Here is a 72,089-nt window from a genome sequence, read left to right on the forward strand (position 1 = left end):
TTGTAGGTGCTACACCAGAGGGATCTGGGGTAAAAGATGAATGGTCTGAGGTACAACAAATGGCCTCAGCAGAATCACCCAAGTTTAGCTGAGGCAAATTGATAGCCTGCTGTGGTGACAAAGGCTGTTTGTTTAACTTTTTCTTTTTGTTGCTGGAAGAAGGACTGAGCATGGGAGTGACAATCTGTTCCATAGTCAAGCTGAAAGCGATGGCTCTACCTGGGGGCAAACATGCAACAATGCCAGTAAAACAACAAGTTCACAAAAGTTACCTTTTATTTGACACAACAAACACGGTAAAAAAGTATTTTAAAACACAATGGCAGCCCTGCAACCTTAAAATAAACACAATTTCTCCACAGAAAACAGTTTATCGATTAGGTAACACTACTTTTAAACCAACAGAAACAATGAGTGCTCTATTTAATAATACATTAGAGTCTCGAGACGATCCTTTAAAATATCACACATTTAAAATAACTTTTTTAAGAGGAAAGTCAGAAAACATTAGAAAATTAGAAAATGGAAGGATTTTTCCCAAAGTGAAATTATCTGCCCAGCTAAGAAAAGGACATGTTGACCGTTGAACCTGAAAAGCCTCAGAGGAGCATAGGTTTTAGCGGCAATAAAGCACTGATGGGCTTTGTTCTCAAACTTGTCTTTTAGTCAGGTCAACTTGAGCTGCATGACAGTTTGGGTGTGTGGAAGGTGCCCTGAAGCTTTTGAAGCTGGCTGGCTGTTACACCCTTGGCAGGATATAACCCAAATAGCCAAGGCTACTGCAGCAGCGATCAAGATGAAGAACATCTACTAATACATCTGCCATTAAAGCACCAATGTAGCTACTATAGTGATATAAGCTAGTTTTGTGTGCAGTATATTCCATCTAGTCTGCTTCTTGTACAGTTTTGTGGTAATAAGGTTGATACTTTGTAACTGGAAAAATAATGATAGCCTCACAAATAAACTGTTCCAATGTACAGTTTGGCCATCATCCCCTGTATTTATGCTGCATTTATCTTCAATGAGTTGATGTATGTCTCATTCTATGCCTCTTAACCAGTAACATAATCTTCTTTTCTCATTGCCCACCCTCACTGCAAAGTATGTAAGTATTTTTTATCTGTTTTCTTTGATGCAAGACCTGTGGTTTTCTAAGCTGGTGTTCTTCATCCAAATGTTATTGTCATAGACTTGGCCTAAAACCCATTCTTCTGTCCTCTTTTCACCAATGTGTTGCATTTCAAGTAATTGCTTAATCTACCATGTGTCTTAAAGTTGAATGTAGTAGTAACTCATGCTAAGGCATTGGTTATAATGGGATTCACTCACCCAAACAAGGCCTGAGTGAATCCCATTGGTTATAATGGGATTCACTCAGGCCTTGTTTGGTTTGGTCATGACAGCTTAACTAGAATGACTAAATCCAAAAGGTAGATGTAAGTAAGTCAAAACACAGTCGACACCCTGATGTAAATTGCCGCTATTATAATATCAGAAAAATATGTTGGGTATGTGTTTTTTAATCTAAAACCATCTTTATATGTACATATTTTTCTGCTCATAAAACTTTGTTTCAGATGATTTACAATTGTTAGCTTTTATAACCATGTACACATGATTAACTACCTCTGTACAACTTAACCTCTGTACAATTTGTTCTCTAATTTAGTATGTAAGTATGTAATTGCTGTTTTACTATATAACATTACTTTTTGCTTATTTTTACTATGTAATATGAAGCTTTTCTCCCCGGGTTTCCACTGAAAATGGGCTCCTTGAGCTCAGGGACCTCCCTGGTCATCAAACTGGAAATAAATAAATAAATAAATAAATAAATAAATAAATAAAGGTTAATTAGTACTTACTATGCATGTAGCCCAGTACACCATTACGGAGACTAACACAAATTCCCAACTGCCACAAAACAGTATCTGGTTAAGTGACTTGCACAAGATCATACAGTAGACAGATGAAGGGGTTGGGACTTAAATCCTGTACTACAGGAACTATCTCATTAACAGCTCATAGCATTAATCCTGTAACTAACTAGTTGTTATCAGTGCTAACTGCCAGCCTTCATTGTTCAACTTATGGTGATAAGCATGAAATAGCTAAGAAGAGATGTGTGTAGTTTGGACTGCTAACTTTATTTAACTTAAATAAAGTATACATGGGTCTTTATTATTACCTCAAAACTTCATTTCTTCGAACACTGAAATGTCAACACTTAAACAGCGAAATCCAAAAAGCACGAATGGCCACTTCTGTGAATTTCTTCACAGGGAAATAATTAACTTGGCCGTTATCAGGAATTTGGCCTTTTCTCCAATGTAGAGCAATCGTGGATTTGGTATATTTAGTTAAGGGGGGTGTGTGTGGGGGGGGCAAAAATCCCCACTTGATTAGGGTTTGAAAGTTTGATTTCCTGTTGGTCAGCCAAGCAATTTCTTTCCCTGTGAAAAAATTTGCAGAAGTGGCCGTTCGTGCTTTTTGGATTTTACTGCTTAAGTGGTGACATTTAGGTGTTCAAAGAAATGGAGCTTTGAGGTAATAATATAGACCCAGTATACATGGCTGATTCCAGACAGATGTGGTGTTTAGTGCCCCACAACCTTTTAATTACTTCACAACTATATTTATTAATATTGAACAACTTGTTTATTTTTTATCTATTTTCCTTTTTATGCACATTCACTATGGATCATTGTTTATGTTTCATTTTCTGATTTCTTAGATGTTAATTACTACTGTCATATGGGAGCTATATGATTGCTAATTTTTGAATGGGCAACTATTTTGTGGGCACATACACATGTGTTTACCCGCAAACAAATGCATTTACATTTATGAGTGTGTTTAAAATTTATTTACCTCTTACACTAATGTGATTGGATTTTTGAACCCTTTCTATTTTCACTCATTCACCTCTTAAATAAGATGTATTGATTTGCATACCTGTCAACTTTTCATGATTTTTACTCAGACTTTTTTGTCCCTTTTAAGACTGATGATTGAAGTCAACAAATAATTACAGCCATTAAAGTTACAGACTTCTTTTACCTATGACAATGTATGTTAATTAAATTCCTATTTTTCTGTTTTCTTCAAAAGATAGTACTATTAATATTTAACTCATTACATTTCAGTGAAACCAGGTACATCTGCAGTTAACTCCTACTGCCGCCTCTAGGCATCAAATATTGCTTGTTCATGTTTGCATCAATAATCAAAAAAACATGCTATGTACAAGGTTTTAAAAGATTTCATCTTAAAGTTTACACAATGGCAATTTCAACTGCATTAATATTTGACCTCTGTCTACTGTAGGTAAAATATATTAACTGTTGTTTTTATGATATTATTTTATATAGATGTAATTTTCACATTTTTCTAAATATATCAACAACCAAGTAATACAGACAGAACAGCACAGCCTCATATGAAAGATTTCAGCTAGATGAATAAAATGCTGTATGTGTAACTTGGGTGGTTGCTCAGATATTGTAAGTTATCTACAAAATATTGCAAACATAATAGTTACTGTGTTTACTGTGACTTATAAAATTCAGTTTAAGACCTAGAACCTAAAGAATACTACCACTATACAAATAGTTTATGTGGAAAGGTTTGCCATTTATACTTCTTTCATAACCCCTAAGGTTCCAGAGATATGAACATCTGTTTGAAATGTGAGGACATAATTTGGTTCGGTCAAAAGTCTTAGGCTCTGCCTATTGAAAGTTACAGTGTAAACTTCCAGAGCTCCATTGGAATGAATGAGTTAAAACATGCCCCTGATTTGAGGCCCTTATCTCAGATTGCCTCTGACTCTGTCCATGATTCAGGTAATAAAAAGTTACTAGGTTCCAACTATTCTACATTTAGTTTTTTTCTGCACTCTTGTGACAAAAGTGTACTGATCTAACCTGCGTTAGTTGGGGATTGCTGATGGAAGATTTATTGTGTGCTTTCCTCATTAGTAGTTACCTTAAAACTTGTTTCTCTTTGCTCATACTTAATCTTTGCATCCACACAGGCTTTGGCATGGATACTCAGAGCTGCTCATTGCTTGGTGACTTTGTACAAAGTGCTGAGAATCTTCTTTCACCTGGAGCAATCCACTACTGAAAAGACAAAAATAAGTGTTTTTTTGTTCTTCTCTTATATACTGTAATTGTACTTTAACAGTTTCTTATTTTTTTTATGTTTTTTCTGCACTTTACATAAAAAACCTGTACTTTGTACTGCGAGTCTATATTAGATCATCGAAATGGCAGAATTTTGAATGATCTAATATCAAACCCAATATTGTGAATGCTGAAAACAACAAAGCTGCACAAAACCGAATTCGGTTAGCCATTGTTGTGGCTTCGCTGTTTTCAGCGATACGGTAGAAAGTTATGGGTTTGGTTAAGGTAAGTGTGTGATTGTACGGACGTTCGGGTTAGGGCTCAGGCTGGGTGAGTTAGGGTTAGGGCGCGGGTCAGGTAAGTGTGTGATTGTGACAGAATTTGGGGTTAGGGGCGGGTTAAGTGAGTTAGGGTTAGGGCGAGGGTGAGGTGAGTGTGCAATAGTGAGAATTTGGGGTTAGGGGTGGGTTAAGTGAGTTAGGGTTAGGGCACAGGTGAGGTGAGTGTGCGATAGTGACGGACCTTAGGGTTAGGGTCTGGGTTAAGGAAAGTGGATAAACAGTAGAGTATGTGCAGTGTAGTGTAGGGTTAGATGTAACTTTTAAATGTATGTGTGTGGATTGCTGCTTTTTAGTGTGCTTGTGGTGTGTGTGTGTTTCTCGAAACAGCAATTTTTTTCCCTGGGAAAATTTAACTGTTTTGAGGTTTCGATATTGTTAGGGTTCGTGTTTTGCAGTCCAGCGTTACGGCATTCGATAATGAGCCATTTTTCTATGATCTGATCTAGACCCGTCTACTGCTGCTTTAAGTAGTTAATTGCAATGTATTACATTGTATCTGATAATTGAAGGGCTGTTGTGTTGTAGATAGTTTGTGTGGTCTGTAACACCTGGGATCCAAACCAGCTATTCTACTTTAAGAAAACTTTTTTCTGCACTCTTGTAGTAGAAGTGTGCTGATCTAACCTGACAGAGTTCAGGATTGCTGGTAGAAGGCTTATTGTGTGCTTTCCTGATTGTTAATGAGCTTAAAACTTATTTCTCTTTGCTCATGTTTAAGCCTCACATTTACAATATTTCACCAATGGTGATATCAAACAGGTCTCAAAGCAAATTTACCCTTTCACTTGAAACTATTGCAACCTTTTGACAAACAAGGTGTGAATTCTTGGAAGTTATTATTAAGCACAACTTTAAATTAACTGAAATTCTAGCAATGCACTTGATAGCTCTATTAAACAGGTATGCAATTTGTGAGATATAAGTTCGAGCATATTAGAATTTATAACAATATTAACATTCATTTACAAAACTGAAGACTGTTGAGATTAAGAAAATTGAAAGGGATAGGGCTGATTATGCTAATGGGTGAGCCTACCCACAACCTCCCCCTTCTCAAACATGGGTCACTTAATATTGCCCACAAGACAATCAATATTATAACACCAGTGCAAATGACATTAATGAAAATGAGAGGAAGATGGGAGGGAATAGTGGTCAAAGAACAAGTGGTGTGAATAATATAAATGGTTCTGCAAATGTTCCACCAATAGACAAGAATGAGGAATATCCACCCCTCGGATGGAGTGAGATGATTAGAGAAAAAACACATTGCCAGAACCAATTGGATTGATTGAATTAAAATCATTCAAACAACCATTTGAAACAGGGGGATTTTTATACATCATCACAGAGGAACCAATGAAAGCAGCCGAATGTAGCCCAACAAAGCTATCAGGTTTGCAAAAATTACAACAGACAGATGAATTAACCAGTGAAATGGATCTAGAAGTGGCACAGGTACATCCTAATTTGATTAATCTGAAGAAATCATTAACAGTTGTGAAGGGGATTTCAACATTTACAACTTTTCTGAAACAGCAATAGATGTCGAAATAGTGGATCTGCTTTCAAAGGAATTAACTTTCATTCCATCTTCTAGGGCAGATTTGGCTACAACTCTTCTCAATTTAAAGCTGTTTTTTAAGAATATTAAATCTTAATATAATAATGGATAATGCCACATGCCCTAACCATGAATTTGGAATGGATATTAGTGAAATGTTGAGTATTGATTCAAATAATACCACCCAACCTAATTTAAAAAAGTCAGAATTTTCTGTTTTAAATTATCATAAACAAGTTAACAACAGAATATTAGAATCATGATAAGGGATGGGTTAGTAATTATGGAACAACATGAGTATAAGGAAAGGATGTATAAAATGTTATAGTCTCAAACTTACAAATGGGTATCTAAAAATCAAATTAATGGTGCTTATAGGTTAATCAATTCCCATATTAAAGACATGTTTATTGATCAGTGAATTGATTTGGATATTGATAATTGTTTGCATATGGAGGCACCAATAGCACCTGTTAGTTTTGGGATTCCCAAAATGCACAAGGACCTAAATAACCCCCTTATGCGTCCTATTGTGGATGGAAGGAATTCCATAATATATTCTTGTGCCAAATATGCAGATAGTAAGCTGAAGAGATTTTTAATGGATGAAAAGCAAATTTGTAAAGACTCTTGGAATGTTTTAGAGACTATTAACAACTTAGGATATAATTCTGATTATGTGCTTTTGACAAGTGATGTTAAAAACGTATACACTACCATACCTCAAGCTGTAGCAATTCCATGGGTAACTGAAATCTTATTGGATTATCACAAGGGGTTAAGGGGTTATCACAAGGTGATATTAACCTCTATGAGGAGTTGCTGGATATCATACTTAGTAATAATTTTGTATATTTTGATGGTAATTATTTCCTACAAAAAAGTGAGGTGGCAATGGGGTCACCTTGTGTAGCCACTTTTTGTGAACACTGTAATGGCACAATGAGAGCATAAGTTTATTTTCAATAATGTGGGTATTAGTAATAAGATTCATACATTTGTATGATATTTAGATGATATTTTCATTATTTGGAAAGACAATGTGGACAATTTTAATTTTTTTTACAGTATAGTAATAATACCACAAATTTTTTTGTCCTTTACACATGATTTTAATAATGAGAAATTCTCCTATTTGGATGCTTTACTGGAGAAGAATAGTGGGAACAACAGGTATATTTCCAAAATTTATAAGAAAAATACTTATTCCAATAAAATTTTACATTTTGCAAGCTCCCATCCCTTTCACCAGAAAAGATCAGTGGTTAAAGAACAATTGGTTCAAGCTACAAGATACCGATTTTTTAGAAGAGTACCACAACCTATTAGGAATGTTCCACAAGAGGGGTTATCCATTACACTTGCTGGAGGAATTAGATGAAGAAGTGTATAATAAAAGGCTATCAAGACATTTTAAACCTATTTTAAATAAAGCAATTGCCAATGAAGACATTTTCATTAATGATCCAATAGAAAACATTGATTCATCTCACAATTTGCCAAAATATAGTTTTTCTGTTAAGTTTAAAACTACTTTTAATAGAGACCAGAGAGCCCTGAGAAGAATTTTAATAAGAGTTGGGTTACTTTGGATGAGGACATGCACATTAGTGAAAAAAATGGAAATAAACCAAAACAAGTATTCCGTAGAGGGGTTAACATTTAATAACATTTAGTCCCCTTTGATGATGAAGTGCTGTTCTTGCCCTAGTTGTAAACATATTTATACAGGTGATACTTTTCTCATTGGTGGATACCAGTATAATATAAAAGGGAGATATAATTGTGATTCTAAAGGAGTGGTATATTTAGTTCTATGCCAACTATGTAATAGTTTCTATATAGGAAAAACAGAATGGAAATTTAAAGAGCACATTTATAAGCATGAGTATTGTATTAAGAAACTGAAACTTAATAATGCTTTAGCTAAACATATAGATATGAACCCAAAGCACCATTTTAAGTATATGGTATTTGATCAAGTTAAGAATGATATAAGAGGTGGTCCACGGACACTTCAGATGGAAAAGGGAACTTATCTGGCAGCTGGAATTGAAAGCATACATCTGGCCAGGTCTTAATGATTTTTGTTCAATTAACTGTTTACTGAAAATTAAAGCCATGGAAAGATATGTTCTGGAGCATTGTACTTTTTATTGTTTGTTTTTTTTATGTTTTTACTGATTTTTTAGCCTTGAAGTGTATACAATCTTGTAATTTTTGGTATATTTTGCACATCATTTTTATTATAATTATTCATGTATTTAATTTATTATATATATATATATATATATATATATATATATATATATATATATATATATATATATATATATATATATATATATATATATATACACACATATACATATATAAATAATTTAATTTAGAGTTTTGTAATGTGAAGTATAAGCTGTCTAGTTAGGTTATATGGTTTTCAGAGTATGAGAAGGGTTGGCTTAGTGACATTAGGATTAAATGGTCTCATGATGTACTAGCGGGTTATGTCAACTTGTCACTTCAGATTCCTTACCACTTCTAGGTACTTAGGGTATTGCTGTTGATATGATAGTGTGAAGTGACATTGTTTTTGCCAAAGGGAATGATGAGGGATTTCTTTGCATTCAGACTGAGACGGCGACTAAGACACCAGTTGTTGATCTGTGTAAGACCCTCCTGAAGTATACTGACATAATTTGGGGATTCAATAATTGTACAAACCAATAAATAGGTGTGCTGGTGCAGAAAACACTAAAACCCAAAGAAAAAAGGACCAAAGGGGCCATGGATACTTTCTTTTAATAAAATGAATAAGTAAAATCATCCAAAATAGTTCACGCTAAGCACTTTCATCAAAGTAACATGACTTCATCAGAACAACTAATCAAAAATATACTCCACATTTAAATACTCTTATCACCAATAGCTGCAAACCAATCAATTAACTAGTCAGCCTTTGAAACATTTAAAGTGCCATGTGCAACAAACATTAATTCTAAACATAATATTAGTGTACATGGTATATATAATTAATAAATAAAATTCTCACATTTTAAAAAACTCATACTTTTTTAAAAATATGCATATGTATATTTATATTAATATAATTCCTAATTAAACCAATCTGATAAAAAAATATATCTGTATAAAATAATACATTATAAAAATGTTAAATTGAAAAACAGTTATAATAAAACAGTGTCAATAAATAAAAACATGCCTGAAAATATACCATAGACACAATTTAATCTGATTGGCCCTTTACTTTAAAACTGGAAATATGGAGATATGATCATTTAAACCAGGATGGAAATTTGCAGCCAACCTGAGATGCCACATTAATTCCCTTTTACATAAATGATTTTTCCAATCCCCCCTCTAACATGGTTTAAGTCTGCTATTGTTGATTCAGTGAGCTTGAATGTGAGAGGGGGAAATTAATAGGCTGAATCTGCCATTGACGAAGGTGAATTTGGTTGGATCCAAGATTTGGTGGTCACCTATGTCTTTATTAATGAGGACCATGATGATACATCCCATGGCCTTACAGATGAGGCTGGTCAGATTTATGGGTCTTTAATTCCCCGGGTCTGTTGCTAAGATACCATTGTGGAGAGGAATAACTGTTGCTGTTCTCCATTCTGCAGGAACAAAACCTGTGGTTAGGCTATGATTGAATAGGGAACTTAATGGTGATGCTAATTCATGTTTTAGCTCACTTATAAGACAACCTGGGATGCTGTCTTGTCCCATAGATGCTGTGTGTTTTGCCTTGGGCAAGGCTTTAATGACCTGTTCTTCAGATATGCGGTGGGGCAGTGGAGTTGGCAGCAAGGTTTGTGATACGTTTGGAGGGGATAAGGGAAATATTCAACCAATCTATCCACCAGCAGGTTTGCTATCTCTATGGGGTCAGTGCGTATGATATTGTTTGTCACAAGTTCAGCAAATACTAGTAGTCCGACCAGTAGTACCAAAGACACACTCCAAGGAAAGTATCAATAAAAAGGTATAATTTCACAAGTCCACCAAGCGGGTAAAAAATCACGTAGTTTATTCAGATCGTAAATTGCAACAACACGAACAAATTGTTAAGCGCTTTCACCCAGGTTCAATCCCAGGCTTCCTCAGAACAAAAATCAGTGAAACCAGTGGTGGGTTTAAATACCCCCAGCTTAAACATGTGACATTTCGTAATTGAAGTTCTGTAACTTCCAATCAAGTAAAATACATTAAAACATAATGAACAGCATAGACATGTTCCCTTATAAAAAACTTTCCATTCAAATGTATAGTCTTACATTCTTAATCGTTAGTTGAATTAAACTATTTTAATTTAATTTTAAACACATTTGAGTACTCTTAAAAAAATGTATGTAATGGTAAAAAAGTTGTGTTGTTGTTGTGTTTACAATATTTATGCACCTTTCTAAATAGTGTGTGCTGTATAAATTATATATGTATACAAACCACTATAAATAAATAAATAATTAGTATTAAGTACAATGTATAAAAAACCTGTATAATTTAATTCCTAACCAGTGTGTATGTATAAAAGAATAATCCATAGAAATTAATTCATAAATAAAAATGTACCAAGCATAATAAGCACAATTATTTGTGCCTATAATCTATTTAAATTTAATTTAAAGTTTTTTGTGTTAGAACAGGTAGAAGTGGACCCTAGAGGGGGAAGCTGGGAGACTAAACTAGAATACCGGGAGTTGTTTTGGCAATTAAAACTGGACGCTGGGAGGACTCCCGGTTTAAATGATCACATTAATATTAGTAGTATTTTGAGAATGAGAGCAGCAAGATTATAGGCACAAATAATTGTGTTGTGTTAATGTATAACTATGATTATGAGAGCTATATGTACAACATTTTGCAAGATACTGAACATTACGAGGTTGTTTTCAAGAATGAAATTAATATAGGATATGCAAAAATTAAATACTACTTACAGGAAAATCTTTTACAGGGTGTATTTAATGAGAAATTGTATAATTTTTTGAATGTTGGACATCCCAGAATACCCACTATATTTGGTATTCCCAAAACTCATAAGGGGATTGAAAACATTAAATTTAGACCAATAGTGGCGGGAGCAGGGGGGATCACCGAACCCTTGGCTGTATTTGTGGATGTTACGGTGAAGTCTTTTTTTGGAATCAGTTCCACACATTTGTAAAGACTCATGGGAATTTTTAAAAAAGATCAATAGAAACATGTTTTGCAGAGAATTATTGATGGTCACTATTGATGTTGTTGAACTTTTTCCCAGTATTCCCCACTTTGTGGGCTTGGACTGGTTTTCTAACATTTTAGTGAACGAGTTTGGGCTTGACCACAAGTCCATTAACATGGTGCTTGAATTTACAGAAACAGTTCTAACAAACAACTATGTGTTTTTTAATGGTGAATACTATCACCAGAAAAAGGGAGTGGCGATGGGAGCATCCTGTGCCCCTTTATATGCAAACTGTGTTTTATATCACTGGGAAAAGCATTTCATTTTTGAAACAGAATGGAACAGGCATATAGCACATTATGTTAGATTTTTAGACAATATTTGTATATTTTGGATGGGAACTAAGGAAGAATTGACCAATTTCTTTGAATATATCAATCAAACAACAACATTTTTAAGGTTTACTATGAATGTGGAGGAGGACAAATTAAACTATTTGGACACCACACTATATAAGGATTTTACGAATAGTTGTTTTCAATCCAGGTTATATCGGAAGAAAACCTTCTCCAATAGTTACTTACACTTTGACAGCGGTCACCCTACATACCAAAAAAGGGGAATAGTTAAGGGCCAATTCATAAGGGCCTCAAGGATAACAAGTAAAAATGAAGATTTTATTAGTGAAACCGCGTACATTAAAAAATTATTTTTAGAAAGGAAGTACCCTGAGAACTTTATCAATCAACAGTTGGATGATGTGTTACATAATAGGGAACTGAAATATTTTCCACTGATTGGGAAAGGTACTGCCACTACTACTGTAACTAGTAAAGGTAATGAATTTGGCCCTGGTACTTTCATCCATACATTTTCAGATACATCTTATCTAACAGAGGAAATTATTAACAAATTCTGGTATGTCTTGAAAATTAATGATGACATATCAGAACATATACCTGCTTTCCCCAAATTTGTTAGAAGGAGGGATTTAAACTTGAAGGAGTATTTGGAAAGGGGGAGCAAGGACAATGTAGAGGCTTCCAAACACAAAAAGAAAGGCACTTTCAAGTGTGGAATGTGCCATCAATGTTCCTACATGGTGGGTACTTCTTCTGTTTTTATTCCCTCCAGAAAGATTCATCTTAAAGCCCAGGGGTATTTTAATTGTAAATCATCAAGGGTTGTGTATTTAGGATGTTGCACGTTATGTTTTAGTTTCTACATTGGGAAGACAGAAAGACAATTGTGTAGAAGAGTTTACGAACATCTATACGATGTGAGAACCAAAAAGGAGTTGAATGCTTTCTTCAAACATTCACTTGGCTGTCCCAACATGAATTTAAAGTTTTTTGTGTTAGAACAGGTAGAAGTGGACCCTAGAGGGGGAAGTTGGGAGACTAAACTAGAATACCGGGAGTTGTTTTGGCAATTAAAACTGGACTCTGGGAGGACTCCCGGCTTAAATGACCACATTAATATTAGTTGTGTTTTGAGAATGAGAGCAGCAAGATTATAGGCACAAATAATTGTGCTTATTATGCTTGGCACATTTTAATTTATGAATTAATTTCTATGGATTATTCTTTTATACATACACACTGGTTAGGAATCAAATTATATAGGTTTTTTTATACATTGTACTTAATACTAATTATTTATTTATTTATAGTGGTTTGTATACATATATAATTTATACAGCACACACTATTTAGAAAGGTACATAAATATTGTAAACACAACAACACACAACTTTTTTACAATTACATACATTTTTTAAGAGTACTCAAATGTGTTTAAAATTCAATTAAAATAGTTTAATTCAACTAATGATTAAGAATGTAAGACTATACATTTGAATGGAAAGTTTTTTATAAGGGAACATGTCTATGCTGTTCATTATGTTTTAATGTATTTTACTTGATTGGAAGTTACAGAACTTCAATTACGAAATGTCACATGTTTAAGCTGGGGGTATTTAAACCCACCACTGGTTTCACTGATTTTTGTTCTGAGGAAGCCTGGGATTGAACCTGGGTGAAATCGCTTAATAATTTGTTCGTGTTGTTGCAATTTACGATCTGAATACACTGCGTGATTTTTTACCCGCTTGGTGGACTTGTGAAATTATACCTTTTTATTAATACTTTCCTTGGAGTGTGTCTTTGGTACTACTGGTCGGACTACTAGTTCTTGCACAAGTTCAGCAAATGCTTGGGTCCTACCTTTTAGGCTACATACATAGCTGTAAAAGTCCTTGTGGTTATCCTTGGCTGTGCTTGCTAAGTTTTTCTTAAAGATGCCCTTAGAGGATTTGACATGTTATCTTATTTACCTGTTGAGGCTGAGGAGGGTGCTTTTCCATTGTTGGGGCCTTGCCTTTGTTTTCTTGGACAGCAACTTTTTGCATTTGTTGTAAAGTTTGTTGATGCTGAATGTCCACCAGGGCAGGTTTTTTTACTTGGAGCTCTAGCTTTGATTCTGTCTGGAACAATCGAGTCTATACACTTATACAAATGGTTGTACTGGGGTTTAGTGTAAGCTTTGGTGTAGTTACCACTTCCAGCTGGGGTGGGGCTTGGGATGCATTTATAACTACCCCCTAAGAGGGTATAGTTTGCCATGGTGAAGGTTTTTAGACTGGCTTAACCCTTGGTGAGTTCTGGTGTTAGGGCCAGCTCACAGGTGACTGATTTGTGGTAATTTTTAAATAATGAGGGTCTGACAGTTGCAACAGTGCATCTGTTTGCTGTGTTAGTGAGGACCACATCAAATATGTTTGTGCCTCTTGTCTGAGTTAACAAAGGCAATGAAGTTTAATACTAGTGAGTTAGGGCTAGAGTAGGTTTCCCAGTTGATGGTAGGATAATTGAAATCTCCCATAACCAGAGTGTTCAATTGGATTGACTCTAGTTTGGTCAAGTAGGCTTTGTATGCATCATGACCCATGGAAGGGAATCTATATCTGGCTATGACTTGAATGGAGGTCTTACCCACAGTAACCTGAACTTGGCGTAGCTCCATGGAGTTGTCCAGTATAACTAGATGGGAGGTGAATTGATCTCTAATATAGATAAGAAACACTGCCTTCCTTGGTTCTCACACATTCGTTTTTCATGGTCTGAAGGTGTGGAAAGAATTGTAGCTTTGCAAGGCTGGGGTACTCTCTGAGGCCTTGAAGGTTTTGGTGACTGCACAGACATTTACATCTTCCAATAACAGAAGTGCTTCTGGGGAGTGCAATTTTTTTGGTTTAAGCTTCTGGCATTGAGCAGCATAACCCTTGTTTTGTAATGACTGGCAAATTTCATGTCACTAAGTTTGTTTTCAAGACCTTGCCTAAAAAAGGCACTGTGGAGGAGGCAAGAGCTAGGTTCAAGCTGTCTCTGGCAAAGCACTGAAGTTTGTCGCCCATAACCTTCCAAGCTGACAGAAACTGGATCCCCTTTGAATGACACCAAACACTAAGCCAATTATTGAAACCAACAATTTTTTGTTTATACTGTAGCATCATTCTAGCTAAGGGTAATATGCTGCTCAAGGCTAGGGGCATACCTGCCTGGGACACATACTCAGAGAACACAATCATGTCTCTCTTCATATAGTTCAGTGAGGTACATCTCAGGTCGTTCACTCCAAGGTGAACTATGACAGAGTCATAATGGTAGTTGTTGCTGAGAGTCCTGCGTGCATGCATGATCTGTAGAATCCTGGCACCAGACAGGCAGCTAACCATGGCTTTCTCCTTGTCCAACCTGGTGAGTGGGACATCCGTGTGTCTCACAATGGAGTCTCCAATGACAAGAACATTTGTTTTTTGAGTGCTATGCCTTACAGGCTTGGTAGGTGAGACATGGGTGTTGCTATGTGTCATGGGTGCTGTAGGAACTTTGTTTGTTGTAGCAGTCTTGTGTTTTGGAGGTCTCTGGTGTTTTGGAAAGTTTTTTGAGAAAACCTCCATGTATATTGATTTATGTGTTTGATGCATACTACTTGTATGAGTAGTGGTACTATGTACATGAGTAGTGGTGGGTCAGCTGACAACCTCTTCAGTGTTACTGTTTCGAGTGTGGGACAGCAAGGATTCAAGATTTTTGGTGTAGCTTCATCTCTCGCACTCTGTACTATAGAGAGTTATTAGTAGAGGTTTGTCAGTGTACAAGAGGCAATTGCTACACTGCCTCAGGAGACCCAAGTTAACAAGGCTGGCAGGAGACACAAGGGTAGTCCAACACTCCATAATGCTAGGTTGAAGAACTGTTATCACAAGGGGGGGGGGGTTCAGGACTGATCAAGGAGGTGGTCTGTATATGGATATTACTGCTGTTTTTTTTTGTTTTTTTGTTTTGTTTTTTTTGCTGGTGGTGTAGTAGGTCACAGTTCACTAGTAGTACTTCTTAGACCAGAAAAGTACTAAGAATTGAGGACTACAATAATGTGCAACAGCTGTATTTAAGGGACAAAATGTCATCATTATCTGTCTGGCTATGGCGTACAGTTGTGCTGCAGTGTGTAGTGCTGCATGTCGTTCAAACAAGCAGAAACCCACTGAAATGCTGGGCTTAAATACCAGAAGCTAAAAACTTAACAAAACTTTTAAAAAGTTCAAAAGAACCAATGAGCGTGCTTACTTTCAAGCCCTAGACCAACCAGCCTTCACCAGATGGGTTCCAATTAGCACACTTCTCTCACTAGAGTGCTGAGGGGCCCCTTCAATCAAAGATGGCCTGGAAAATGTGCTCAGAACAAACAGTCACTATAAACAGATCCAGATGTAGAAAACATGTACCTGGACTATGATACACCTACTAGCTACACTAATTTAGGTGGGAAACACTAAAAGAAATGAATAACACAACAGAAAAATAGCAGTGAGACACTAAAAATGTTTTATACAGTAGAAATAAACAGCACATTTTTTAAACAGCAGACAAATCACTTATTTAAAACACTGCTTGGTGGGAAAACAGAGCAAACAGAGCATATTATTTTGTAAATAGTGAAAGGGTACCTGCAATTACTTACAAAGAGTGTAAATTGCAAAAATGCTTTGCAAACAGTGAAAGCAGCAATAAAACATGATTTAACAGACACAGTAAGAATTGCAGTACTACAGTGTAGTTTAGTACACAGTATTAAAATGCAGTATTAAAGTAGGCAGCAGACAATAACAAGTAAAATAAATAATATAATCAAACAGAAAAACAGGAAAAATAGCAGTGAGACACTAAACAATGTTCTAAACAGTAGAAAAACAGCAAGGAGACTCTAAATAATGTTTTAAATATAAAATTAATTACTTAAAACATTGTTTATTTTTGTTCTTTTAGGAGCCGCTTTAGATACAACAGACTTTCTGTAGCTCTCAGCCAAACCAGGAACACTTCCATGGAACTCTGTTGATTATTACGATGATGATTATAATAATGATTATAATATCCACTCATGATGGCTGAGTTAGATGACTGTGCATTTATCTTTAAACAAAGTCCAACACCTCAGTATACTGCCAGTGTTCTTTTCTAAGGCATGAAGACAGGAAGTGTCAGATGCATTCGAAAAAAAAATACCTTATCTTGATACTACTAAAGTCAACTATAGCTAAAGTCCATACAACTTATATCACATTTGAATGCATTGCCTACATTTTAAACAGATGAGATGCCATCAGCTTAAATCACTGCTATATTCTCTTCAGCAAGTCACTGTGCACCAAATGTTCGACTAGTGAAGGTTATAAACAAGAGTAATTCTGACAGACACAAGTATGCTTAGAGTTTAATTTCAACAACAAAGTATATTAATGTTGAAGGAATGCACTTTATAAACTACAGCAGCAATACAAAGGTATTCTTTTAGATCATCATGCCCTCCGTTCCATGTGATTTGTTCTGTTCCTGTCAGTATGTGCAAACAACAATGAAACAAGAAATGCTGAAGAGAAAATATTTATTTTTTTAAATAATGAAAATGGAATTTTCAGAATAAATAATGTCAGAAGAGAAGACCACTCTTTCCTATGTTTACTAACCCCATACTCAAACAATAGTGAGGGAAGGGGTAAACACCACACTCTGCCATGCAATGGCTACAGACTATTAGTGACAGCACCCTAAGCCATGTATATAGAACTCTGAAACTTGGTGTAGACAGTGCAAGATCACAATGGTAAGCAGGCAGAATTCTGACGTCTGATACTTCACATTTCATATTGACAGTTCCATCTTTTCAATATTGCAAATGTTGTTAAACAACATGATTTTATCTATATGCCGACAAGTTCTTATGCAGGTATGAAAGGTGAATATCATTTTGCTGTAATGCCATTCATGTGAATGAAATTGATATATATGTTTGCAGTTAATTTGTGAGGCTTGGAGGATTTCACGGAAATTTTATAAGTAATATTTACATTGTATTATGTCTTCTTTACGTTTGTAAGGCAGCCAGGCATTATACAACCTAAAAAAGGTATGTGTTTTTTCATCAATGTTATTACTAAAGTAATATATGTGTATGGGAGGTGAGAGCTTAATGGTTTTAATGTATGGATTAATTATGATATGATGAATGTCATGTCTATTAAATCTGGTGCTCTTTTTTCAAAGGGTCACCAAAGCATTGGATGAAGTTAAAACTGTGCACACAACTTTCCTCTACCTGGCCATGGCTTTTGATACAATACCCCACTCATACATTATAGACAAGCTCACTAATTTAGGAATAAACCCTTTTATCACCTGCTGGATAGCAAACTGGCTTGTTGATAGGACCCAGGAGGTCAAAACTGGTGAAGCCACTCCCACCAAGAGGCCAGTTACTCGTGGATTCTCCCATGGCTCCATATTTGGCTCACTCTTTTTTTGACATCTATTTTTCTGAAATGAAAGTAATCGCCGAAAGTTTATGGCTGACTAAGTTGCAGATGATTGCAAGCTGAGGGTTATCATCAACTCCCTTGCAGATGCTAGCATGTTTCAAGAAGGTCTATATTTGACTAACAAATTGTGCCGAAGTCATGGTCTTAAACTCAATGTTAAGAAATGCATAATTCTTTCATAATTTGGAAGTCAAACATAATGGCTAATTACCATGTTGATAATAGGCCTCTAATAGTTGATCCAGTGGTCAGGAATTGGGGTATGCATGTAGACATTAGTCTTACCTTTGACCAATATGTGGCCACAGTAGTAAGGAAATCCTTTTATGTTGTATAACGTATAAGTAAGGGCATGGCATCTAGGTCCAAAGAGGTCATTATCCCACTGTACTCTGCCCTTATCAGACCAATCACAGAGTGCAATGCTCCCTTTGGTATGTACAAACCTGCCTTATGCAGAGTGCCTTAAAGCCCTTTCCCTCTACTCAGTCTGCTATAGATTGCTGAGGGGTGATCTATTCCTGGCTTACAAGGCATCCACATACCCCACACTTGTGAATCTTCTACATATTCCTAAGTCAAAAAGTACCAGACATACAAGGTCTAAGGACCTGAATTTTGTCTTTGACTTAAACAGAACATGTTGGAGAGACAGATATGTGTCACAGAGACTGCCACTCCTATGGAACAGGCTTCTCATCCAAGTGAAGCTGAGTTCATCCTTTATCCAGTTTAATGACCTAGACCAGAGGATGGGGAATAGGAAATGTATACCAGGCTTGGCATTCATGTCCCTTATGGAGAGAGGCAGCTTATAAATGCCTGGAATTCGATATCCTATTCGGATACAGGACATCATTATTCTTTTTGGGAAAATTTGACTAGGCTTAGAAAGGTCCCCCTCAGGTTATTAGCCTAGTAATACTCTATGAATCTATGTGAGTGCATGTACGTCATACTGAATTTGCATGATGTTGGTAGTGACAGCTATCAAGTTCAGTATGCTTCAGACAGTACTTCTTTGCTGTTAACATGTAGGCTGGTGTTTGCCGTATCCTTGTAAATAGAGTAATTTTGTATGCTAATGATATCTTCTCTTATTGTAAAAGTGCTTTTGTGCTTCTGTTTCTTGTATTCCACTCCAACCACCCTGTAAACAAACACAATAAATAAATAAATGAAGTGGTAGTCTTGCTTTTTGCTGAAACCTGACTGTGTGCCTTATGTGATTTTCTTTGCATATATTTATCATCAAACTAAGCAATGTTTCTAATTATTTTCATTTGTTAGTATTTATTTGTTAACTGGGTAAGTTCATTGCACAGAAGTTTTCTATTTCAGGACCAACCTAAGGGCACTGCCAGGGTAAGTGATTTGCACAGAGTCAAACAGCAGCTAAAGAAATTAAGACAAGAAGCAGATCATAAACAACAACTCATTGTTGTAATCCCCAGTGCTAGCTGCTAGATGATTACTGGTTTCATGAAACCTTCAAACTTTTCTTTTAGATGACCACATTTCTGGGATATGGTACTTACTGCAGGAATTTAGTCAAGTGCTGTTCCTGTCTATTACAAGATATGCAGCTGTACAACTGCAGAGTTTATAATTATTTGCATGTGAGTCCTGCTGCTTGGATTTGGTGATATTTTTTTTTTTTACATAGTGAATGCACAACTTTTAATTCTGTTAACTTCAGCATTGTCTTTCATTCAGTAAACAGAGAATGAAGTATGCCAAACCATTTAGTGTATGCTTTGAATTATTTGTGCGATATTAGTACATGATGGAAGGGTAGGAGGTAAATACTTGTTCTGTGAAAGATGCATGGAAAATAATAGTGAATTGAATTCCATGGGTGCATTTCTTAATTTGCTATCAGTTATGCAGTTTGGCCTTCTGCTAGATTTCAGATGAAACACTTTACTTTAATAATCCAAACTTTGCTTTGTTCATAAGCAAGCACAGACACTAGGAGAGAGCACCTTAAAGACATCACTTTTCCTGCTCAAACAGAACAATACATCTTATTATCTCACTATCTAGTTCAGCTTAAGATGAGATTTCATTGCTTTGCTGCACTTTGGCAAAACCAAGTTTTCTTCTTTCTACTCCATGTAACTTGACTTTCTTATTAATACTCCCATCTGTAACATTTCTTCAGACATTAACCTTTTCAAAGTCAATGCAAAAGAACTTGGGTTTCATGGTTCCAAATAGTTCTAGTTAAATAAAAGAACAAAGGGGCTCAGTCAGTAAAAAACCTGTGTTGGAGTTGTTTCTTTACTGACGTTCGTGGCATTATTTTGGCAGCTTACAAAGCTATTTTAGGTAGAAAATAAACATTACCTTTAAGAGAAAGAACTGGATCTCAAAAGCTGTAGGTGACGAGATTCAATTAAATAACATTCGAAGGGACATTTTATTTTTTGATCCAATTTGATAGCACTTATGTGGAATAATGGTTATTAGACAAATGATAATAAAACTTAATAATAGATGAGAAACTACCTAGAACTGATAATATGCACATTATGGTCCATTTTGAGTGACTTCTTTAAGTGACTGACATAATTGCTCAGTTATTTCATGTGAGCTAGTGAAGGCTGCAGTAGTAAAAAAGCAGAAATAGCTTTGTTGTATAATGGAACAGAACTATACAATTATAGACCAATAATGTATACACTCATTGTAGAAAAACTAATCTTACAGATTTTAAGTGAAGGGTATACAAAGTATATCAGCAAAAAAATAATGTATGACTTTGCTGTTAAACAGTTTAATTGTAAGCTAACAAACAATTTGAAATGTTTTAAGTTATTCTCTTAGGAAAAGCAGGAATACTTACCATAGGCATGTTATACATATTTTAAGCAAAACAGTTGACATCTAAAAAGGCAATACAGAGCTTATTTTTGATGGAGAAGCAAAATAAACAAATCATGATTCAACATTGCAAACATTGCTCTTGTTCTGTCTTGGGAAGCAAGACAGCTTGCTGTGATCAGTAACTTAATCATAATTAACTTGTAGCATGTCTTCTTTTACTTGAATTTTGAATGCATGAGCAGATCAGCTACTGTCTAGGCTCCATTTTGATGTCTTTTCTATAAATTAATAGACATTTCACCTACAGTTCAGTGGAAGCGTTGATACAATAGCAATTACTATTACAATGCCAACTGCTTCAGTTTTGAGCTACAGCTATGAAACTAATAAACATTTAATTTAAATTTTACTATGGGTCAAATATTCAATCTCTACCATACTGCTGCCCAGGTATTCTCATTTTGGGGCCAACCATTTCAAGACCTTGAACAAAAATCTTTGCTTCTGCAATTTGACAGGATGAGAAGATGTGCAAGGAGTTTTGAAGTATTTATTCATCTACAGACTAGAGAATTGGTACTGAAAAGGAAACTGAACAAAACTGTTAAAATTGATATCATATGTGTTGGCATCTTGTTAAGTCTTAAATCCAAGCCTACACTGTAAAAAAACTGCTTTTCCTGAAATAGCTATTGTACTTTAGTCTGCTCAACTCAGGGATGCTCAGGCCTTAGCAAACATCTACATGGTATTAATCAGCTTCAGAAAAAGACTGCTGAGCTGAAACTTCATCACTGGAAAAGCAATCTGCATCAGGGTGATATATATATATATATATATATATATATATATATACATATATATATATATATATATATATGTATAGATATATATATATATATATATATATATATATATATATATATATATATACATATATATATATATATATATATATATATATATATTTAGAAATGCATACAGGCAAAGATGCAAGCACAGCTGCATCTCCCATTACTGAGAGAGATGATAAAGTCACACATTCCTTTCTAAACTCAAAGCAAAATTAGACAGCCATAATATGAAGTTTATGAATTTTACAGACAAAGCAGCTATTTTTGGAGCACATTGAAGAGAAAAAAGTAGTTTTTGGTTGAGGCAACTTGAATCTACTGATGAAGTCATTCTTGTGCAAAACTTACTTATTGATAGGCACTTCAGAGTCAAAACTGGAGCTAACAATTGCAATCTATACATACTATCAAAGGAATACCACAGGTATTCATTCTGGCCGTTATCATCTTTTCTATATTCATTATCAAGCTTTCCTTGTGACCTCCCCCATCTCATGCTCATATTCAACACAGATGGCATGATCATTTACAGATCAAACCCCTCTCAAATCATGATTCATTCCCAGCTCCAGTCAGACTTACATGAGCTCCACCAATGTTTCATAAACTATAAATTATTTCTCAACCCCCCCCCCAAGACAAAAAATATACTTTTTGGAATTCCGCAGAAAATCTGCCAAGTACCTGACTCTATAACTCTCTTTTCCTTACATTACCAACACACAGAAACAACATCTACCTTCAATTGCCTATGCTTATGGTTTGATAAATCTCTAAATTTTCATTACCACATAGACAGAATGAGACCAAAAATAAACTCCCTCATCTTCTGGGCAAAAATATCTCCACTTTCCTGTCTCAGCCAGTCTGAGTAGCCACTGGCAAAGGAGTTTCCCTCTCTCAACTTGAATATGTACAATCAATTTTTGTGTCTGACTCCAATAAAAACACTACCACACACCAGGCAAACTCCAACAATATCTGTGGATTCATTACAAACTTACTCCTCCAATTGCAATACTATAACTCCCTAGAAAAAAATTAAATGAGTACCCATTAACAATCTCAACCTAGCTTCCAAGTAAGCTGCCTTCATACTATAGTCAGATGACTCAACAATAAGTTGTTCTGTTAAAGCATGCATACATTGAAACAACTCTCTCAAGAGTCTTTCTCGACCACAAAAGCCTAGCTGTCTGATATGAAGTAGCATTCAACTGACTACAAAAATAGGAGGTAGGTGGTAGAGAGGGTAAGCCGAGATGAGGGTGTGAGGTAGCGATTGTGGTGGTAGAGGATTCCTAGTTTTTGGTGTGTTTTCTTAATGTTGGTTTGGAGGTGAATGTCAGATTTTAACTGTTCATCGATAAGAATACCTAAAAGCTTAGTTTGGGAGATTACTTCAAAGGAAGTTTTATTTTGGCTAACTATAGTGAAGGTGTTTGTATCTATTTTGGTATCTTTAGAAGAGGTAAAGACCATGATTTTGGTTTTGGATGCATTAAGAGGTAAATGATTATTTTGCATCTATAACTTGGTGCTATTGGATGTGGATTGTGTTAGTTGTATAAGCTTAGAAGGGATTCTGCAGAGCAAATAATGGTTGAGTCATCAGCGTATTGTACTAGTTTGGCATTGGGTAGTCATTGTAGGACTAACATCCTTGCTGTACTAAACAACATGGTTCCATTTAGATCCAAAAAAGTCAAATCTACACCAGCACCCTGGTTAAATAAGACTACCTGACAGCTATTCAAAGAAAGAGTCAAAGCATGGAAGCAATGGTACTCAAACACACTTGACTCGTTCAAAGCTTTTGACACTGTTTTATATCAGAAAATCTTCACACAGCTCTCTACCTTTGGTTTGAGTCAAGCATCATTGTCTTGATGTTACAGCTACTTATCTTACAGACAACAAGCTGTCAAGTGGCAGCAGGAATTTACCCTTTCCTCCCAGTCACAGTTGGAGTCCCACACGTTTCAATACTGGGACCATTGCTATTTAATATGTTTACAAACAACCCAAGACTCTGTGACCAGCATTGCCACCATTGGGCATGCTCATTTGCTCTGCCCAGTCAAAACTCTAAGGAATAACTCGACATTCTTCCACAGCAATTGAATTCTGGCTAACTGGATCACACCTACGTCTGAGTTAAAATAAAATAAAATGAATGCTTCTTACCCCAAATAAATATAATAAACAAAGTTCCTCCTTTCATATCTACTTATCTTATGCTATCAAAATAGAAATAATCTTACAAATTAATGTTTTAGGTGTGCTAATTGATGGAAAATTAAAATATGACCAACATGTATCCTACATTATCAAAAAACTCATGAAATTAGGATTCCTCTATAGGACCAAAGCTTATCTCACTGACCTGAACAGACAGCTATCTCCAGGACTTACCTACTCATGATATTACTATATGCCTCTCCCATCCTTACCAACCTAAATAAAACAAATAATCTCAAACACAAGGAATGCTATAATAAAATAGCTGCATTTTCCACAAATACATCATACAGGACACACCACTGCATAGCACTAAAAGAACCAAACTAACTCAAACTACCCCACTAGTTAACACTTACAAAACTAACTACTGCTCATAAACTAATCTGTAACTCTGATAAATGCCTTCTTCTACAAAATACACTGTATTTCTACTCCAGCAATTAAGATCCAAGATTTAGCAACAAATCCTTGTTACTGGTAACAAAACCCAACAACAGCTCAGGAGATATCTTATACTCCAACTACATTTCAAACTTCTGGAATTCCACCCCTTACCAAATTAACTGCTGAACAAACTACAAAATTACCAATAAAAACTACGACAGCATATAAACAATAACTAGCTCTGCTCCTGCTCCAACCTGGGCTATGTCCAACTAAAACTAGAGCATTAACCTCTGTTATAGCACATTTCTATAATTTTGAACTTAAATGTCTTATAATCTCACACTCTTCTTTCTTACTATCCATATTTGTCTTCCATGTGCTACTCCTTTCTGCATGTATCCATCAAACATATCACTTACTTCTTCTCCTTATACTGCATATCATCCCAAAACCTATTACCTACCCTAATCACACATCACTATTTACCTCCTACCACTCTTCACATACTTACAGCTTCTTCACATCCCTCTTCTTTTTCACACCTTCCATATTCTTCCATCATTCTAATATGGCTACACTCTTAACAACTGTTAATTCACTCAGTGAAATACAACTTCTCTTATATACAATACATCTGTTTAATATCAACTTCAATGAATTTGGTGGCAAACACTCAAATACTACTGCTTTTACTCAGAGATGCATGAACTATAAGAAAAACAGTATTGTACCTCTTGGTCTTAAATGAGATGTCTCAATCTAAAACTATGTTAAAAATTGTCACAATGTTATAATTTGTTGAAATTTTTATAATTTGCTTCTATAGCATGACTTGTTACTATGCAAACATTGTATTGTAGATTATGTAGAGGTTTATTCCCTGGACCTCCACTGAAAACAGTGCATGGCCAATTGGAATTTCTGACAACAAAAACAGGTCTATATCAATTAATCAAACACCTCATTGTCAAACCCATTTAAACTAAACGTTGTCCTTCTTATGATCGTTTAAACAAACTCCTTTTCCAGGGTAAACAACTACTTGGCCAACCCGGCAATGGTAACAAAACCAGCACTATTTAAAACAAACCGTGGTGGGGGGATGTGCCCTCCAAACTGTCCTAACAAAATATTCCAACTCTGAGATCACACTACAGTGGGGAAAAGGACAAATCCCTGAAGATGCCCCCCCCCCCCCAGGAAAAACTTCAATAAAATGATTGTTCAATGGAATAAGATTTCATTTAATTGGGTTTAATGAAGAGGTGTTCTGGGAATAGTGTGTTCGATTAACTGTTAGGGACTCAACAAAAGCATACAAATAAATAAATAAATGATGTCAACCACATATGCTAGGTAGATAATTTAAAAAATAAGACATTAGATTTAAGCATATGCTTTAAAATTCATTGATTAAATGATACATAAAAGTCCATATATTTCATTTAACAGTGGTATGTTAACAGGTGGATGCATTTACTGGAACTGGTAACATATATTTGATAAATTCCCTAAATTATGATTGCAATTCTTTGTATAATTGCAATAATAATACACCACCAGTAGGATACATCCATAATTGCCCTAAAACAACTGGAGGTGCATAGAGATGAGACAAAATGTAATGATAAAGAAAAATACATCGAGCAAAAACTGAGGAACAGACTTGCCTTACATTTTTTTCTTATTAAGATATAAATACATGGCAAGACAACATCAAACATGAAGAAAGCAGCACCACATTATGTGAATCACAGGGTACCATTTATTTATGCTGCCCTCTGGAGAACAGGAATTCTCCATCAAAAATTGTAGTGACCTGGGGGATTGACTAATAAACAATCATTTGTGGGAGGTATACTTCTGGAGCTGGAGATCAGCTGTCATTCTTTGAGAAGATGGTGAAGGGTCTATCATCAGATTAAATCTCACCAAACATCAAGAACTGGCTCTGCATAACAAATAGAATGTATAGGACATGCATTAAAAGACTGGTTAGGAAGGAAGCACATATTAATATAAAACTTGACAAGTTTCTTGCTGCATACTGAAAAGTATAATCCAACCTGTGAAAGACAGAGAATAAAGGTATGTGGTTGCTTGCAATGTCATAGCTATGGAATGTTTTTCCTCCATTCTAGTCTTATGTCTTTAGTGATTCTGGTGTTAAATCACATCAGATAAAATGGCAGCATGAATGTGGTAGTCATTAGTTGAAAAGTACAGTTACACATACCCCAGCAATAGAAAGCAGAGATGAGCAAAGTGCCCCCAGTGATATTTCCAGGGTAATTCCCAAGGGCAATTTAATCCTTTTTCAAGCCAACAAGCACAGCAGACTGACAAAATATAATACTGCACAAAAATGCACCAGACATTTAAACACTAATTGCATGCAAAGTCAAATATTAACACTACTCATAATGTTTTCGCTCATTTGGATACTTCATAACATTAACAGCAACCAATGGGACAATTAAAAATACCACAGAATGGTCTCTGAACTCTAGAGCAGAACCTTTGACAGCTGAAAACTTGAGAATGCTTTAGACTAGTGCCATTGCTTTTATAAGGCTGGCTATAATTTAAATGATTTGCTTGCAATAATGCACACATGAATTACTTCAACTGCAGTTTCTTCTATACACATACTGATATTGAAGTTACTTACATTCTTAAATCCCCTGTATAGGATTTGAAGTTCCTTTTTTGTAAATTTAGTTTGTGCCTCCAGGTGTTCCAGTGCTTCTGGGCGATGTCGAGCAGCAGACAGTTCCAAATCATCTTCAACGCTGTCTGAGGAAAAAGAAACAGAAATAAGGAACTGTTAATAAAATAGTCACAGGGACACAATTCACCATTTGTTTATCAGTGGCAGAAAGGAAAATTGATAGTTAATAAATTAATAATTACTGTAATATTGTAGCTGTCACCTATATGTACATTCATTTGTGTTCTAAAATTAAACATTTGTATGTCACTAATTTATAAGTAGTTATTGGAAACAATCAGCTATGAGTTACTGAGCAAATACAAAAATGTTTACAATAGCAACTGTTGTGATGTAAAATATAAACATATGAAACATGTTGTGTCTACATCCTCTTATTCACCATAAAGAACACAAAGTAACTGGTGTTATCAATGATTAAGGTGAACCTTTTAGTAAAGAAATAACAGATACATAACTATGTTAGAGTGATCTGTAAAGTGTTTCATACAGTGAAAATGCTAGGGTGACTCCCCGGGATAATTTAGCCTTTTGTAAGTCAGTCACTGAGCTAATCATATCTGGATAAGAATTCTGCTTCGGGCATACATTTTAAGTATGGTTTTAATAACAGCTTCCTTCTTCCCTTCTTATCTGACTTCCTGCCCTATAAAACTGAAGCATATTGTTAATGGGGAAAGGGCAAAAAAATGCTGTTCTACAACTGCTGATATTTATATGTTTTTAGTCACAAAATTTGCATTCCAGATGGCTCATAATTTGTTTTCCACATCTTGAATAGCTAGGCTTTTTATTAGAATTTAAATATATGTGGACATTGTCTACACACTATAAAAACATTTTTACTTATATGTAATAGAGTAAAAGAAATCTGGAACTGTACCCATACCTAAAAAAAAAAAAAAAAAAAACCTCTGTAGCACTTACCCTGCCCTGTTCCAATATGGCCACCATAGCTGGATGCAGAACTCATGCTCTGAACTTACTCTAATCTACATACCTGTCACCCATCTAAGTATGTTAAATCCAAGTTTTTTCATATGCTTTTTTAATGGTACACTGGCCCTTCGCAAGATTATATGGAGGTATCTGCCATAAAACTACTGAAGTTGATATGGAATGGCCAGCATTCTAAGGCAACAATATCCAAGTTTTTTTTTTATGTTTTGAAGTTTCAATAACATTGTTATATAGCACATTTACAGATCTCCTTAGTTTTATAACTGATATTAAAACTCTGGGAATATAGTCTTAGGACCTTTCCTAGATTTATCCAAAGCTTTCAACATGGTTTTCCACCAGTAATTGGTTCAAAATTTAGCTTGTTTAAAATACATGAAACTTCGCTATCTTGGTTCTTGATCTCTCTCTTAAATAGGCAACAGACAGCAAAATCACAAAATGACACCTCCTCTTTCCTTCAGTTTTACTGTGAGTAGTCTTCAAGGATTTATTTTATGTCCCCTGTTGTTCAAATATATTCATTAATGAACTCAACCTAGCTTCCAAGTAAGCCACCTTCATACTATAGTCAGATGATTCAACAATCAGTTGTTCTCTTAAAGCATACATAAATTGAAACAACTCTCCCAAGAGTCTTTCTCGACCACAGATGCCTGGCTCTCTGATAGGCAGTAGCATTCAACTGACTACAAAAATAATTTAAAAATCACTCCCTCTAACAGCACCAACTAGAGCTAATACATCAAACTAAGCTTGTAGGAGTCACATTTGACTAAAGCTTAAAATATGATCATCGCATAAAACAAATAGTAGAAGTAAAAAACACCTACCAAAAGCTAGGTACACTCTACAGAGCCAGATAATACCTCACAGATGATTCTAGAAAAGAAGTATTTCTTGTTTTCTGTCATCCCTACACTACTTTACACTATTCCTAGCTTGATTAACCTACAATAAACTCAACTGTCACTGTTGGAGCATTGCTATAATAAGGTAATGAAGTTTGCTGCCAATAATTGTTATAGAGCACGCCACTATCTAACCTTAAAAAAGGTTACCAAAAACAAAAAGGAATGTGGTGAAAAGTGCCAACAGTAAACTAGTAAAATGACAAACTTTAAATAACCCTTCATCACCATTTTCATATTTGGCCAGTAGATGATGATGTTTGACAACTTTTCATTCATTATTGCACAAAGTTAAATATGTCGTATTTATTATTTTTAAATAGTTTTAATCATTCACTACTTGTTTCGATTTATTTTTATTTTTGATATTATTGTTACTTAGGTGAACACACCTAAGGATTATATGTACATGCTGCAGGGTATTTCATACTTTATTCTTGAACTCAATTGTATGCATTTTTATGTAATTTATTTGCTTAAGTTGTGATTGGAATATTGATTTAGGATTTTTTTATATAAGGCAAATTGTTGGTTGGCATGCTCACATCTGATGACGTTTTTAGATGAAAACGTGGTGATCAAGTTAAAGTGTTCGTGCTTTTATGTTTGTGTTTCAACTGTGGTGTTGATTTACAATAAAAGCGTGGGTTTTGGATCGTGTTTGTCCCTCCATTGCCTTTTTATTATCTAGTAAATGTCCTAGTTTGAAAAATAATCTCCAACTTTATAATTCAAGCAGACAGCTGAGATCCACTGACAAAATATTATCAACTGTTACAAAAGCTAACAACTCAGATGGTGACTTTTTTTACTCCCCTTTCCTGGCCAAAACTTGGAACTCCCTTCCTCACCCACCAAGAAACAAATTAAACACAAACTGTTTTGAAGCACAAACAAGAGAATACCTAAATTCTATCCATATCTATATGTACACATGCACAACTCCTGGATGATAAATGTCCAGACCTTTACTTTCTACTCTTCTTTACAAGCACTATTTCCTTAAAAATCTCTTCCTTGTCCTCAGCAGTGTAGAGGATGAGAGAAAAGCTATGCAGAGTTTGGAGGTGGAAAGTGAGAATTTGGTGAAAAACTTGCTTGATACGGAGCTTCAGAATGTGTGATGGATGTTACAAGTGAGCAGCATTTAGCTGTCTGCTTGGAGAAGGATGTAAGTGAGTCTGTGGAAGTGATACATGTAACAGCGCTGGTGTCAGGAGGGCTTGGATATGATGTTCTGTTAGAAATAATTGAGCAGGATGATCCATCTAACAGTTCTGCTGTTTCATGGGGTGAAATGACTGATAACTTGTTCGGAAGTGCTGAGGATGTAGAAAAGCAACCGGGTAAAGTGGCAGCAGAGAATTCAGCAGTTCAATCTTATGCAGCAGTGGCAGAAATTAAAAGAGAAAAACAAAAACAAACTGAAAAGGGGTCTGGTTTTGTGGCAGCAGATAATGGAGCTCCTAAAACATGTAGCAGTGACAACAGGTGAAGAAGATGAGCAGGAACAAACCATAAATAAAACTGTTTTTAAAAAGAAGACCAACTGTGAGAATAAGAACAAAAAACTGACACTGTAATAATTATTATGTATGGGAACATTTGATAACTGTTCTGTATTTTAAAGTTCAAGAAATCTGGTCTTTTATACACATTGGGACAGAGACTTTTTGTAATTTAACATATAAAACTGATGGACTGATGATAACATTTTTTAGAACTGTGGAAAAAAAGAAGGACATTTATGCATGGAATGATTGTTTTTTGGTATTAACTTACATGTTTAAAAAATGTTACTTTGCAGTTTAGAACTGATGAATTGGATGACGATGATGATAAAAAAATGTATGCAGGGTCTGTGTGAAACTGTTGATGTTGTTGTCTTTCGGCTTTTCCCGGTTAGGGGTCGCCACAGCGGTACTCCGGTCCGCTAATGATTGGCAGCAGATTTTCACAAACGCCGAGGTGCCAGCTCGACGTTCAACCTTCAACGAAGGCATGCCCATTCATGCATGTCTTTCGAACGCCCACCCAACCGCGGGGAGGACATGCAGACTCCACACAGAAGGCATTCCCTGCACTCCAGCCAAGAATCAAATGGGAGAACCTCTTGCTGTGAGGCAACAACACTACCAAAAAAGTCAGAGATGAGAGAAACGTATGGAATGAAGACTGGAAATTGTTTAGAAATATAAAAAGTGTTATTTTTGTGGCTGGTCATATAGGGACATTAAGATATGCTGTCCAGACCAAATAATGTTTATTTTGTGGGGACTTTTCCCATTTAATTAATGATTGTGACAACGTACAATGTAATGAATGTGGGAAGAAAGGACATATTGCAAGAATGTGTGTGCCTGAATGCAGATTGTGTTAAAAAGGGACACTTTTGGGTGGATTGTCAAGAGCAAACAGTAAATAAAAATTAATTAATAAAAAAGAAGGGGAAAGGTAAGAAACCATAGGTAGGGTAATATGAAGCTGACGGAGAGGGTGAAAACATACATGAGGAGGAACAACAAACCAATAGGGGAGAAGATGAAGAGGTGAAGAAGAAACTGTAGATGTAGAAGAAAACATATGGATGGGAAAACAAGGAGCTAAAGTGTATGCAGGAAAACAGGTCAGGAGAAGGGACACATAATACTTTTTTGAAGATTTAGGCAGTGAAAAATCTGATTCTGAGGATCAAGGATTACTTGCACATAAACTCAGGAGAAATATTCAGTTGGGGAAAGAGTAAAAATAAGAAAATGAAAATTTAGAAATATTTCCTTTAGACTTAAAAAGAAGAAAAATCAGTAAATACAAACAGTATTATTATCACTATAAGAAGAACAGGGATATTAGAATGGTGTGCTAAATGTAATGTGGATGTTATTCTTTTAGATGATGTAAAATACTTCACATGTGAAGAAAGACTGCTAAAAAAAAATCGTGAGGTGGAAATATAATATGGAACTTAGGAAGTGAACATTGCTCGGCAGTGCCTGTGTTGTGTTAAAAACAGAGAATATACTAGATGTAAAACTGGTAAGGATGGGAAGGTTAACTGTTGTGAGTGTAAGATGGAGAGAACATGTTTATAGAATTATAATATTATATGCATATATAAGTAGCAAGGAAAGAAATAATCTGTTTCATCAGATATAAGATTGTGCTGGTTAACGTAAATTACATTTGCAGGGGGCTTTAATTGCGATTTAAGGGGAACATGTAAAAAAAGGAAAGATGTAAAAAATACAAGAAGTGATAAAATGTGGTAAATTAACTGTGTGGAACAAAAGTCAATGCACATACAGAAAGAGGGTCACTTAGATCTGAAACTGATGATACAGTTGTGATGGATTCTTTAGACCATGTAGCAATGCGGATAGAGGTGATTGAAGAAAGTGAGTATATTAAAATAGGAAAAGGAATAAAATGAATAAGTGAGAAATTGTGGGATAGAATTGGAGAATGGCTAGTACTGCAGTTATGAAATAATCATATAACCATAAAGGACTTCTATAAAAACAGGTCTGAATTGTAAACTGAATTTAAAAGCAAGTATAAAAAGTGTTTGTCTTTTTTCCCAATGTCAGATGATGTAAGAAAGGAAAAGAATGTGAAGCATGGGAAAAGGTATAGAATGTATTACAGAATGCAGAAAATGAAATGACAAATATATAAAGGAAATCAAGAAAAAAATACACCATTACTGTTTAGTCAGGGATATCATTTACAAGGGAGAGGGAAGGAGGAATCTGCATATTTGGGTAAAGTAGTAAATGAGGATATTAATATAATGAGGGAAATGAAAAATGTAAAAGAGGGGTAAAAAGAACACAAGAGCAAATTATGAGTATTGCAGTATAGCATGTGGAAAACAGTATAAGAGAAAAAAAAAGAGAGTGGAAAGTAAAAAAAAAAAAAAAAAAAAAAACAAACAATCCAGAACAACTTTAAGAAGTTGAAAAATAAATTAGTATTAGTGAATTGGATGAAGTACTTAAGAAAGTAGATGTTAATTCTGTATAAGGCCCAGATGGTATGGGTATGAAATGTGCAAGAAATTAATGCAATGGCAAAGAGAGTATTTTTGAAAATGTACTGAATGAGTGGTTGAAGGAAGCATTTGTTTTTGAAAGGTTATGTAGTAGGATATTAAAATTTATATGTAAGAAAGATGAGATGAATTCAATAAAAAAATGGAGACCCATCATGCTTAATAACACAGATTATAACATTTTTGTGAAAATAATACAGAGGAGAGTGGAAGGCAACATGATGAATATTATGAAAAGAAAGTATACATGGTACAAAATGGAAGGGTTGTCAAGGACAGTTATTGGTTGTGAGAGAAAAAGTAAAAGAGAGGATGTGAAACTTATGGCAGGTGACATTAGCAAGGAATTTCATACAAGAGGATATGATGCTTTGTGGGATGTTATGAACAAGTATGAAACAGGTAATAGAATTAGGAGAGTGTGTATGTCAGCATATCAAAATAAAAGTGCGAAAGTGTTAGTGAATGGGTGAATGAGTAAAGAAATATGCATGAAGTGTAATACAACACAAGGATGTCCTATGACTGTATTGCAATAGTGAGTGAAGTAGCTTATAAAATGAAAGATGCTAGATAAGTGATGCAAAAGGACGTAAATATTTCAATAGTTTTGACATATGCAGATGATATAGTGGGAGCTGCTAAGAACAAAATATGGATGAGGGAAGTTTTGGTTTTGTCTGGAAGTATGTTTAAAGGAAACAGAAATGATCTTGAATAAAGATAAATGTAAGGGTTTGTGTGAAGTACTGAAAATTGTGTAGGGAGGTGAGTATTTTTCATTGAATAAAGTGCTTTTGCTAGGGATAACATTTGAGAAAATTATCTAGCTATGATGTAGTGGGAGGATCTGATAAAACAAATTAAAGAAATATGTCTTCTGGTGTCTATATTATACGATCAAAGAATCTCTTCTTCGAACACATAATAATCAACAAATATACAGTGAACGCTGTAAATTGCGAACGGCCATGCCCTCGGGAAAAAATTGAGTTGGCCATTATCGGGAATTGCCCTTTTCTTCAATGTAGAGCGATCTTGGAGTTGGTATATTTAGTTAGGGGGGGTGTGCCCTTCCACATCAGGGGGGTATGGGGGATGAAGCTCTCCACTTAATTAGTCTTTTAAAGTTTGTTTTTTTTATTTTATGGCCTCGTGAATTTTTTCCTTTTGAAATAATTAGAGGACGTGGCCATTTGCAGTTTACAACATTCGCTGTATACGTGTCAATTATTATGTGTTCAAAGAAGAGGTTCTTCGATCACATAATATAGACCCATCTTCTGTGGTAGATATATAGATTAACATTCAGGAAAAAGGTTTATCTTGTGAATTCTTATGTCAAATGCATATATGATCCCAGAAAAAAACTATGCAAAATAAATTATGCAATTGGTGTTTTCTTTCATATGGGGTTCAAGATTACACCCAGTGGAAAGAAGTGCATTGTATATGTGTGAAGATGAAGGGGAATTTGGGATATTAAATCCAGTTTAATCGGCTACATTAAACTTGTATTGAATATTAAAGTTGGTAAAGGATGAGAATCAAAAATTAATAGTAAGAATGTTTAAATATAAGTGCAAACATAATAATGATAATAAGAAAAAAATATGTAAATGAAAAAAATAAACAAGAAAAAATACTAACATTGGACATCGAAATTGATAGTATAGAGAAAGACTGAAGGATGTGGTATAAAATAAGTGATAAAACAATAATATTATTATGTAAATCCATTGGGAAATTAACCAACACCATTAAAGTAAGGAAAACTTGCTGTACAAAATACTAGCGTGTCAGGATTTCCTAAGGAGACTGGTAATACATAATTTGCCAATAAAGGAAAGTATGCCATATAAATAGAAAGGTAAAATAGTTTGTTTATTTTATAGGGAGGAAGAGACAACACAGCATGCTTTTTTAAATGTAAAAGGGTTGTGAAACTCTGGAAAAAGTCATGTGAAGAAATATTTGAGAATATTAATGACATAAACAATATAGATATGAATATGATTGTGTATGGATATAAGAACAAAACAAATGAATATGTAGGTAATAAAAAGGGAAGAGGCCAATAATTTATTTGGACTATAGGCTACAGATTGCCTTCCCTCTCAAGGACTGATATCAGAGTATAGAGAAAGAAAAAGAAATAGGGGAATTCTAAGCAAAAGACCAACACTGGTAGAGTTTTTTTGTAGAATCTAGGACAGAAACTGCTGTTAAAAAAGGAATATTTAATACAGCATGCAAAATATTGCTTAACAACTATAAGAATCAATTACAGGAGTTTAGGAAGGATTGGAAAGGGAGATTAGATTAGCAATTCACAAAGAAACAATAGGGATATATGTATGTCTCCCAAATCTTCAACAAGGTCTAGAAGATTTAATATCTTTGCTTGGAAGTGCTTACATAGGTATTTTTATACCCCAAGTAGAATTCAAATAATTTTTTCTTAGGTAGACAGCAAATGCTGGAAATATGAGAGGTAAGAAAGAGGTAATTGGGAACTTATTTCTGGGATAATGAGTTGGCAGACTTTAAAGACTCCCTGCAGACTGATCTGTCTGAGATATTGAGTGAGCAAATTGGTGTAACTAAGAAAATTGTATTTTTGAGCTATGATACAGAATTGAAATCGCATACACATTATAAGGCACTGTTGAGTCTAATTATGATGGCTGCTGAAAAAGCAATTACTAGAAAATGGAAATCAAAGTCTAAACCAACTTTACTAGAAGTACTGATAACAGTAACAGAGATAAAACAACTGGAATTGGGAACTTGAAAAAAGGGTAGGAGCAAATTACATGCAAAAAATGGGAATTGTGGGAACAATACATACAGAGGAGGAATGAGGTTTAAAAGAATGCAAGGTATGAATGAGCTATGTAATGTCTGACTGACAATTACTGGATAGATTATAAGTGATGTATAACGTTTGCAAATAAAATTATGTCAATATGGTCTGTGATGTATAATATTTGCAACTAGAATTATGTCAGTATGGCTTGTTTTCATTTATAGAAATGTATGATTGTCTATGTCATATGTGGTAATTTATTAAAGATGTTTCTTGTCAAAAAAAGAAGACAAAAAATATGTGAGAAGGGTTGATAAGAATTTATTTCCTGTAATATGGTTTTTTTGGAATGAAAGAATGAATGAAGTTGTTTTCAGTTGTTTTCATCAGAAATGTATTGTATCAGATATATTGTGAAAAAATAGAGTATGAATTTTGAAGAAGGAGTGTGGGGTAACTATGGAAGAATAACAATGAGGGTCTTATAGGTTCATAGGTGTTTACTAGGCTAACAACCACAAGACCCTTTTTAAGACTAGCCATGCATCCCAAAATCGCTGGCAAGTTCTGGTACCCTTGATAAGTGTAAGTAGGGGCTTGTGAGGTGAAACATGTACAAGTAGGGGCCTGGGAGATGCAGCATTTACAGGTTGCTTGTGGCCATTAGAGACATAGTTACCAAATCAGGAAGAATTTCCTGTTTCCCATCCAGTTGCACAAGTTACACTTGAATTGGGTCAGGAAGGAACTCTGCTCCACATGGATGAGGATCCTGTTCCCATTTATATCACAGGCAGGTTTAAATCTTTAGAATGGGTAATTCTGGTGCTATTTGTTATGCAGATATGCAGGAAGTCCATCAGAGTAGGGTCTGACAATGCATTGTGTGTTAGATATAGACCTCCTCTCAACAGCTTGTAGTAGACAGAATGCAGGGATAGGGCCTTGAAACAGTCTGCATATGACATTTTACTTACATCCTGTATTCCTTTAGTGAGGAACCTCTGTGGACATTCCAATTGTCGGATATGCCTGATTAGGTACATACCAAAGTGGGCACTGCACTCAGTGATATGTCTGATGAATGCTGAATACACTGGGGCAATGACTTCCTTGAATCTAGATGCCATACCTTCATTTCTAAGTTGTACAACATAGTATGATTTCATCACTACTGTAGACACATGATGGTCAAAGGCCAAATTACTATCTACATGTGTCACCAAGTTCCTGACTACTGGGTCAGCTTTTAGAGGTATGTTGCCAATATGATAGTTACCAGGGGTGGATAACTTCCTGAAGGATACTATTACACATTTCTTGGCATTTTGTTTTAGTCCATGTCTCTGACACCAGTTGTTTGTCTGTGTCAGCCCCTCTTGGAGAACATCTGTGTCAGTATGAGATTCAATGACAGCTCCTAATTTGCAATAATCTGCAAATTTAGTCAGCCAGAGACCACTGACATTGGCCTTGATTTCTGGGAAGTAAATGCCAAAAAGGAGCGTCCAAGTACTGATCTCTGAGGAACTCCACTTGTGACTGGCCTCTTTGTAGAGGTGGACTCCTCATTTATAACTTCCTGCATTCTGTCTGTGAGCTAGTTAGATATCTGCTGGGTTACATACGGGTTTGTACCTAACTTCTTAAATTTGTCAACAATGCCCGAGTGGGGGATTGTATCAGATGGTTTTGCCAGGTCAAGGTTGGCAGTGTGAACCATTTTGCCCTCATCCATTGCTTTGGTGACCTTCTTAAAGCTGAGAAATCCACCAGGTTGAGTAGGCACAACCTGCACTTGATGAAGCCAAACTGGGTTGGGTCTAGTGTCTGGAGGTTTCCTATATCATTTATAAGAGAAATGATAAATAAAAATGTGTGTGTGTGTTTTTGTGTGTGTGTGTGCGTGTGTGTGTGTGTGTGTGTGTGTGTGTGTGTGTGTGTGTGTGTGTGTGTGTGTGCGTGTATGTATATATATATATATATATATATATATATATATATATAGCGAGAGAAAGAGAGAGCGCGAGTGAGAGAGAGTGTGAGTGCGTATGTCAGCATATCAAAATAATACAGATTGAGTATGATGATCACTGAACAGTATTTCTTTATCAAAATAATTGCTTTTAGAGGTTATGAAAACATTTGGTATAAATATCAAATATTATTACATCTGACTGACCCATTCCCACCTCCTTCGATTATGCATTCTGGGGGCACCTGGTCCTGAGGATGCTGAAGCCCATGTCAAAACTCCAGCTAGGTTTTACTGGCCTATTTGTATGAGGGGGATAGTCAATTTTTGTGCTGCCTGCCCAGAATGTCAAAAGATGGTGGCCAGTCCAGGCTGGGGACCCTTTGACACACTTACCTATAATAGAAATTCTATATAAGGAAATAGCAATGGACATTATAGGTTCAGTTGTAATGTCTGGTAGTGTCACCAGTATATACTAGTGTAGCGCACCAACAAGTGTAGCTGAATAGTAGATGGGTTTCTCTTCCTACCTGACTCTGGTGACACACCTATTTACACCCATCACATCAAGGTTGCAAATAATAACAGATTTTATTCAAGATGGAAACTCTAGTCTTAACAGACAACAGCACAGTAGCAAACAAATGATTGCAGCAGCACAAAAGTTTAGCAATAAGGCAATATGAGGTATGCATACAGTGAAATCACCACCGCCCCCCCCAAAACTCAGTAAGAGAGGTCTTGTTATTCAAATATGAGCAAAAATGCAATGTTACACGAAGTAACTGTATCGTAGATTAAAAACCTTATTTAATACAAATTGTATAAAATAATTAAATAAGTACCTGTACAAGTATTTATTTAATTATTTTATACAATTTGTATTAAATAAGGTTGTTAATCTACAATACAGTTACTTCGTGTTCTTGGGAGTGTGGTAGTCTGCCGTTCACAGCTTTTCATTTCAATTGTTCAAGTTTGATTTGGTTTCTGAGTTTATACCCTGTTCACTGGCCAGTGACTACTTACAGTCTTAATGCTGGCATGATGGGGCCCAAATGTTGGAGCTCCTATGAAACCCAGGTATTTGTAATCCACAAAGCATTAAAGGGGGAATCCACACTGAGGGGGGTGAGTAACATGAGATCCACAGAATGGCAGCCAGTACTATTTTGAGATAAAGCTAAACAGTTTCAGTTCAGAAAAGGAAAAAGGGAAAAAAATCTAGGCATACAGTCCCAGTTAAAGCTATAGCACAATCTTATGAAAGTATAAAATGGCAGCCAAAGCCTCTCACCACCCCATCGATAATATTCTGGGTGTCAGGCACCACAGTTCCACTGATGAGAAGTGTAGAAATTACCCAACAGCAGTCTGGTAATCAAAAATGGCTTCATTATAATAGGCCCCACCGTATTTCTGTCCTTGCTGATCAGATGCAAGCATGGGACTACTGGTTCCAGACTTCTCTCCTGATTCCACAGATCACCAGTGACCAGGTTTTTAAAGGAGGAGAGACATGATCTGCAACTTTACTCCCCTGTCGAAGACACTAGAAAAATCTGGTTTTAATGCAAGGCCCCTTATTCCTTCACCCTAAGTTTCAGTCTCCTCTCTTTCATTTTAATTTCTCTCTTTTATATCAAATGAAAAGGAGCTCCACCTTGTGATGTATCAGAAAACTGCAGTCTGTTAACCATACAGTGAAATACAGTGGGAGCTACACTCTCCCCCCGCTTGAAAACTTGGGTGCTCCCAAGTCAAAGGTAGATTAGCAGCAATACATATATATATATATATATATATATATATATATATATATATATATATATATATATATATATATATATATATATATATATATATATATATATATATATATATATATATATATATATATATATATATATATATATATATCTATATATATATATATATATATATATATATATATACACAAACACTAATGCACCATCAACTGAACAGTATTTCTGCATTCAAAAGGTACATCCCACCAAGGGTGGTCAACATTATGCTTAACTTGGGATGGGGTGTCACCAATTGAGCAGGAGGAATAGGGATCATGGGCGTAGACTCTCCGATGAGCAGTGGTCACAGACTCCTATGTACTATTTCCCAAACTGTCATATGTAAGCCTCTGTGGGAACCAAGTCAGTTTCTGAGGCTTTGGTTCAAAAGAGACAACTGGAGAATTCTGCTCTGAGGGTTGGTCACTCACATCACACTCAATGTCCAGTTCCTCAGTAGGCATATTGTCTACTTCTAAGATTTCCTCTTGTATAACTTCACTTTCTTTCTCCATAACTGTACAACTGTCCTCAGCACCATTATCCAAAGTTTGCATAGCAGCACCTCCATCAACATCAGGTTGTGCAAGAGGCACAGAAACATCACTCAGTCTATTGTTGGGGCTGGACTGTTCAAAGTGACAAGGGACGAATTCTTGTGCATTTACATTGAGATTGTAGTCCATGTGGTCTCGAACATCATCATAAAAAAGTCCACTGAATCCCAAGTCATCATCACTGTCCTCTCCTTCAGCAGGAGGAATCATAGGCTCTTGAACATTTTGGAGGATATTTCCTTTCCACCTTAGTCTTCTGGATAACCTTGAGTTAGGTTTTCACTGAGCCATTTTGGGTTCTGGATTCATGAGTCACACTGATTCTGCCAAAGGCATTAAGTTGTTGCGGTGCCAGGTTTTGATTGGTCTTTCTTTCCCCTCAGGGCAGACTTGTTAGACAGGGATGTTAGGTAGCTGAGAACAAATTATGTAGACCTATGATCCCCAATGATTAGCTAGTTTATGCTTTCCTTGCAGGCACAAGTTTCTTAAAAGAACTCTGTCCCCTAGTTGCAAGTCATGTAGCTTCAGTTTCTTGTCATAGTGAGCCTTGTTTCACTGATGTCTTTGTCCTGTTAATTGTTCAGCTAGCTCATAGGCCTGTCTGAGGTTCTTCTTGAGTATCTCCACATAACTGCCATGAGATCGCACTGGTGCATCATCGGCTGTGACTCCAAAGGTGACATCAACAGGAAGACAAGCTTCTCTTCCAATTATTAGGAAGCAAGGCGAGAATTCTGTAGCATCATTTTTAGTACTGTTGTATGCATGCACCACTGTGCCTACATGTCTAATCCATTGACTCTTCTTCTCAGCAGATAGTGTTCCCAATATGTCTAGTAAAGTTCTATTGAAACGCTCAGGCTGAGGGTCCCCTTGTGGATGATAGGGAGTGGTGTGAGTTTTCTGATTTCCCAAAAGAGTGAGTAGTTTGTGGGCAAGCTTGCTCTCAAAGTCACACCCTTGATCAGAGTGTATCCTTTTTAGCAGGCTGTAGTATAAAAAGAACTTCTCAACTAGTAGTTTTGCCACTGTAATAGCTTTTTGATCGTGAGTTGGAAATGCTTGAGCGTATCTTGTATAGTGGTCTGTCACCACCAGCAGATTACTGATCCCACCTTCGTCCGGTTCAATGCAAAGGAAATTTATACAGACCAGTTCCATAGGTCCACTACTCTCCATTTGGCCCAATAAGGCAGCTCTGGTAGGCATAATCTTTTTCTGACTGCAGTGCAGGTATGTACGACAATAATCGTCAACATCTTGTTTCATGCATGACCAGTAGAATCTATCTCGTACAAGTCCCAGAGTTCTGTCATAACCAAGATGACCGTTTACATCATGCAATGACCAAATTACTACTTCTTGATACTTCTGAGGAAGAAACAATTGCCATTTTTCACTGCCAAGTGCATTAGGAGTTCTCCTATACACTAGTCCATTTTGTATCTGGAGTCTGTCCCATTCTTTAGCAAAAAGTCTTTCCAGTGGATGAATATCTGTACGAAGCATATTAACTTGTTCCTTCTCTAAAGCAGCTACCACCAGCTGACCCAAGGGGCCTTCTCTTTGATCTTTCCTAAGGCCGCTGTTACTCAAAGCTGTTAGCGATTAAGCCTGTAAACTGACTAGATTACAGTAAGCTTGGGGTATGTTTTCTGCTGACAGACCCAACTTCTGGGCCCAACATTAAGTGTGTTGATAGTAGGTTGCAATGTGACACATAGCTCTCACCCCTGGTGCTGGAATTTCCACCCATTCATCTTTGGGGTGTAACTCTCCCTGAGGTCTTCTGAACAGACCATCAGCATCTCCATTTTCATGTCCTGGGTGATATTTCAAACTGAAATTATAGTTGCATAGAGCTGCCACCCATCTGTGGCCAGTAGCATCTAGATTTGCAGTGGTCTGGATGTATTTCAGAGGATTGTTGTCAGTCTGCACTTCAAATTCAGCCCCATAGAGATAGTCATGCAGCTTGTCTACTACAGCCCACTTTAAGGCAAGGAATTCCAACTTATGTGCAGGGTAGTTTCTTTCTGTGGGGGATAAACTTCGACTGATAAAAGCCACAGGTCTCAGTTTCTTGTTATGCTCTTGGTAAAGAACTCCTCCTAAACCATCTCTGCTAGCATCCACATGTGATGTGTATGGCTTTGTTGAGTCAGCATATGCCAGCACTGGGGCATTTGTGAGACAATACTTAAGCTGTTCAAATGCCTCTTCTCACTCAGGAGTCCAACGACTCTCAATGAATTCTTTAGAGCTTCTTGGTCCCTTAGGCTTCTTCAGAAGGATGTAGTTATCTGTTTCATCTGCTTCCTCATCATTTCAGTGCAATTGGTTGAGTGGTCTTGTTATCTTTGAAAATCCTTCCACAAATATTTTATAGTAACTGCAGAACTCAAGGAAAGATCGCAGCTCTGTGATGGTTCTGGGTCTGGGCCAAGATGTCACAGCTTCAACTTGTTGACACTGCTCTCATTTCTTGACAAAACAGAAGCAGGTAAGGGAGTGGTAGCATAAACATTTCCCATATGCACTTGTGAACGCAGGACAATAGGGGTACTTCCTTTATTCTTCAACCCCACAGGCAAGTCTATTTTTGGATCCATTTCCATCATGAGATGAGAGGAAGCTGTTTGTCCACACATCCTCACTTTGACCCTCAAGCAGGTGACCTGACCAGGATGAATTATATGTTCTTTCCCAGAAAGGGCCCATACATGACCAATTTCATCTTTCTTATTATCCTTCTCCTTCTGAATGGCATAAAAGGCTGGTGTCAGGAATGGATGTAGTGTTGGGTGTTCTTAGGTCAACTAAGGCATCAGCATTCTTCTGACGAGGGCAGTATTTGTCCCCACTAAAATAGATGCTAAATCATTTTCTTTTGGCCTTGGGCACACAACAGCGAGAGTTTTAAAAACTTCTGCTGACCCAACAACTGAGGTGGAAAATTCTAACTTGAGTGAGACATAACCATCATACGGGAACTTCGTGTCACTTAGCCCCCAGATCTCCAAGTCTTCTAACTTTACAAGTGGCAAATGTTTTAAGTATTTCTGGTAGAAGTCTCTGAACAGAATGATGATTTGTGCACCAGTATCCAACAGTGGTTTACTGTGCACCCCTTCTTTCTTCACTGGCGCAACAGGGGATGGTCTCACTAGGCCATCGGGTACTTTCTGTTTCCGGTGTTGTTCAGCTGTACGGCAGTCAGTATGTTGTTGAGGTACAGTCAGTTGGCTTTGCCATTTTAAAGGATGGAACTCTTTCTTAGTAATCCTTTGCAGTTTCAGATGCTGATATTTTTCTGAGATGGCTTTCCAATTTGGTTGTTCACCTCAGATGAGCTAGAAGTCTGCACAGTAGGTAGTTTCTCTCCCCTATTGCAAGGAGTGGTTGGGAAGTGAGATCCAGGGAGACTTCTCTTGATGTTAGATTTCATGGAGCTCTTTGTAACTTGGCACAGCTGGCTCCCTCACTGAGGCCCTTTGAGGTTTCCCTGCATTGCAATTGCCAGTAATAGCTCGTTCACTTTTTGCATTTGGACACTGTTGCTTTATATGCCCTGTGCTTTCACAATGAAAACAAAATGCAGTAGAACTCTGAACATTGGCTTGTGTGTTTCTTCCCTGATTCTCTTTGTGAAGGTTCTAGCAGATGTATTCCTCCCTTCAGCTAAAGTTACCACTGCTTTCTGTAATTCTGCAACCATCTTGGTAACTTGAGCTATGGTGTCGGTTAGGGAAAACACCTGCACCTGCAACTTGTGCACCTCTATATTGTGGACTCTCTGGACCATGACTCCCATTTGAGTAGTAAGGACTGCTGTAGGCTCCTGCTTGTGTTCACTCACTGCTTTAGTTGATGTTGGACACTGAGATTTGGCTTCCAACAGGGCTTCCTCTTCCCTCACTTCTTTAACCAATTGAGAATAGGTTAGAGTCTCTTTCCTATCCCTCATCCTCAGTTTCCATATAATGGGATCCATAGCTTGAGCTCCTTGTAAAATCTGACTGAGTCATACTTGGTCAGCTACTTTCGGATCCACCCCCTTCTTTAGGATGATCTGGTGGAGCATTTTCTCTAATCGCTTAATGTAGTCAGAAAGTTTCTCACCAGCTTCTTGGTATGTATGTTCAAACTGATACAATAGGACAACAGCCCTCTCTGTTCTTTTAAACACATCCAGCAGTACTCCCAAGTAGTCCTTGGCTGTGCAATCTTGCTTACTCATCTTTATATTGCGTATGGTATCCGCAGTTAATCCCTGTAAACTTTCAGCTATCTGCTGCTCCTTCTGAGTTTCTGGCATATCCCAGTTCTCTAGGGCTGTGAAGCCTGATCCATCCAAGATTCAAAATCTTCCTCTCCCTGAATTGTGGGTTGTTTGCCAGAGAAGTAACGTAATTTGAGGTACCCAAACCCAGTGAATGGCTGTGTAGGCTTTAAGCATTTTTCTACAAGACTTCCCAAAGCATTCAAAACTTCAGGCCCTATTGTATTTGTGGGCAGTGAAGTTTTAGTTTCTGGTGTAAGGTTCTGACCTGCTTTATAGCTTCCACAGGTATTTGTTCTGTTGCTGGGGTAGTGCACTTTGCAGGGATTACCACGCGGACTGCATTCTCACCTGAAACTGATACACTCAAAGGTATATAGTCATATACTAGAGGATTTTTCCATTCTAATAGAGCCCATGTGCTCTGTTCTGTAGTGTCCATGGTGCTGTCTAATAAGAATCCATGGCCTACAACTGGTAAGGATTCTGTGATTTGATTTATTTGCATGTCAGCCCATGTGACACCTGGCAACACTAGAACTAAGCAGTGCTCTGACTGAGCATTGTTCTGTTTGCACCACTTAGAAGCTACTTCTGAGTTTATCTTGTTGCTGGTGTTGCTTTACACATGCCCAGGTTAATAGGGCAGAGTTTTCAAGGCAGTACAGGCAATCCCAGGTGAGCGCCCAAATGTAGCGCACCCGCAGGTGTAGCTGAATAGTTACAAGTTTCTTCCTACCTGACTCTGGTGAAACCCATATTTATATCCAGCACATCAAGGTTGCAAATAATAACAGATTTTATTCTAGATGGAAACTCTAGTCTTAACAGGCAACAGCACAGTAGCAAACAAATTATTGCAGCAGCACAAGTTTAGCAATAAGGCAATATGAGTTATGCATACAGTGAAATCTCCCCCCAGAACTCAATAAGAGAGGTCTTGTCATTCAAATATGAGCAAAAATGCAATGTCATTGAGCAGTAAATATTCTATAATGCAGCACTACTAACAGCAGCTATAACCTTGATCTAACAGCAGCTATAACCTTGATCTAACAGCAGCTATAACCTTGATCTAACAGCAGCTATAACCTTGATCAGTTCTAATCAGACCAAACTGTGAAAACACTCTGTTATACCCTGTTCACTGGACAGTGACTACTTACAGTCTTAATGCCGGCATGATGGGGCCCAAAGTTGGAGCTCATATGAAACCCTTGTATTTGTAATCCACAAAGCATTAAAGGGGGAATCCAGACTGAGGGGTGAGTAACATGATATCCACAGAATGGCAGCCAGTACTATTTTGAGATAAAGCTAAACAGTTTCAGTTCAGAAAAGGAAAAAGGAAAAACAAAACGTAGGCATCCGGTCCCAATCTAAGCTATAGTACAATCCTATGAAAGTATAAAATGGTGGCTGAAGCCCCTCACCACTCCGTCAATAATATTCTGGATGTCAGGCACTGGAGTTCCACTGATGAGAAGTGTAGAGATTACCCAACAGCTGTCTGGTAATCGAAAATGGCTTCTTTATAATAGGCACCACCATATTCCTGTCCTTGCTGATCAAATGCAGGCGTGGGACTACTGCTTCCAGACTTCTCTCCTGATTCCACAGATCACTATCAACCAGGTTTTCAGAGGAGGACAGATACGATTTGCAACTTCACTCCCCTGTCCTAGACACTAGAAAAATCTGGTTTTAATGCAAGGCCCCTTATTCCTTCACCCTGTGTTTCAGTCTCCTCTCTTTCATTTTTGTTTCTGTCTTTTACATCAAATGAAAAGGAGCTCCAGCTGCAGTCTGTTAACCATACAGTGAAATACAGTGGGAGATACACTAGTAATCAATAACTTGATGAGGTGTGTAGCTGTGTATAACTGTATGTAACTACATTTTCAAAAAAAAAAAAAGGAAAGAGTGAGAATTACATTTTTTGAATATCCCAACTAATATCCAAACCAATCAGGAGGTTTATGGTATCACACACTGAGAACTCTAACTTGGCAGTTTTTACTGAATGGTTCGTTTGTCTGACCTTTCTGCACTTTGGTCTAGATGCTATTTGCGATATTTTGCAGGCACCCTAATCTTTATGGGCATCAAATGAGTATAAAAATGCTTTGTTTCTGAAGTATAGCCAAACTACACACTTGTGCTGTGCTGATGGGGTCAACAAAAAGGCCAGCTCATACTTGTTCACAGCTAGTGGGTTTGGCTTTATTGACTTGAGTGTAACCATAAAGAGTTAGAAAGTAAAAAAGTCATGGATATTCAGAAGTTATGTAGCTTAAGTACTTGATGTCCTTAAGGGTTTATTTAGATATATCCCATGGGCCTTCATTACAGGAGAATATATACCAGTAATCAATGACTTGGTGAGGTGTCTAGCTGTGTATAACTGTGAGCAACTAACGCTTTCAAAAAAAAAAAAAAAAAGAGAATTAAATTATTTGAACATCCTGACTAACTTTTTCTTGCAGTTTTTAGTGAGCGATTTGTCTGTGTGACCTTTTTACCCTTTTGTTTGTATATATATATATATATATATATATATATATATATATATATATATATATAAAGTATAATTTTAAAAATATGAAAATAATATATAAAACATGAAAGTTTGAAAAGAAAAGCATACGAAACTATGAAGTTTTCAAGCTTAAATTGGTACACTGGGAGGTGAGTCCATCTGTCTTCTACTATTGGCATTGTTTGTGCCTTTTTGTACTGAAGGAGGAGTAAAAAAAGAAGAACACTCCAGTACAGATAAATTTTAGAAAATAACGAACTTGCGTTCACTACAACAAGAGAAAACTGCCATTGAATCTCTAATACAGAAAGTATAAAACACAGGTACGTATTACATTAGGAAATTGCTATGGAATGTGTTTCCGCAGGATTAAACATCAGTTATGCTCATTACCTTCATCTGTCCGGTTTGTCTAAGGAGACCAACTGTAATAGTCACATTTCGGTATACAGCAAACCTGTCTCATTATCATGCTGTCTAATATGGGCACAGCTGTGACTTTAGCACTCGAGTGTGATAAAATAATTCAGATGCAGTTGCTTTGTCAGTCGTGTGAATGACTGGTGAATGAATGACAGGTTTTTAAAACATCATCTGTCAATTCACAGCTGGATCCATGTAAAGGTCCCGCAGTACATGTTTATTATTCAACATGAGCTGATTTGCATAGTGACATATGTACTGTCAGACCTTTAAGTTGTATTTTATGCCATCAGGAAATCTGACTCAAGCTAGAAGATGCACTGTAGCTCATCTGCATAATTTAATTTTATTTTCAGCTTTGGAAATTGCAATGATTGCCTGAGTAGTTTCAGAAACAGAGCAATTACTACTGTAAAGAAAATATCTAGAATCTGACAAATCTGTACAGCTGGCTTGCTAGACTTTATGTAGGGAGGTTTGACAGTGAATGTTGTGATGAATTTAACATGCCGTGCTTGCTACAGTTCATAATAATCTACAGAGGGACAGGTATTTAATTATTGCTCTTTTTATTAGAAGTAATGAATTTCAAAGTGCAGAGGTATATGAAAAATATTACTGAGAGAAACACATCAGTAGATAAAGTAATTTCCTTCAGACAGCAATTCACACCTGTTTCTTTTGGATCCCACCTCCACATTCTGTGTGAAAGGGAAAAATAATTAGTTTACCCATTTATTTGTATGTAGTTATTGTTTTCATCTGTGGCTTTTCCTTTTGCCCAGCTTCTCTCTCTACATTGGTAATGATGCCAGCTTCCCTATAACCGCGCATGATGTCATGAGCAGGATACATGACTCCGTACCTCTGATCCCATACTTCTGCTCATTTCCGTTTTGGTATATGAAGTCATTTTCATGGTAAATTTGTTTCAACCTCTTCCTTTGCTCACTGACAGCTGTCAGTTGCTGCATTTAAACAACAGCAGATATTGTATTAAGAAGCAAGGTGCTTGATCTTTGTACGTTAATATGTATACAGTATTGTGGTATAAGACCAATGTTTTGAATATCACGTATAAAATCAAGATGACACACTTCTATTCACAGCACACAGCACACATAATTAAATTTGCTGTTGGTCAACATACCTTCAAAGAATTCTAAGAAAAAATCTAAATGATGAAAGGAGCACACATGCTTTGAAACAGTATCAGGATAGAGAAGAGCTTTACCTCCCTCATTAGAAACAAGTAGTTGCCCACTCAGTCTGAATATAGCCTTATCTGATGCATCTGAGCTACTGAGACAGAGCTGCACAAACACATCTGATGCATCTGAGCTACTGAGACAGAGCTGCACAAACACATCTGATGCATCTGAGCTACTGAGACAGAGCTGCACAAACACATCTGATGCATCTGAGCTACTGAGACAGAGCTGCACAAACACATCTGATGCATCTGAGCTACTGAGACAGAGCTGCACAAACACATCTGATGCATCTGAGCTACTGAGACAGAGCTGCACAAACACATCTGATGCATCTGAGCTACTGAGACAGAGCTGCACAAACACATCTTGGACATATATTATGATGTTCAAGTGGCAGAAAGCTAATGCCATGGCCTGAGATGCTTAATATAACATCTATAGGCCACATCTGTCAGTACAAATGGGAAAGTGTATGTAAAGGGAAAGCAGCAAGCACAAACCCACTAATTATAAAATCCCATCATCCAGTGTAATTAATGAGAAAATGCATTTCTAATGCTTATATGCAGCCATTTTCTTTACAGAGAGTAACAGATTATCATGTTCATGGGAGTTATGTCAGCTTTACTTTCATGAGACTTATATTCACATTTTAATTGAATGGGAGGAATGGAATACAGGAACATATCAGCTGGTCAAATACTGTTTCAGTGAGTGACATTAATATGAAGGCAACTCACTGAAACTGTTTTCTGAGATGTTCACTGTTGTGTGGTCTTGACGTAGGTATAATTAAGTCTTGAGGTGTGGGGGTTGTCCCCCACATAAGGGGGTGTTTGGGGCGTGTCCTCTTCAAAATCACTTTGTTCCTATGATTGCTGAAAAGTGGTTTCAGTAATATTCTTTCAAACTGCTGGCATTCACTGAAAGGGCAGTCGCTCAATCAACATGAATCCATGAAAGACTGGTGATCCAGTATGAAAAAATGCACCAGTATGATATCAGACTTTAATATGCTAACCCAACAGGGGAAAACATTCATAAATAAAACCTTGGCAAAAGTGTTACTTAAACTTTAATTTGTACAGATTCTGCAATTTTTATGCTGCTTAATTTATTCATTTCTGGTATATGTAGGATGATACAAGCTACACACATTCTTAGATTCCTTAGCATTTTTGAAAAAAATCAAACAAATGAAGATAAGACAAGTAAATGTGAATATCTTGTGGACAGTATATGGTATTAAAAATGGGCAAGCAGCAACACGTTCAGCAAAAAATGTATTTTCAACAATGACATAAGCCATTGCATCCACAGTTTTTATAGCCATACTGTAATGTATCACCATGCTGAAAAATTCAAACTGATGTTTTTCACTTAATTCTACAAACATCTTTTCATATCTCGGAACCTCTATAACCTAGACATAAAAGTGCCAGAAGAAGAACCATAAAAAGGGTGGGGCAAACAGGGCAACTGCCCTGGGGATCAGCTTACAGGGGTTGTCAAATAATCTGCTGACTTTGTGGGAACATGGATGAAATTTGTGGCTAGGCTTATAAAAGTCTCTGGGCCAATAGCCTAGTATTGTCCTATGAACCTATGAAGCTAATTTACTATTTATGTAATTTTCTACATTTTGTGATTTATGTTTCCATAACTGCTACAGTCAGCTTGCTGCTCCTGCCCTACCCCATCTGTGCAGATTCGTTCATGCTTGATACCTGTTGCAACACAGTAGAACGTAATTAAAGTGCTATGAGCCTTTATGGTAATGGCCTGCTAGTAAATCAAAAATCACTGCTTACTTAACTAGTAAATTTTCTTTTTCATTCATATACTCTGTCTCTCTCCTCTTTCTCTTATACACACACACATACACACACACACACGCACACACACAAAATTTCTACAGTTTACTTTTAGAACATTGTTTTAACCACCCATAAATGTAGGTCAGGGGAAACCTACATTTCAATCAGTCTGTCAGCTGTGTATTAGGTTTTTAGAGGGTTAACAGGAAATATGTTACTAACTTAGTGAATAATGCAATGTGTGAGCATGGATTGTATTGTTATTATTCTGTTATTGATCCACTGTTGCTTTACCACTTTACAGTGCCATGCTGACCTCCTTTTCTTAAGCTTTCCACTTTATGTTTTACAGTACCATTTGTTGTTATAGCAGACTATTCACGTAGTCTCTCTTGGGTGTATACAGGTGTATTTTGCTTTTAAATATCCTTTGTGGTGTGTGTATGTTGAGAGTACAGCATTTGGTTTTACAATAGTTGTAAATGTCAACAATTCATATGAGATCAAATCTATGTCTGACAAAATCTGAAAGCATTACGTATAATTAATGTGATGTTATAGGTGTGATCGTAAATAATTTTGAATGACTCCAGTTTATGCGTTTATGTGTATGCGCATCATCTTTTAAATGTACTTTGTCAAACTTTTGCTACCTAATTCTTCATAGGGTAATAATATTTTTGTCTGAGTATAAAAAGCTTCGAACACACACACACACACACACACACACACACACACACACACACACACACACACACACACACACATCATCCTTTGCCAAATTTGTGTTTTCTGGACTTTGTTGTCTGCTGATTGGTTGTTGTGAAAGCAATTCACATGGTTATAAAAGTTGAGCATGCTCTTATATACACTGCAGTTTTATCTTACAACTGCTGTTTCTGTTCGTACAATATCTATCCAACATGATTAATTTTTATTTATTAAGGAGTATACTGGTACATAAAAATAAGTTTGCATTAAAAAATAAATCTCCCCAGCACTCATTTCTGAAAGGATTTCACCTAAGTTGAGCATGTGTTAAAACCATGATCAATGGATTAGAAGAGGTGCTAGATATGAGTCAGTTTTAGAAAAAAATCATTACTGGTTTTTGCACTCTACTGTGCCCTTAATGACTACACTGAGATCATACTCATACTTTACCTGTAACAACATTGAAGTCACCATACAAAATGACGACTGTTCAGCCTTTTGCAAAATCTTTAGTACTACATAATTTTTCCCCAAAATCTCCTAACCATGCTTTTCTATTCATTTGTTTGTAATCCCCAGTCTACTTTACCTAATTTAGATAATTGGACTTGATTTCCTTTGAACCAAATCACACAACATATGGGAAGCACTGTTAGGAACTACTTCAGACATTTCCAAGAATTCGCACTGTCTGCTTCTGTTTCAAAAAATATATATATATGTGGTGTCTCTTCTGATAGTTGCTTAATAGGTACTGTACTACGAGGACAATAGTATCTAATTCAGCAGGCCCACATATTACTGTGAACTCCTGCAGATAACCAGATAACTGTAGGAAACTGTGTGCACCTAATACCATTTGCAGACAGCCATATTTCTTTAGGGTTTAGGCATATTGTTTATTGTTATATACGTACTTCCAACTGAAGCACATTGTTTTTGACTCATTGTTCACCAGACTAGAGCTACTCAAGTGATAATTATTTGAAATTGTGGGATTCATTCTAGCAGAGGCTGACCAGCAGAAAGAATGGACTTACATATACCAAGTCTGAGATGCCATTTCTCAGAATATTCCCTTTTCGAAGTTGGTATGTATAAGTTTGGGAGGGGGGCTTGCCCTCCTACAAAAACAACTTTCAATAGAAAGCAGATTTTGAGATTTGCTCTTTTCCTGCATTTTCTGTCTTTTTTTCTGTTTTTTGGCACTCAGCATTTTGAGTGCCGACATTTCAATAAGGATCCCACTCAGCTACAAGTGCTTCATCCACCTGTAACTATGCTGTTCATTTCTTCCACTACTGTTGTGTCGAATCCTTTCTCTGATCTGTAAATTTGTACTAAAACTTTGGCTTTGGACTCTGAGCCAATTTATATTTGTGGTCTTGAAGAAACCATTATTATTTAATTTATTTATTTAAAATTTGTTTACTGGGAAAGTCTGACTGGACACAGGTCCTTTTTCAGAGGAGGCCCAGGGAGAAAAGCTCCATGAGTAACAGTAAATTTTAATGCATACATTACAATAATCAATAAAGTATAAAGTAAACAAAATGTAGTATACACAAGAAAATACAAATTTGTTACATCTTCACAACAAAAACTAGGCTTCGAACATAGCTATTTGTAAAGTATGGCTTATGTCAAGATACAAGGCTAAGACAGGTCGGTAGGAATAAGGGATTAAACACAGGGGAAAAGTTGGATATGGTTGGGGTATACTGTGATGTATCAGATCATTCATGAGTGGTTAGTACAGGAACATAGCCACTTATTTTTAGATAAGCTTTAAGTGATGGCTTAAAGTGGTTAGTGGACGAGATTGAGAGAATGGATTTAGGAAAGGAGTTCCATAAAATAAAGATTATCCTGCAGTGTTTCTGGCCTTGAGATCATGAGTAAGTTCTTATTGTTAGAGCAAACTGGTCTGCTGGAACTGTAAGGAAGGATGAGATTTTGTAGTGCAGGTGTTTTGGTTGGTTGTGTTACAATTCTGTGAGTTAGAGAGAGCTATTTGTAAAGGATAATGCTGGAAAGCTCAAGCCAGTCTAATGTCCTTAAAGCTGCACAATTATGTGTTCTATATGGGCAGTCAGATGCAAACTTAGCAATTTTATTACAACATGGTTCTAGCTTAGATAAGTCAGTTTTCTTAGATTAATTAAAATTGAAGAGACATATAATAGAGTGGAGAGCAGATGGGTTTGTGCTAATGTAATTTTGGCCATTGTGGTCAGGAACCTTTTATTCCTATATAGACTTCCAAGTTTCTTATGGACTTTTTTATAGTTAAGGAGACATGCAAGTCAAAATTTAGGTTATTTTCTATTTCCACTTCACGAAGCTTTGCATGAGTTGTTGGGGAGATCACAGTATTGTATTTGGCTATTATGTTAAATGTTGGGCATGAGATATATGTCTTGCTGGGTTGGAAGAGTAATAATTTAGTTTTGTTTGGGTTCAGGATTGGATGGGCATTGGCTAACCATGTTTAAACAAAAGTGAAATATGTCTGTGTTTGAGAATGAAGAGTTGATAGAGAAATGGCAGCACAGATAAGTGTTGAATCATCTGCATACTGTATTATAGAACCATGTGGAGTAGCTGTGTGTAGATTATTAGTAAAGAGGGAGAAAAGGAGAGGGCCCAAGATAGATCCTTGGGGGGCACCAATGGATAAAGGACGGCATGGAGATAGGTCACCCTGCCATAGAACATATTGTTGATGGCCAGATAAATAGTTATAAAACCATGCTGTAGCAGTTGGTGAGATGGATAGTTCAGTTGGTACATTAGTTTGGAATGGAAGACCGTATCAAAAGCTTTTGATAGTTCTAGAAAGATGGCAGATGCATAGTTGTTATTCCAGTGATGGTTTACAGTATTAGTGAAGGGTAAGGGAGCTGTAGTGGTACGATGTGATGGGTGAAACCCATGCTGAGTGTTTGAGAGAAGGTTATTTGTTAGTAAGAATTTCATGACCTGGAGATGAATACACCTTTCAAGTAGGTTAGAAAGAGATGAAAGAACAGCAATTGGCTGATAGTTTGTCCATTCTGTGGAAGGTCCTTCTTTATGAAGTGGGATTACATGGGAAAGTTTCTACAGTTGAGGGACCTTGTTTTCGAGACTGGATCTATTTATAAGGACTGATACTGGGAAGGCTATACATTCAGCTGCAATTTTGAGGTATTCACTGGGTAAGTTATCTATGGCAAATGTAGTAGGTTTTAGTTTTTGGAGTATTTTTTTATAGTGGCTGTAGGAACTAGGGAGAAAGAGAATGGGGCATTACTAGTTGTAGACTTGGCTGGTTTGGTATCAAGAGTAGGAGTTTGCTGCTTGGAAAGGGCAATTATAGATTCAGTGAAATGTTTGTTAAAAATGGTAGCTATGCTATCAGAATTGTTGTGGCTGTTTGGGGTTGGTGTAGTAGACTTTCCTGGGTGAAGAACTGAGTTTATAGCCAGCCAGAATTTTTGAGGGTTTTTTGATATGTGTTTTGAATGTTATAATAGAAATTTATTTTATCCTGTTTTATTTGTTTTTTTCTTTTTGCCTTATTTCTAAGTTCCTGATACTGTTGTTTAGAAACTACTGTTTTAGTCTTATGCCATAGTTCTGAGGCTTTATCTCTAGTTTTCAGAAGGGCCCTAGTGTGTCTGCTTAGCCAGAGGGCATAGTTTGATTTTACTCTGATGGTTCTAACAGAGGTATGTGCATTTAATATATCTAAAAAGGATTTATTAAAGTAGTTTAGGCCAGCTAGGAAGTTGTCAAGATTAAAGTTATGTTTTTTTCTGAGTGGTTTAAACATAGTAGGTTTTGGTGGGGATATGTGCTGTCATATAAGAAATGTGGGTAGGTGGTCTCTCAGACCATCAGGAAGGCAACCTGATTGGAATGAGTGAGAGGAGTTATTTAGTAATATCGCATCCAGAGTTGATTGGTTTTTACTATCTTTATTTGGATAGGTTCTTGAATAGTTTTGGATGGGGTGATCTCTATCACATGCAAACCAGTCTAAATTAAAATCACCCAGTAAGAATGTCTCCTGATTAAGGGGACTACTTTCCCAGTGCAACAGATACTTTCCTAGTGCAATAGATATTCTGTAACTGGGGCATTTTTTCTGGGTGGGATATAGCAGCCAATTATATTAAGTGTTTTTCTTGAATTTATAGTTAGCGTGGTATAGGTGATTTCTACACTGTCAGGTTGTGGAGTTTTGCAGCCAAGGAAAGTTAAAGTGAGAGGGTCTTTAAAGAGAATAGCAACTCCACCTCCTCTTTTGATGAGTCTATCCACCCGTAGCATGGAGTAACCTGGGGGTAGTATTTCATTATCTTTTGTAATTGGTTCTAGCCATGTTTCAGTGATTATTACTATGTTTGGGGAGTATGTTGCTAGAGTGCCATGGAGCTTGTCTCATTTTGTTGACTATACTTCTAATATTAATATTCATTAGCAATAGGTCTGATTTTTTTCAGTTTAGGATTGGATGCATAGGGGTATTGAGACTAGAGTGACTAGGAGGATTGGTGTTATCTGAGTGTGGTCCAGGGTTTGGGTGGATGTCACTATTAAGCAGTAGCCTACAGGCAATGTTGGTAAGTAGCTTCAATCATTTGATAATCTCATTGTTGAATAACTGAGGGTTATAGTGACTATCCTTATTAGGTATTATTTTTAGTGGAAAATATTGGAGGCTAGTAATATTGACAAGTGTAGGACAGATGGTAAGATATGTACATGGACTAGTATGGTAAGGTAAGTTTGTGGTGTGATAAAAAGTGGGTGTCTGGAATGTGTTGTGGTAATAAGTAGTGAGGTGTGATAGTAATATGAGTGTAGTAGGAAGTGATAGGTGAAGCATGAGCATGTTATAGGTCTAGGAGGAGGAAAGAGGATAACATGAAGTGTGTCTAATTGGATGGATAGAGTGAGGGAGTGTCAGCTTAGTGCACAAGAGTAGAAGCACTGGGGGAAGGTGGGATATGGGGGCAGGGTAGGGGAGCGGAGTGAGCCCAAAGGGTGAATGGAGCAGGCAGAGCAAGCCCCAGCAGGAAGGAGTCCAAAAATAAAAGGAAAAAACAATCAATAGCTAGGAAATGTAAGAAAATACAATAAGTTAGAGCTTTTAAGCTTACAGAAAACAAATGTTGCTAGCAAGCTCTTTAAGGATGAGTAGAGCTAAAGGAATTGGGACTGAACTAAAGTTTTGTTTTGGAATAGTTTTAATCTTAGACTCTGGAGCTCACCTGTTTGCATACAGGGGGAATAAGGATCTTATACAATTAGTAGAGTATGTTGCTACTTAGTGGCTGACTTGATTAAACCTCTCCAAGTTGGAAGCTGAATGGAGCTCAATGCAGCTGTGATCACCTCACAATAATAGTCACAAAGTAAGAGAAAATTGTTAAAAAACAATTCAATGACATCCACCTAATGATTAATTGTAAAGGAAGGCTTGTATATAAAAGTTGAAATTTCCCAGGGCTGGTTTGAGCTTTTGCTGAAACTTTGCTTCAGAACTGAATGTGGGGGGTTGGGCATGATCCCAAGGTTTGTGGAAGGCCCATGCAAACTGCAAAGAGAAAAAACAGAGTGTGAGCAGAAAGTGAATAGTACAGTTCTAGGAAAAATGGAGATAAAGTGGGAGAGAGTAGAGGATATTAGTCAGAGAGAGATGTAAGGATTATAAGAAGACAGAGAGTGAGTACAAGAAATGGTGCAGTAAGTAGGTACATAGATAAATGTCCAGGGAAGAGGAAAGAATCACAAAGAAAAGGACACAGTGTCTAGGCAGATCATAACAGACACATTTAGCAACATACTAAGTCTAATAGGTTAAAGTAGCACCACAGTTAGGTAAGATACTGGTTAGAATGTTTGCAAACACTGTGTCTCTGCTTTTCAAATACCAAATAAATGAACAAGTGTATGTTTCTGCTTACAAATACCAAGTATGTTTCTGATTACAAAATCAGTTAGAACTGTAGTTAGGTGAGATACAGGTTAGAGTTTGCAACTGTTTCTGCTTTTCAGATACCAAATAAACAAACTGTATGTTTCTCCTTACTGATAGCAGGTATGTTTCTGCTAACTAATACTAATTAGAACTATAGTTAATTAAAATATCAACTAGACTTTGTAACAAATGCTGTGTTTCTGCTGTTTGTGTACAAAATAAACAGCAACTGTATGTTTCTGCTGACTAATACTAAATGGAGAATACTATGAAGCAGAGATCAATAAAGGAAATGTATATGAAGCCATTCATTACATATCGAAGTTGCTTTTGCTGTCTTTTACAGTCATCATTTTATTTATTTATTTATTTATTTATTTAACATTTGTTTACCAGGAAAGTCCAACTGGACACAGGTCCTTTTTCAGCAGAGGCCTGGGGAGAAAACATCCATGAGTAAAAGTAAATTTTAATGCACAAATTACAATAATCAATAAAGTATAAAGTAAACAAAATGTAGTACACATAAGAGAATACAAATGTGTTACATCATGACAACAAAACCTAGGCTTTGAACTTGGCTAGTACTATTTGTAATGTATGACTTATGTCAAGATATAAGGTTAAGACAGGTCGGTAGGAATAAAGGATTAAACACTGGGGAAGAAGTTGGGTATGGTTGGGATATACTGTGATGTATCAGAGCATTCATGAGGGGTTAGTACAGGAACATGGCCACTTATTTTTTAGATAAGCTTTAAGTGATTGCTTAAAGTGGTTAGTGGATGAGATTGAGAGAATGGAGTTAGGAAGGGAGTTCCACATACAAGATATATAGTTGGAAAATAAAGATCTAACTGTAGTGTTGCTGTTGGCCTTGGAGACAGTAAGTTCTTATTGTTTGAGTGAAGTGATCTGCTGGAACTGTAAGGAAGGATGAGATTTTGTAGTACAGAGGTTCTGGTTGGTTGTGTTATGATGTTTTGAGTTAGAGAGAGTTGGTTGTGAAGAATAATGTTGGGAGGTTCAAGCCAGTCTAGTATCCTTAAAGCTGTAAAATGATATGGGCAGTCAGATGCAAACTTAGCAATTTTATTATAACATGCTTCTAGCTTAGATAGGTCAGTTTTCCTAAGATTAGTTAAAATTGGAGAGGCATATAGTAGAGTGGAGAGCAGATGGGTTTGTGCTTATGTCATTTTGGTCATTGTGGTCAGGACCCTTTTGTGCCTATATAGACTTCCACATTTCTTATGGACTTTTTATTGTTAAGGAGACATGTAAGTCAAATTTTAGGTTATTACCTATTTTCACTCCCAGAAGCCTTGTATAAGTTGTTGGGGGAGATGACAGTATTGTCTTTGGCTATTATGTTAAATGGTGGGCATGAGATAGATATCTTGTTAGGTTTGACTAGGAAAAATTAAGTAATAATTTAGCTTTGTTTGGGTTCAGGATTAGATGGGCATTGGCTAACCATGTTTCAACAGAAGTAAAAGATTCCTATGTTTGTGAATGAAGAGCTGACAGAGAAGTGGCAGCACAGATAAGTGTTGATTCATCTGCATACTGTATTATGGAACCATGTGGAGTAGCTGTGTGTAGATTATTAGTAAAGAGGAATAATTTGCTGTCAGCTGCAGCCTGAATAGCTGCAGACTTCTGATTGTCTCATCTTTGTACTAAACTTATGTGATGCTACCCGAGGCAAAACTTTTGTGCTAAGTTACTGTGGTGAAACCCAAGCCATATCATTTGTACTAAGCTATTGTGGCACCGAGCCAAGTTGGTAGTCATTGCTGCACATATCCAATAGTTGTTGCTATCATTTTAGTGACTTTTACTGACTTCTGTTACCTTCATTTATTAATACTGTATGTACAAAATTGTAAATCTAATACTTTAACTCATTGTTCATCCCAATGTTCTAGCATATGTACCCTCCCTACAAATTAACCAAATTAGCAGTCATTAGTACTCACTATTCCACCAAGTATTAAATATGAAGATATCACTGTATGCTTTAGCACGCACAGTCAACCTGATAGCAAAAGGACCACTAAAGCAATACAAGAACTACCTCATGCTCAAGTGTTTGATTCTTCCTGTAAATTATTCCATATAAGAGATGCAAGTATCTACTAACCATGGAGGTCAAACATCTTCATTCACTGTAGGCTGTAGCCAACATATTGACAGATTTGACAAGAACTTCACACAACCATGCCCAGCATGTTATAGACAAACAAAAAAACCTTCTTAAAGTGAGATGTTTAAAAAGTCTCTGTCTAAATGACGCATGCTTCTTACATGAAGATTTTGTATAAAGAAAACTCAGCATCATGCTAACAGGCAAACACAGAGACAACACAGAAAACACAACTAGAAAATGGAGTCACTCAACGAGTAGGCAGAAGCTGTGAAGGCAGCAAAGTTGAGAGAATACATCTGGTAATGTCTTACTCATAGGTGACTCCACAGTCAGACACATAGGTGCACAACTCACCAGGATAAACCAAGTCAGAGTGATGGCTAGCTGTTTCTCAAGTACCAGGATCTGCAGTGTCACTAGGACTTTCAATCCCCCTGACTCTAAGTACACAAATTACATGGACATAGTGCACATGAGTGAATAATTCTAGACATAACTCCTTTTATCATATGAAGAGGGACATGATGGTGATCTCAGAATATGCATCTGAAATTGCTGTAAAACTAGTATTGAGCAATATATTACCATAACCAAGAATGATGCCACAACACCAGCAAAGGATAATGGACTCCATTTATTGTGTCAGTTATCTGTTTCATTCTATGCGAATCTAGTGTACATCAGCCTGGAAAGAGACAATCTGAGCAGTCCTGGCTGCTTCTTGACTTCTGTATATTGGCCAGGATGTTTTCCTCCACTGTAGTACCCTTCATGGGCAAGGTCAGTCTTCTCAATTTACCTGCACTGCACAGCCAATCAAAATAAAGACTATATAAAGATTGCTCAATGCTAGAATCCAAAACAAGAAGTTGCACTTCTTATAGGCATTCTTAACTCATAGAAAATATAGGAGTCCGCATAGTTACTGAGAAATAGTTTCAGAACACTGATAACACCCCCAGAGGGCAGAGTTTCAGTGACTACCACTGTTTCATACACAACACAAAATCTACTGTATTATCGGTGGGGGTGTGTGCATCTTATGTCCAGACTACTATGCCAGGAAAATGACCTTGAACTCCTCCATATATTTTTCTTTTTCATGGCAAATAGAACTCTGTACCATGTCAAAGGGAGCTATTATACCCCCATGCCATGTGCAACCCATGAGGCATACCTAAACAAACTATCATCCCTCCTATTGAGCCTAACTCTATTCTGGGAGACTTCAGTTATCCATTCGTTAGCTGATAAACCTGTACCACCACAAATAAATAAATACACATAAAGTTTCCTGGTCTTCTTCAGTGCCAGCAACCTAGACCAACTGCTTCAAATCCCAACTATGGCTTAAAACATATTGGACATGGTTCTTACCAATATAGCCACCCTATGTTCAGTATCAGCGATTACCATGTCACTGGAGAAATCTGACCTCTGTTAAGTAACACCTGGCTTACCACAAAATCATTCAACCTTTAGAGACTACTCTAAGGCAAAACTAATACAACTAAGCAAAGTCCTGATGTCCTCACCCGAGTGACGCCATCTTACATGTTGCCACATTTGTAGAAAATTTCTATGCTAACCCCAAAGCATGTATTGAGTCATCTGTCCCTATAAGACATAACTGCAATACAAATTCAGGAATAAACTCTCCTTCGGTCTTGCTGATGTGTCAGTCTGCCTTCTTTTTAGTACCAGACACTCCTAGGCTCATTACAAAGCCTACTGAACTTCAGTCTCTTCACTGGAATGTTGCCTGTGGAATGAAGAACTGCAATAATCATCATGATTCACAAGGGGGCGCTGCTACTAATCCTGTTAAGTACAGCCCTATAGACCTCACCAGGATTATCTGCAAAGCAATGGAATGCATTGTTATAGAATTTATTTAGAAGGGTATATGCAATCTACAAACCTTAGACCTAAGACAGATTCGGTTTGTTAAAGACAGATACTGCCTCCCGAACCTGTTCGGCTCCTTTGATTAAGTCCCTGATGCATTGCACTCAGGCAATTCAGTCCATACTGCTTACTAGACCTGGCCATGGCCTTTGATAGCATTCCTCATTCTGGAATTACTTATAAGCTAATGAAACTTAATGTAAATCCAATGTTAACAACTCTCGAACAAACTAGCTAACCGACAGTAGAACCAAATTAAATAATAGGGAGATGGGACCCTGACTAAAGCTTGAACACTGAAAAGAGTGAATGTTAGAACATTGACCCCACATTGCAGAAAACCCAGAAGTTTGAACACTATACCAAGATAAAAAAATCTGCTTTTTTGCAGGGTGGCAAGTATTTCTGCACCCCCCATTTTGGGGGCTGCACCCCCTCTCTCCTCCTGCTATTTATATATTCAAACCTCAAGACCACACTATATTGGGGAAAGGGGCAAAACCCAAATTGCCACTGTATCTAAGCCCCACACGGTAATGGCCCATACCATTCAAGCTTCCATGTTTTCAGCAATATGGACTCAGTGTTCTAAAGTTCACCCTTTTCAAAGTTTGGTCTTTTGTCTGAGACCTTGGGAGACAAATTCTATTCATAAAAAGTAATTATCACTGGTATCCCCCACAGACCAGCCCTAGGACCACTTCTCTTTGGTATTTGCTTATCTAATGTCAAGGCTGACATCAAGGGCCTATGGCTAAACAAGCGTACAGAGCACGGCAAAATAGAGTTGTCATTAACTTCCCTTCTAACTTCCAGGTTGTTCTTGAGGAACTAACACACACACAACAGACACACACACACACACACACACACACACACACACACACACACACACACACACACACACACACACACACTAATAATCTTTGCCTGGACCATGGGCTAATTCTAAATGCCAATAAATGCAGCACTGTGTCCTTTGAAAAAAATTTGACACCTTTGTAACTACCACCTAGATGATACCTCTTTGAAAGGTGACGCATTCATTTGGGACCTGGGCACTTTCATTATCAATGATCTATCCTTTGATCACCATGTATCCAAAGTTGTTAGATAATTCTGTTACCTAGCCAGGCTAACCATTAGGTATATTTCTAAATTAAAGAAGTTGTTATCCCTTTATGCTTCACCCTCATCAGACCCGTAGTGTAGATAACGGCCCTTTTGGTATGTATTTGTCTAAGCATATGACCTAAGTTAACAGACTGCAGTATTACTCACCAAAGGCATGTCTCCCTTGTACTACCCAGTGTGTCTTATGGTTCTTTCTCTTTCCAATTTCCTTTAGACTCTTGAGACTTGACCTCTGTCAAGCATATTGAGCCTCAAAGGATCTAGTCCTATGTAACTTAATGCTTACTTCACATTCACAAATCTAAAAACACCCTAACTGACAACTCAAGAGATCTTGACTTCCAATGAAAAGTAAGTAGGACCCAGAGGTGAGATAAATATTTATCCCAAAGAATCCCTCTTTCATGGAACATACTTTCTTTGGATATAGATCCAAGTAGCTCCCTGACTTTTTTATGCATAATTTGTTTGAATGGATGGGCAATTGCAAATAAGCACTTGGCCTCTCATGCCCTAACTGAAATGGGTAGAAACTAGTTAGAACTCAGTAATGCCAATAGGCACATACAGTCCGGGATATTGTGGCTAGGTTACTAATGGTCCTATGGGATCATCAACCAAGTATTAACATGTGAATGTTTGACTAGCAAAATTAGAAGTGCTTCACTTCAAACATTTAACCAAACATGCAGTACACTGGCCTACCCAAAAACCTGGGAACAATTCCCATGCTTTTTTACATCTCTGAGTTCCTATGGAAATACAATATTTTTTTCTGTGCTAAAATCATTTAGTTAGATGTATCCTTCAATGAGTGTTGAAGCCTCTGATCTCATTAAAATAAAGCACCAATTAAAGGAAGTAAATTAACAGCATAGGATGAGGTACTGAGTAAAGAAGCAAACCGGGATCCATTGACTACTAAAACTGATCAGTGACATCTACCCATAGGAAGACCACAAGTCAAATTAGTAGCTTCTTCAGCTTCCCTTACGTAACTTATTTTAGATATGTAATTTGAAAGAGGTATGTTCATACAGCAGAATGACACTTAAGGTTACATGTTTTCATCTTAGCCAATCATAGCCCTTTATTCTACTACTTAACCATTTCCCGTAACAGAGGCAGAGATAGGATACACTATCCTAGCTGAACATCCAACACTGAGGTCATCTCTAGCCTCTGTGCTCAAAGCAGGTTGCAAGAAGTTTAAATGAACCAGAAGGCTATACACAGTGACAAGCAACACTTTGAGATTCCTTGTATTCATATTACTTAATGAATACAAGACCAAACAGATTCCTTGTACACATATTACTGAATGAATGCAAGACCAAACAGATTCATTGTATTTATATTAGCGAATGAATACAAGACCAAATAGATTCCTTGTATTCATATTACAGAATGAATACAAGACCAGACAGATTCCTTGTATTCATATTACCGAATGAATTCGAGACCAAACAGATTCCTTGTATTCATATTACCGAATGAATTTAAGACCAAACAGAATCCTTGTATGCATATTACCGAATGAATATGAGACCAAATTCCTTGTATTCATATTACCAAACGAATACAAGACCAAACAGATTTCTTGTATTCATATTACTGAATGAATACAAGACCAAACAGATTCCTTGTATTCATATTACCAAATGAATGCAAGACCAAATAGATTCAATGAATACAAGACCAAAAGCTTAGGATTCCCATACCAGCAGTTTCTTGTACCATTAGTGAATTCACTCACTAGTGATGAAGTGCCTGGAAGAATCAGTGAATCAGTGAGACAGCAATGTACTGTGAATATGTTTTGTACCAGCTGATAATCATCTCCCAAGCTGCCCTCCATTAAATGAGGCCATACGTTCAACACTCTTAAGTAAAGTAAGTACAAGAACTACAGCTGTCTTCTTCTGCTTTTTGGACATTGTTTGTCGACATCAGGGATTCTCTTGATATGCAGTTAGGTGTCCCATCATGGCAACTGCAATAAATGTGGATGAGCAATTTAACCACTCTTAGCTCTCCATTCTATTTTCCTTATTTTTTGCTTTATTTTACCTTAAGTATGCATTATAAACTAGCTGATGTAACACACGTTGCCTATGATTGATGTAACTCTTACTTATGTCCCACTGTTTCCTTACTGTATTTTGGTAACTACTATACACTAATGTCCTTGCTGTATGCACTGAGTATTGTGAAATTAAATGAATGTATTGCACACTAAATACTTACACAGTTCAGTCAGTGCTTCATAGTGTCAGTGCCTGCTTTACCATTAGATTTTTACCCAAGGTATGCTAAGTAGGTAATGAGGGAATGTATGGTCTGTTGAAGGACAGATGGCTAGAATCAATAACATTGAAATTAAAAATTACAAATGGCTAACTAAATTAAACTATATAAACAAGACAGTGACGCTAAAGGGGATTAATTCAGAAAGGATTTTACTTGTAAAAATGCTGAGCTAATTCTATGACAGTTGCAGTTCTTACTGGAGTTAATAGTACTACATTTAACTTAATTACAGACCTTTTTCCAAAAGTTAATGCTATTTTGATTGCTAAGATGGATGACACAATGTTGTTTTAATGTTCCACAAAATGCTATTTTGATTGCTAAGAAGGATGACACAATGTTGTTTTAATGTTCTCCAAAACAACACTTCTCTGAAACTGAGGCCATTCTTGCATTTCGTCTTTGCAGTTCAAGTTTTTCAAATATAAAACAATGAAAACAGCAAAACAATTTAATTAGGACAACACTTGCTCTGGAAAGGCTGTGGGCACAGATATAGACAAAAGCATAAATAGTCACAGGTATAGACCAAAGCACAAACTGTTACAGATATAGACCAAAGCACAAATAGTCACAAATATAGACCAAAGCACAAACAGTTACAGATATAGACCAAAGCACAAATAGTCACAGGTATAGATCAAAGCACAAACAGTTACAGATATAGACCAAAGCACAAATAGTTAATGGGGACTTTGTATAAGAGCCTAAAGCTGTTACACAATACTGCCATACTTGGTGCTTTACAATAAAGGTAGTGATGCTATTCTTTATTAACCAAAGAAATTATTAATCTGTAGGAAATATGTTGTGATAAATCTGATTTCTCCAGCGTCCAAAACTGGAATTTTCTGTTTTTGCACTCCACCAAAAAAGCTGTGTTTGAAATACCCTCAAAATGCAAGAACTAGTTGATTATACATGTTGTATACTTCTGTTTTGCAAAACGTATCTACCTGCTTTGTCTTTGTAAAATAATTAATACTTCTTGATATGAAATGTTTTCCGATGTTACATGATGCTACTGATAATACCTTTTTCAGAGGACTAAACTGTCTATTGTAAATTGACTTTATTATCTTTCATAAATATGAAATCTAATTGCACTGCGGTGGTGGTGCTGCGGTAGCATTGTCACCCCACAGTAAGATGCTGTCCGGTTCGATTCTCAGCTTGAGCATCTTCTGTGTGGAGACGTGTGAATGGGTGTACCTTCGTTGAAGGTTGTGTGTCAGGACTGACAACTCGGCCTGTAAAAATCTACTGCCAATCATTAGTGGACTGGAATTCCGCTGTGGCGACCCCTAACTGGGAAAAGCCAAAAGACACAACAACATATATGAAATCTAATTAGAAAACATTTATGTAATTGTTAATGGATATTATTTAATGTCTGTTCATGTATAGTACTAAATGTCTGTTTAAAATTGTTTGTAATATGTTGGAGTGTTTATCTCAGGGCCTATGCTGAAATGAGGTTTTTCACTAAACCCAGTTAGACGAACCCAATAAAAAGCAAAATAAACACAAATAAATAAATGAAATAAATAAATTGCTGAATTTTAAGAAGTAGTAATAAGATTGACATGCAAGGGAATGTTTACTCTGATCACTAGCTCATAGAGGAGACCTTTTTATGACCCAATTGTAATAATTTCCCTAATTAGATAAACGAGAAAAATAAATAAATGATGTTCATGTGATACAATAGATAGAAAACCATAGAATTCCACATTACATCAGATGGAACAAAACGAATGGTACTACATTTAACCATAAGGGAATTCAACAAGTTTATGGCTGGTTGAAGCTGCTTAGATAAATTAAAAAGGGATTTGAATGTCACTATGCAACAGAAATGGTGATATTTAGTGCTCTCAGTAGCTCAACATGTAGCCCATTCACCACTGATTCAGAAGGCTGTGGTTTGATCCCCACACTAGTTATTTGGATGAGTTTTCCAATACTCACTGTGCTGTGCAGCATAAATGGGGTGGTACACTCTTGATTGTGCAACCTTTCAGATGAGACATTAAACCAGATATCTGGAGTGCATCTAAAATGAAATCCAAGGCATCCACTGCAAACTGAAAAAATATGTATATTTAAAGCCTGTTTATACTTGTATGTATTTGAATTGCTGCTTCATTTTTGCTGATAGTGTCTGCATTTTTTTTCTGCATTTTGAAATTCTGTACCTAGCATATATATACCATAAGCCAGATTCAGACTTGCTGAATCTAGACCGTTTGTATCACTATTTTCCAAACCAGCCGTCTTACATTAAGAGGGCCTCCCTGCAGCCTTGTGGTAGAGTTATGGATCTCAGGTTCCATCTGAGTTGGTGATTGCTATAGAAAGTCTCAGTTTAGGGCTTTCCCATTGGTAGTTTGACTTAAAACTGTATTTAAGCCTCACATTTGCTCATAGCTGCACATCACACAATGGGGGTTGGCACTGTTCTGTATAGATGCAAATGCCTGGAAAATTAAAGTTTCTCTAGATGTCTGTCAGTAGGGACCTCCCAAGTCCCCTGCTGCTCTGCAGGCAACTGAACTGCACAGTGAGCAGCATTGCCACAGCTCTTCACCCTAAACCATCAACAGAATAAGCCCCTCTGTTATTCTGACATCATAAACTGATCTAACTTACCCACTCCTCAAATGTACTACAGTATAAACCTGCCGGTATGGATGGTCACTTCCCTCCATTTCTCTGGCCAGCCTGATTGACTTGGGCTTCCTGAGGCAATTTTGTAATTGACAACCACTCAATCCTGAAACAAACAAATACCATATATGAGACATGTAATTACACTATCAATTTGGAAACAATCCTCTAATGTAACAAAAAACAAGACATCAAACAGACTGTTCACTCACACGCTTCACCTCTCACACAAGTTCAGGATGCAACATATAAGCCTACCAAAAGATCAGAGACCTCCCAAGCACAGATTATCTGCACACACCTCAACATGTATAGAAACCACTGCACACAACAACACACATAATGTCTCACCAAATAAGTCCCTAAGGCAAAACAACTCATAACCTAATGTCTTAGACATAGGAAACTCCATAGTGAGACACACAAATGTCCCCCTCACCAGGCTGGACAAGGAGATGGTCATGGTCAACTGCCTATTGGGTGCCAGGATCCATCAGATAGTTTCATAGTTTCATAGTATAGTACTAGGCTATCTGCCCTGGGGCATTTGTAAGCCTAGCCATAGTGATGTGGCTTTTGCACTCAGGTCACTCAACAACAAGTACCGTTATGACTCTGTCATAGTCCATGTTGGGGTAAATATCTTGAGACATACCTCCTTGGACTATATGAAGAGAGACATAAATGAACTCTCAGATTATGTACCCCAGACAGGTATGATCCTAGCCTTAAGCAGCATTCTACCTTCACCCATGATGATGACACAATATAAACAGAAATTATTGACGTCAACAATTTGCTTAGCTTCTGGTATCATTCCAGGGTGATCCAGTATTTGTCAGCCTAGGAAGACATGGTCGACAAGCCATGCTGCTTTGCCAGAGATGGTCTGCACCTGTCTCCCCTAAGCTTTCAGATACTGGCTAAGGTGCTTGCCTCCCCCATAGTGCCTTTTGTAGGCAATATCAAAATTACAACATTTCTGACATAGCAAAATCCACTCAAGACAAATGCAAGATTCTGCTGCTTAATGCTAGGAATCTAAACACAAAACCACACTCCCTGGAAGCTCTCATCACCTTGGAAGATGCTAATTTCTGTGCAGTCACTGAAATATGGTTCAAGGCTGCAGAGAGCACCCCAGCTGTGCAAGGCTACAATGCCTTCCACATGTTCAGACATCAGAATGAGAGTGAAAGAACCAAAGGTATAAGCATATCCATCTTCATTAAAGCCAAGTACAGCTCCTGATCGGTCAAACAGTATGACTCTCTCATACTGCTCCATGCCCAATTAGCTATCAACAAAACGCCTACCACACTAACGTTAGCTATAGATCTCCCTCCATGAACCAAGAAAAGCACAATGCCTAACTGGACTTACTGGAGTCACTTGCCATACAGCGCAACACCTTAGTCAGGGGAGATTTTAATCATCCCTTGATCAACTGGGTAACATACACAAGCTCAAACATGCTCACTCAGAGGTTCCTGGACTTTGTCAATGCAAATGCTTTGGAAAAGATAGTGTGTACCCCCACAAGGGGCTCTAATGTCCTTGACATAGTACTCAGCAGCATGGTGGTCACTGCATTGCCCCCTGTGTGATGCCCTCCATGGTAAGGTTGGACCATAAATCAGTTTCATTCAAAGAAACTATTGAACCCCACACCCCCAGAGGAGCAAAAATTCTAACGAACTCTCCAAAGCAAACAACAGCCTACTGTGTGACAGTATAAAATGTTGTATACCCCCTGCAATTACAGGCAATAATGACTGCTATGCAGAGACATACACAAATCTCCTGTATAATCATCTTATCTGCTGTATAGACTCAGTTGTACCTGACTGGATTAAAACTAGGCCCTCCCAAAAAAACAAGCCACTTTGGTGGTCGTGTAGTATAAACAGATTGTATAACAAAAGGAATAAACTGGTGTCCAAGAACATGATGCAACTGCCTCTGTGGAGGAAGATTTCCCTCCACAGACTGAACAAGCAAATCAGATGTCTTGTAAAGTCCTCTACATTCTGAGATTTTTCATACTCTGTTTCCTTCTTTAGCTGGCTTTCACACATGAATATACAGTCCATTTCATCCCTTCATTTCCTACCTTTCACTACATTGTTCATACTTATATAGAAAACAATTATTTTTAAAGCTATTTATGTCCTTATTTTCCACTTCTCTTCTTTTTTGTTATTCTGTACCAAATCATTAAATAATGTCAAATGAATCATGGATACCAGGCATACATATAAGGTGTAATGAATAATAAATCAATGCCAAAAAGGAATTATAATGCAAAGTCTAATGTAAGCAATGCTAAGCATTGCACAGGCCAGCTTAGGAGGTGTAAGCAATGTTAAGGCCAGCTAACTCACTGTGCCTAGTGTTATACCCCTTTAAGCAATGCCAACACTAGGTAAGCAGGTTTGCCCATGACCTAGCCTTTTCAAAACTGGCCAGTCACAGAAATGTGTGGGAAATCAGCTCTCCTTAAACCCAAGAGGTGGGAATACATCTCATAACTCATTGTAGCTTCCCCTTGCAGGCACCATATCAGGAAGGGGAGAAGGTGTGTGTTTTCGGGCACAGCGCTGGTGCATCCAGGAGTCCAGAGTCATGGCGGGACTCCTTGTCAAAGACCATGATCACAGACTGCTGCAGGGCCAGTACCAGGGCTCCCAATATAAGGAGGAGGCCTGGGACCATCTCACCCGTGACCTCACCAGTGCCACTGGCATACCCTGAACTGGTGAGCAGGTCAGGCATCACTATGCCGACCTGAAGCGGCGTATTGGGGAACTCTTGGAGCAGTGGATCCAAGATGCTAGAGTGACAAGGAATGTTCCAGTTGTGTGTAAGTATCACTCCGCTATGTGTGTAATAATTGCCAGCTCAGGTATATCATGGATAGGTATGGCTAAATATTCCTCTTATGTCCCCCACAGCTGCAATAGAGCAGGCCGCGAACCAGGAGGCCCATGTCAGTCACCTAGCGAGGTTGCGACACGATGCAGGTCAGTAATACTCATGCATTTACTGTCATAGAAAATAAAACTAAAAGTAGTAGTAAATTAATTGTTTGTATAAAACCTGTACTGTGCAAGGCAAGTACTGCATACACTAGAGAATATGGCAGGAAGAGTCTCATATCATTTGTATGTAAATAAAAGTGTAATAGCCTGACAATAAAGGTCTAACTGCTGGACTACATGTGTATACTCTGATATCATATGGTAATGTAGATTCGCAATCATGTAATAGTACTGTTGTATTAAGCACTGTTACCCACACCGTGCACCATAAATTGAATGTGTAGGAATGCCTGTATATGACAGGTGTAATCTCCAGAGGCCACTTAGTACAACTGAGAGACAAATAGACAGAAAACAGGGAAAATGCAGGCAACAAAACCCGAATAGCACATGCCACTGAGATGTGAACTGTTTTTTTTTTTAGCACACACAGCCATGGTTTGAATCCTGCCAGTGGTAGTACTCTGCATACAGAATCATACCCCATAACTGTACAGATATGTCCAGAATGTCCAGTAAGGTGGCCAATATCTGTTGCCTATCAACCTGTCCCCTTGGGAAATCAGTGGGATGATCCCAAATGTATAGGCAGCAAACAGGGAATACAACTGATTGAAACACATCTATAAGAACAAAGCTGGCACACTAACAACTCCCCAATACCTTATGAGACTAAGAAGCCACGTATATCCCATTTACACAACAACTTGTCAAGCTGTGGTCAGAGTGTGTACAGTAACAGAGTGAGATGCATATGCATATTAGTAATGTACCAACACTGTGTCCAGAAATACAAGAATGATACACAGTACTGGTACTGTTTACATTGGTATTGTATGGCAGTGCAACTGATGCAGTTGCTCTGAATAATGAGGTATTACACATCACTGTCGCCCATACTGTCCTACAAAATATAACTGTGTAGGAAATCTGTAAAAAAGTGTTGTAATACAAGGTCAGAATGCAAAAGCACAGGGGATTAATATGACAGAAAGCAGACAGGAGATATAAAGCAATATCTTCATAGCAGACACAACTGTGATGGACAGTGTTTAAGTTGTAGCAGACACAGCTATGGTCTGAATCCTGGCAGTGGAAGTGGCTGCATACAGAATAATACCCCACAACTGCACAGATGAGGCCAGAATGTCCAGTATATGGGCCCATATCTGCTGCCTGTCCCCCTGGTAAGTCTGTGTGATGATCCCAGATGTTTAGCCACCAAACAGGGAATACAAGTGATTGTCAAACATCTATGAGAACAAACCTGTTACTGTAGCAACCCTAAAAACTGTTAGGAGAGTAATAACCAAGTATGTCCTATCTACACCCCCATGTTGTCTAGCTGTGACCATAGTGTGTACAGTAACAGAGTGAGATGTATGTGCATAATACTAATGTGTAATCTGGAGGTTTGTGTGGCAACAGTCAGGTAGTGCTAACAAACATTGCTCCCACAGGTACGTCGGATACGAACACTATGCTGAGAAATAAAGACCATTATAACCTGTACTGGTACTGTTCACTCTGGTATTATAGGGAATTGTGAGTGTTGCAGTTTTCCTGAATAATAATGTACCACTGATCACTGGCACCCACACAGTGCTACATAATATAACTGCATAGGAAAGCATGTATATGTGTGTGTCAGGTCATTAAAGGCTGAAGAGGGCAATATTCCAG

The sequence above is a fragment of the Protopterus annectens genome, chromosome 2.part1 (genome assembly GCF_019279795.1).
Source record: "Protopterus annectens isolate FY-2018-M chromosome 2.part1, PAN1.0, whole genome shotgun sequence".
Taxonomy (NCBI): domain Eukaryota; kingdom Metazoa; phylum Chordata; order Ceratodontiformes; family Protopteridae; genus Protopterus; species Protopterus annectens.